At 43.9% G+C, this 72089-nt stretch overlaps 1 protein-coding gene across 1 annotated transcript; it reads right to left on the reverse strand.

The window, feature by feature from the left end:
- Positions 1–43563: 43563 nt before the first annotated feature.
- LOC147730529 (gamma-crystallin 2-like) lies at positions 43564–53247 on the reverse strand. The gene is made up of 3 exons (XM_086958571.1): positions 53222–53247; positions 51110–51352; positions 43564–43897 (listed from the first exon to the last, which is right to left on the reverse strand). Exons 1-3 carry the CDS (start codon positions 53228–53230, stop codon positions 43625–43627), a joined length of 525 nt encoding a protein of 174 aa, XP_086814697.1. The 5' UTR covers positions 53231–53247; the 3' UTR covers positions 43564–43624.
- Positions 53248–72089: the final 18842 nt, after the last annotated feature.

The raw sequence follows: 72089 nt of genomic DNA on the forward strand, positions 1-72089 counted from the left end.
ATTGGTGACAATCGGTCGCTAAAAGCGGGTCAAATGAGACAGGGGACGTCTTCACATAAACTGATGGGTTTAAAGAGAGTTAATTCTGTACCAGTTGTGGAGCTCTGGTAACTGATAATTACCTCATCATTAATGAACGCGTACAATAAGCGGGGCTTTACATTTGTGGTCTCCTAACCCAACATTTTTAACTCCTCCATATTCAACATTTAAAAGTTAGTCTAAACATATAAGTGATGCGTGGATTAGCAGAAGCCACATCAGGTGATACTTTCATAACTGGTTTGTTTTTCGTGAAAATGCACATTCAAATACTAGGCTTCTCTGCGCTAGTACCTCGGTTTCAGAATCTAATGTACTATTAGTAGCATGCTGAAAGTGCCGAAAACACCTGACATGTGGATGCTTTCACCCGCCCCGTTGACAACATTTACATTCATTCGCAGTGGAAATGTGGGGCTGGTTTTGTTGTCAAATATTGTTAATGAAAATGCGCTCTCACCTTTCCCAGGTTGATTGCTCCATAGAGACGGGTGCCTGTGTGATCTGGGCCTACAGTCCTTATATACAGCAGGCTGGTGCTGGAGCTAGTCTGTGACCTCAACAAAAGGAGCGCTTTCACTATTCTCAGATAAAACTGCATCACACTACTGATTCTTTATTGTTGAGGGGGAGGTCACCTTTTTGTCCAGCTAGTATTGCCTTTGTTTAGAGGTAAAGAAAGGTTAAAGTTCATTGCAGTGTATGAACATGAAGAAAGCCCGTGCAGCTAAGCACCACTGGGCGTTGACGTTTAGCAGATGAAATGTGTCACGTAATACATCTGCTGACTCGTGTAGGAAATCCAGGTGAAAGGCAGACAATTAGCAGTTGGGAAGTGACAAATATAAGTTGCAGAGTTGCAAAGGGTCATAATGATATTTTTTTGCCTGCTGTTCCTGGAATCTGCTGCCTAATTTGCCGTGATATGGGGTTTACGCATTAGCAATATACCTTCCTAAAAGCATTGGTAGTTGCAGACAGGGCCACGTTTCAGTCTTGCTATGTTTCCTGTACAATACATTTTAACTGCGTAGACATTACGTTTACCAAAATTTTATATTGACCTAAAATATAAAATAACACACTTTGTTGAAAAAAGTAATATATCAAGCAGCTCAGAAAGATAGTTAAGCGTTTAAATTAACCTGTATTAAAGAATATGCACCAATGCACTCCCTACTTTTCATATTTGGAAACCAGATTTTTCCTCGAATCATGGCGATGTTTTCCTTTCATTTGTAGTACACTGAGTGACAACGTTCCTAACCAAAGAGGAAACAAATATCATCCATGTATCAAGATGACGGACTGTACTCATTCTTTTAGGGTACCAGGGTCGGATTGGGATCACAATTTGGCCCGGGCACTAACGAAAAAAGTGGTCCACATTCACGGGGCGTGGCCCACAGTTGCGGGGCGTGGCCCACATTCACAGGGGCGTGGTCCACATTCGCGAGGTGTGGCTCACATTTGCGGGCGTGCGCTTTCATGAAATACACAAGGAATGTAAGTGGGAGGATATTGTTCTTGGGAAGGGCACAGGGCAAAGATGACAATGTCCCACAAGCTGAGCAACTGATAACCAGCGAGGCCCCTTTCTATTACAAAATTATTCCTCAACCCTCCAGCGCAGGAGCACCTGAAAAACAGCAAGGCCCCTTTCTATTACAAAATTATTCCTCAACCATCCAGCGCAGGAGCACCTGTAAAGCAGCGAGGCCCCGTTCTATTACAAAATTACTCCCCGGCCCTCCAGCTCAGGAGCAACTGAAAAAGAGCGAGACCCCTTTCTATTAAAAATGATTCCCCAGCCCTCCAAAGCAGGAGCACCAGAAAAACTATGTGGCCCCTTTCTATTACAAAATGACTCCCCAGCGCACCCGCGCAGGAGCACAGGAAAAACACAGAGGCCCTTTTCTATAACAGCCTCCAAAAGAGCTGACTTCCCCCAACTTCAAACATGACTACCTTGTGCTGTGGTCATCACGGGCAATATGAGGGAGGGCAGGAGGAAAGGGGCAGCATGAACAACAAGAGGGACGGTGGGAGGGCACCGGTAATGGAAGAGTTAAAAACAAGTGCTGTGACCTGACTAACGCTGTAGACGAGACCCAATCACTTTGCCAATGCGTGTTTTCTTTTCGTTTAGGCTTAAAATCAAATGAAATAACATGAAAACTATGATCATTAGGCAAGAAAACAATATTGGCTGCATTTACATAGTGAAGATACTTTACTTCACGTTTATACTCTAAAAGATGAAACAATGAATAAAATATACTCAGCATAAGAAACAGTCATTTCACGCTCAGTTTTGCGAAATATAAAATAATTTTTCACTTTTTCTGCATTCCTCGTTGCCAAATTGTGGATGATTTGATAATTTTTTTGTGCTGTTTCGTAGGGATTTGAAAACCAGGTTTTCTTTTTTTTTTCTTTTTTTTTCTTTTCTTTTTTAGTCCTCATGTCACCACTAGCAAATGCAAATTGACCCCTACAGCCCATTCCGACCTGGGCGCCCTGGGCCAGAGTTCCTGCTTTCGCCTGGGGTCAACCCAGCCTGCCCTTGTAATCATAGGACCTTGCCGGGCTTTAAACCAGCCTCATTGCTGTTCCCCATTCTATAAAAGGTTCCAAAACCGTGATATTTACATTATGTGCCATAGCAGATTCCAACCGTGCAATTCTCAGTGTTGCTCGAAGCCAGTTTGCATAGAGAGGAGGGCTAGCATCCTTCCAGAGCTTACAGATTTCTCTTCGAGCAATCAAGATGAAACAAAAAAATAAAGCAACTTGTGTCCCCATTAATCTACTAATAAGGTCCGCATCCAGACCAAACATAACTCTGACTATGCTCAGTCTTAGTTTAACTTTAAATATACTCTCCATAGCCTGCTCCACTCTAACCCAGAAAGGACCCACTACAGGACAGTCATAAAAAATATGGATATCATCTGACTCAGCAAGTCCACATCTAGGACAAAGAGGAGACAGGGTTACAAACTTCGCTATTTTTTTTGGAGTGTAATATAACCTGTTTATGGTATAGAAATGATTTTTTTCTTAAGAGAAGCAGACCTGACGTATTTATACAGAAATTGAAGAGATGTATCATATAAAGTAGCTGAAACTGCCTCGAGCCGAGAGGAGCTCCAGACATGATATAGTGGGGAAGACTGTAGTTCCTCTGCCTCCAGTATTTTTCTGTACCAGAGTCCAACTTCCCTCTTCCTAGGACCTGGGGATTGGAGAGCACACTCAATATTCCAGTTGCCACCGATGTTCTCCTTCTCGGCGGAGAACCAGGAACAGAGTTGGATGTATTTAAATCTGGAGAAGGAGTCCCCAATCTTAGATCTCAAAGCCTCCCAAGGGAGGACCCCTTCTGATGTTACTAGGTCCGACCAAATTATTATTCCTGCTCTCCTAATGGGAAGGGACAGAGTGTCCCTAAGGCATGGTGGCAGGCCCGGAGATTCCCAAATTGGGGCAAGGTCAGAATAGTATTTTATGCCCCACCTTCCTTTGACTCCATACAGAAAGAGCTAGTTTTAATACCTTGAGGCGTACCTTTTTGTAAAACTTTGCTGCTCCAAATTTATACAGAAACCCAGACCTGCCTCCTTCTTGATCCACCATTATATTCAAAATCTGCCCCCAGTTCGAATCATCGGGACTTGAAAGAAGGCTTCGGATGTTTTTCAGCTGAAAAGATAGAGCATACCAATGAACGTCCGGAAGAGCAAGTCCCCCTTTTAACAATCTTCTTTTCAACTTTTTCCATGATAACTTAGAATTTTTATTAGCCCAAATGAAACTACTGATTTTTCCCTGAATTCTCCCCAATATTTTATCAGGAAAAATCAGGGGCATTGAATTAAACAGGTAAGTTAATTTGGGCATAATTACCATCTTGACCAGGGTAATACGGCCATAGATTGTCAGGGGGAGATTCTGCCATCTCAAAAAGAGGTGATCAATGTCCTTGCCTACCTTCTTTATATTGGTTTGAACTATACTGTTAAGATCTGATGTTATAGTTATGCCCAGATATCTAAACTGGCTGCTTCGAGCTCCCTCCCAGTTGTCAACCCCCCAGCACATTATTTCAGTTTTCAGGTTATTAATTCTGTATCCCGAGTGGAGGCCGAAATCGGTCATTATCTCCTCGACTCTAGGGAGCACCTCAGCCGGATTGCTGGTATAAACCAGGAGATCATCAGCGTATAGAGCCAGCTTACAACTATATTCCTTGACTCTAAAAGGTGTAATTGAGTCATTGATCCGCAATGCCTGCGCCAAGGGCTCGATGTAAAGGTCAAACAGGAGGGGCGAGATGGGGCACCCATGCCTGGTACCCCTCTTAATGCTGAAACTTGAAGTCAGAAAAACATTCAATAATATTACAGCTGAGGCGCCCTCATAACACGCTCTCAATGTTTGAATTAATATTTTACCAAAGCCCTTAACATTCAGTACATTCCACAAGAATCCCCAGTTGACACGGTCGAAGGCCTTTGCCGCGTCATAGGCAGCAACAGCCAAGGGCTCCGACCGTGCCACCGCTAAATTTATACTGCCAATCAACTGCAGGGTCAGCTCATGAATGTACCTTCCAGGTACAAAGCCTTTCTGGTCGGGGCTAATGAGTTGTGGGGCAGTATAGCCAATCTCCCTGCCAAAACACTAGTGAAGATTTTATAGTCAGCGTTTAGCAGGGAGATGGGCCTATAAGAATCTGCCTTAAGGGGGTCTTTCCCTGGCTTTATTATAAGTAAAATAATGGACTCCCTCCACGATGCTGGTGCCCTACCCTCAGAGCTATAAACATAGTTGAACTGCTCGCATAGCCTTGGCACCAAAATATCTTGGAAGACTTATTTATACTTCGCCGGAAAGAGCATCCGGCCCGCCGCTTTGTTGTTTTCAGGCAATCTATGGCTTGCTTGCTTGTGGTAGTGGTATACTTCTGATTGGTATAAAGGAGAAATCCTAGAGTGAGGACAGTCCATTGGAGTAACCAGGTGCTTTACAAATTTCTAACATAACATATGTGCATGCGTGTTCCATTTATGTTAAAAACAAGGTGTTATTATGAGGCCAATGCAGGACAAGTCATAGCGCATTTTTCCTTGTGGTGGCCACACAAACAACGGGAGGGTGGGGGCGGAATTGAAGAAGAAACAGGGAAAGGGGAGGGTGGGGAGCAGGAAGTAAAGAAGCAACAGAGAAAAGGGGAGTTTGAAAGGACGAAGAAACACTAACAATGGGAGATGGGGTGGGTGAAGAAGTGGTCAAACGGACACTAGGGGCTGGGAGAAGAAGAAGCAACACAGACAAGAAGGGGTGGGGGAAAAAACAAGACAGACAACGAAGGCCAGGGTGAGCTCGGGAGGAGTAGAAGGAACATGGACAGTGGGGATGGGAGGGGGAAGAAGCAACATAGACAGCTGGAGGGTGGAATGGAAGAAGCAGCACGGGAAAAAGCATCTTTGTTAGACCAGTCAGCCTTAGGGTGGTCCCCCCTCAATATGTTTGCCTACTACTCTCCTATATTTACTGAATTTATTTTGTTGGCATTAGGACACGTAGTTGTGCCTTAAAAAATGGGAACATTTGGTATTTTTAATTTACTTATAAATACCCAGGGCTGACACAGCGGCTACTGAATGGGCCTGCAGCATGTACTGTGCAATCCGCTTAAACAGCACCTTAAAACTTTTTTCAGGTCTGCCATTTTAGTCTGTAAAGAGTTTTAAACTGCCAATTTGACTTGTCAACATAACTCCTTTGCCAAACCTAAAACTCCCTTTTTAATATTTTTTTTTAAATATTATTTTATCGGAAGTCACAAAACGTTAAGCAAACATTTACCCTTAACCCTCCCTCCCCAAAAGTCCAGTCCCCATCCCATCATATATCACTGCATTACCGCCATAGCCTCCACTCCCAGTTCCTTCATATCTTCAACTACGCATACTCTATTCCTGGCCAAGTTACTTATTTAGTTTTACACACTTTCTTCCTCCAATTCCTCCACCATATCAGGATCTTTTACACAATCTAATAAATGATACCATGCTCGTACCCTGTCAATTGATCCTCTCCCTTTTCTCACTTCTCCATTCAACACTGCGCTCTCGTAGCCCTCCCACTGAATCAGCTACTCCTTCCATTTCTCAAACCTGCGGGGCATAACCACCTTCTATTGCAAAGGTATCTCCAATCTGGCAAGTACCAAGGCCAAGTCTCTAAACCCTGTAGTGTTTTTCCACCTTCCAGGTGTAGGACCCCGCCCACCCCTAGAAGACAGACCAAAGGCACATATTTAATCATTCTCTGCATCACCTCATTAATACAAGACACTACCTTCCTCCAAATTCCCACCAATGATGGACATGACCACACCATGGGAAGCAGCTCCACTCCTTGTTCACTCTATCTAGGGCAACCCATGACAGTATCATGAAAAATCTGAGATATTTTCTCCGGAGCCAGATAAGCCCTATGCAGGTATAAGAAGTTTATCAACTTAAATCTAGCATTCCTACATACAGTATTCGAACACACAAGGATTTTAGCCCATTCCACCGCGGAAATAGGCTGCTCCAAATTCCACTTCTCTCTAAGACCTAGTAGGGGTGTTACTATATCATTCCGTAGTGCCTGGCCCGATGTAGTGCAAAGCACCTGACAAGCACTGTGCTATTGAGGTTCTTCTGCACCCATACCCTAGTGCAGACACACATTGGCTACTACCAGTGATGTAAAAGAAATTGCCCTCTCAGGATCTCAAAAGAGGCTGAAAAATTATTGAATGTTTTTAGTTCCCCATCTCTATAAATATCCCCTATTCTATGCACCCCATGGTTAGCCCATTCTGCTAGACTCCTCAGTCCTCCGTCCGGATGAATTTGCTCCAAACTTCTCAGAGTGATGTCTGGGGCATGGGGCACCTGAATATGGGTTTGCTGGAGCGCACAATGCTGGCAGTGTTTGCACAACCCTCAACCAAGTGGGTATATCTTGCACTGGGAGCTAAGAGGATTCTATACAGAACATCTAAATCTGTTAACAACTCCATATTTGCCTCCTCTGGAAATCTCAGTGAGTGGTCCACTGGACAGACCACTGCAACTGTGTCACTAAATAATAGGCCTCAAAATCTGGAGCTACTTATCCTCCCTTAGTAGTTGGGGATTTTTAATTTAGGGAAGGCCACTCTGCATTCACCCGTTCCCTTATATAAGACTAATCAATAACAATTCAAGTTCACAGAAGATCGTACAGGATATCACTATAAGTAGTGCTGTGAAAATGTAAAGCAATTCCACCATTTTTGCTACTGCTACTTGTCCTGCCACCGAAAGCGGCAGTGTGTTCTAGAACTCTACACAAGCACGCAGGCCCTTCATCTCTTTTTAATACATAAAAGTCACCCCCAGGGCAGGCCCTAATCTGCCCATAAGGCAGGGTGCATTGTATTTAAAAAGTTGGGCATGTATTTAAAAAGGTAGACATGTATTGTCCTCATAAATTTGTTTTTCACTACTATGAGGCCTACCTCTCCCTTGAGTCAACATTGGATTACCTCATTACATTTATTAAGGGATGCCTTTTTGTTTGTGAGCATGTAGAAATGTCATTTTGGTGTCTGAGGAATTATAATTTAAAATCCTCTTTAATGGTAAAATCTGATTTTAAGTCACAATTCAGAAAATCGCACATTTAGAAAGATGAAATGTTCTTATCCTAACCATTTGGCGCCTGTAGCATGTTTCTTGGGTGACATGGTTGTTGTTGTTGGCCTTTGCGTATTCATCCCAGATAGCCACACAATAGAAAGCCTTGATGTTGGCAGGATGGGGGGACAGACTAGTGCAGAGCCCCAATTGTCCTTCAAAGCCTCTACTTCAGCTCACAAACAAAGGACTTCACAGTAGCCTATTGTGCCTTCGACCAGGTCAGAGAGGCAGGAAATACAGACACTTCTGTAGGGGGAAATCTCCAGACGTTTTTTCCACTTCAAATGAGGAACCATGTATAAAAATAGGACACTCAGACCCACTCTTCAGTCTACTTCTGGACCTGCGTAAGACTCCTAGAGGACTGACCTGCGGACTGTGGCCTGCTGTGTACTTCAATCAATCAATCATGACATTTGTATAGGGCGCTACTCACCCGCGAGGGTCTCAAGGCGCTGGGGGAGAGGGGTCCATTACTGCTCGAAAAGCCAGGTCTTGAGTTGCTTCCTGAAGGAGAGATGGTCCTGGGTTCGCCGAAGGTGGGTGGGGAGGGAGTTCCATGTCTTGGCTGCCAGGTAGGAGAAGGATCTTCCTCCGGCAGTGGTTCTGCGGATGCGTGGAACGGCGGCGAGGGCGAGGCTGGTTGATCGTAGCTGGCGGGTGGGCGTGTAGAAGGTCAGTCGGGTTTTGAGGTACTTGGGGCCCAGGTCGTGGAGAGCCTTGTGTGGGTGAGGAGTCTGAACGTGATCCTTTTGTTGACCGGGAGCCAGTGCAGGTCTCTCAGGTGGCCGGAGATGTGGCTGTGTCGGGGGATGTCCAGGACGAGTCGTGTGGAGGCGTTATGGATGCGTTGGAGTCTTTTCTGAAGTTTGGCTGTGGATCCGGCGTAGAGGGTGTTTCCATAGTCCAGTCGGCTGGTGCCTGGGTGACCGTCTTCCTGGTGTCAGTGGGGATCCATCGGAAGATCTTACGGAGCATGCGCAGGGTGTTGAAGCATGATGATGAGACGGCATTGACTTGTCTGGTCATCGAGAGGGAGGAGTCAAGGATGAAGCCCAGGTTACGTGCGTGGTCTGTTGGCTTGGAAGTGGTGCCCAGGGCAGGGAGCCACCAGGAGTCGTCCCAGGCAGAGGGCGATGATCCCAGGATGAGGAGTTCCGTCTTGTCTGAGTTCAGTTTCAGGCAGCAGTTCTTCATCCATTCGGCGACTTCTTTCATCCCTTCGTGTAGGCTGGATCTGGCGGTGGCGGGGTCGTTGGTGAGGGAGAGGATCAGCTGGATGTCGTCGGCGTAGGAGAAGATGTTGAGGTTGTGTTGGAGTGCGATGGCTGCGAGGGGGCTCATGTAGATGTTGAAGAGGGTGGGGCTGAGTGATGATCCTTGTGGTACGCCGCAGATGACTTCGGTGGCCTCTGATCTGAATGGGGGGAGGCGGACTCTCTGGGTTCTTCCGGCGAGGAACGAGATGATCCATTCCAGTGCCTTCTCTTGGATTCCGATGTTGCTGAGGCGCTGCACTAGGGTGCGGTGGCAGACAGTGTTGAATGCTGTGGAGAGGTCCAGGAGGATGAGGGCTGCCGTTTCCCCGTTGTCGAGCAGGTATCTGATGTCGTCAGTGGCTGCGATGAAGGCGGTCTCGGTGCTGTGGTTGGCTCGGAAACCGGACTGCGAGTGGTTGAGGGATCCATTCGTCTTGAGGAAGGCAGCAAGCTGTCTTTTGATGGTCTTCTCGATGACCATGGCCGGGAAAGGGAGGAGCGAGATAGGGCGGAAGTTCTTGAGGTCGGTGGGGTCTGCTGTTGGTTTTTTCAGGAGGGCGGTGATCTCGGCGTGCTTCCAGCTCTCCGGGAAGGTGGCAGTGTTGAAGGAGGTGTTGATGTCCCAGAGATGGGGTGCGATGATGGCTTCGGCCTTGTAGAAGACGTGGTGGGGGCAGGGGTCGGTTGGGGATCCGGAGTGGATGGTGTTCATCGTGCGGGTGGTGTCTTCGGTGCTGACCGGGGTCCAGGCGCAGAGGGTGGTGGTAGGGGGCGTTGGTTCGTGGTGGGGTGCGTGGTTGGTGCGCCGAAGCTGCTGTGTATTTCGGCGATCTTGCGGTGGAAGAACGAGGCGAGTGAGTCGCAGAGGTCTTGTGAGAGAGTGATGTCGTTGTTTCCGGCGCTGGGGTTGGAGAGTTCTTTGACGATGCTGAAGAGTTCCTTGCTGTTGTGGGCGTTGTTGTTCAGTCGTTCTTTGAATGCTGTCTTCTTGGTGGTGCGGATCAGCTGGTGGTGTTTGCGGGTGGCGTGCTTGAGGGCAGTCATGTTGTCTGTGGTCTGGTCGATTCGCCAGGCTTTCTCGAGAGTGCAGCAGTTTTTCTTGGAGTTCTTAAGTTCGTCGGTGAACCAAGAAGCTTTCTTGCTGCCGGGTCTGCTGGGAGGGGTCTTCAGTGGTGCGAGGTCATCTGCGCAGTTGGTGATCCACTTTGTGAGGTTGCTGGCTGCTTCGTTGGGGTCTGTTGTGCTGACTGGAGGGTTCCAATTTCTTGAGTCTGAGATTAGCGAGGTTGTCCAGCAGGGTGGTGGTGTTGCTGTCCTTGTTGTTCTCCAGGTGGAAGTTGAGGTTCCCTAGGAGGATGTAGTCAGCGGAGGGGAGGGCTTGTTGGCTGATGAAGTCTGCAATGTCTTCACTGAATTGTGTGCGTGGTCCCGGGGGTCTGTAGATGAGGGTGCCTCTGAGTGTGGTCTTGGGGTCGGTGTTTATCTGGAAGTGGAGGTGTTCGGCGGCGGTGAGGGTGTCGTCGGAGTTGGTCGTGATGCGGATGGTGTTCTTGTGTACGATGGTGATGCCTCCTCCAGTCTGGTTTATGCGGTCTCTCCGGGTGATCTTGTATCCGTCCGGGATGGCGATGGCGATGTCGTGCGCTGAGGAGGCGTTCATCCAGGTTTCCGTGAGGAAGGCGACATCTGGTGATGTTGTGTCGAGCAGGCTCCAGAGTTCGGCGGTGTGTCTGTGGACGGCGCGGTTGTTGAGCAGGATGCACTTGAGGTGGTTGCTGCTGGTGCTCCACTTGGCGGATGCGGTGCAGGTCCGGAGGCAGGTGTATTTGCAGGCCTGGCAGGTGAAGGGTCCGTGGGTGTGTTTCGGGGTGGCTCGGTAGCAGGCGGGTGATCGGGCGGTGTTGAGTGCATTGAGGGTGGCGGCGTCGTTGGTCCTTCGTGAGGGCTGGTGGCGTCGGGGGCCATGGGTACTGGCGCTGGGCGCGGTCCAGGCGTGGACGGGCATAGACGGGCTTGCCTTTGGCGCGCCTTTGGCGCACAATCGGCGCCCCCACTGCACGCGTCCGCTGCGCGTTCGCCGGGCAGCCTCCATATGAGGGGCTGAGGGAGGGAGGAGCAGCTGGGGAGCGGGGTGGTGAATGGGAACGGCGGGGGTGGGGCCGCAGGGAGCAGCGGTGGGAAGCAGAGGGCGAGGGGGGGCACAGAAGGCAAAGGGGGGAGCGAGGGGGAGACAATCAAGGGTACAGAAGGCAAAACGGGGAAACAATCACAGGGAGAGCACAATTACAGTTTAAACAGAAGGCAAAAGGGGAAATGAAAAACGATAAAATACGGCAAAGGTTACCACGGAGAACTCAGGAGCAGCGGTCAGCGCATGGCACAGTGCACAGCATGGGGAGGACCACGCGGTGGCTAGGGGGGCAACCTACCTGGTGACAGGGTCAAGGGTCGCTCCCTTTACCACCGGGCAGCCTCCATAAGAGGGGCTGAGGGAGGGAGGAGCAGCTGGGAGGCGGGAGCGTTGTGGCAAATGGGAACGGCAAGGGGGCGGGGGGGCGGGGCCGCATGGAGCAGCGGCGGGAAGCAGAGGGCAAGGGGGGCACAGAAGGCAAAGGGGGAGCGAGGGGGACACAATGAAGGGTACAGAAGGCAAAACGGGGGAACAATCACAGGGAGAGCACAATTACAGTTTAAACAGAAGGCAAAAGGGGAAATGAAGAACGATAAAATACGGCAAAGGTTACCACGGAGAACTCAGGAGCAGCGGTCAGCGCGTGGCACAGTGCACAGCATGGGGAGGACCACGTGGTGGCTAGGGGGGCGCCCTACCTGGTGACAGGGTCAAGGGTTGCTCGCTTTACCACCGGGCAGCCTCCATATGAGGGGCTGAGGGAGGGAGGAGCAGCTGGGAGGCGGGAGCGTTGTGGCAAATGGGAACGGCGAGGGGGCGGGGGGGCAGGGCCGCATGGAGCAGCGGCGGGAAGCAGAGGGTGAGGGGGGGCACAGAAGGCAAAGGGGGGAGCGAGGGGGACACAATCAAGGGTACAGAAGGCAAAACGGGGGAACAACCACAGGGAGAGCACAGTTACAGTTTAAACAGAAGGCAAAAGGGGAAATGAAAAATGATAAAATACGGCAAAGGTTACCACAGAGAACTCAGGAGCAGCGGTCAGCGCGTGGCACAGCGCACAGCTCGGGGAGGACCACGCGGTGGCTAGGGGGGCGACCTACCTGGTGACAGGGTCAAGGGTCGCTCCCTTTACCACCGGGCGGCGTCCATACGAGGGGCTGAGGGCGGGAGGAGCAGCTGGGAGGCGGGAGCGGGGTGGCGAATTGAACGGTGTGGGGCGGGGCCACAGGGAGAAGTGGTGGGAGGCAGAGGGCGAGGGGGGGCACAGAAGACAAAGGGGGGAGCGAGGGGGACACAATCAAGGGTACAGAAGGCAAAACGGGGGAACAATCATAGGGAGAGCACAATTACAGTTTAAACAGAAGGCAAAAGGGAAATGAAAAACAATAAAATATGGCAAAGGTTACCACGGAGAACTCAGGAGCAGCGGTCAGAGCAATCACATGGAGAGCACAATTACAGTTTAAACAGAAGGCAAAAGGGGAAATGAAAAATGATAAAATACGGCAAAGGTTACCACGGAGAACTCAGGAGCAGCGGTCAGCGCGTGGCACAGCGCACAGCGCGGGGAGGACCATGCGGTGGCTAGGGGGGGCGACCTACCTGGTAACAGGGTCAAGGGTCGCTCCCTTTACCACCAGGCGGCCTCCATATGAGGGGCAGAGGGAGGGAGGAGCAGCTGGGAGGCGGGAGCGGGGTGGCGAATGGGAACGGCGAGGGGGGGGGCGGGGCCGCAGGGAGCAGCGGCGGGAAGCAGAGGGCGAGGGGGGCACAGAAGGCAAAGGGGGGAGCGAGGGGGACACAATCAAGGGTACAGAAGGCAAAACGGGGGAATAATCACAGGGAGAGCACAATTACAGTTTAAACAGAAGGCAAAAGGGGAAATGAAAAACGATAAAATACGGCAAAGGTTACCACGGAGAACACAGGAGCAGCGGTCAGAGCAATCACAGGGAGAGCACAATTACAGTTTAAACAGAAGGCAAAAGGGGAAATGAAAAACAGTAAAATACGGCAAAGGTTACCACGGAGAACTCAGGAGCAGCGGTCAGCGCGTGGCACAGCGCACAGCACGGGGAGGACCACGCGGTGGCTAGCGGGGGCGACCTACCTGGTGACAGGGTCAGTACTTCAGAGGAATGCCCTACTGTCTGATGTCTGCCCTGCTGCTGGACACCACCTTTTCTGTTAAACTCAAAACTTTCAGAGTGACTCCATAGTCTAGTTGTCTGGCCTCTTGATCAGAACCTCAGAGTCAGAAAAGGCTCCAACCATCTTGAACCCACAACTGGATCCAGTGCCTACATGAGTCCTGACCCTCCATGTTGTGTTCCTACAGTCCTTGATCTTTGAAAGTGGTGCTAAAGGTGCCTAGATAGCTCAAATCAAAACTTGGGACTTGATAAATTCTCTGCCAAAACGTACTCTGATAATCTAGGGGAGACTGGGACCTACCAGCTTTCTGATCTGCACAAAGATGCATCACCGGTTGTCTTGACTTTGGGGCAGCTTCCACTATGTTCTTCTCTGCAACAGCAAATCCTGTCCAGCAACTCTTCGCAGATGGGCTATCCGGTCTAATAGAGCCCTCGATCGCTACACCCTGCAGCTTCTTACCACAAGAAATTTTAATCTTGAAAATAGATACTAAATCCAAACATCGAAATCTTCACCACAACTTCATTCAGTGGGGATGCCTCCTCCTCAGACACTGCCAGCTGCCTTTCCCCACTGAAATTTACCTTTTCAGACAATTTCCTTTGGAATTTCGTCTAAGTCTGAAGGTGAGTGGAGATATGGCTAATACACTTTGCATATCTGAAATACGCACCATCGTGGTTGGCCATATTTGACTTTGCCTCAGTCTTGCGTGACTAGATGTCAACAGCTAGTGCTTTAATCTTTTAGGCATTATTTTTCTCTTCAAAACTTTACAAATTGGACTTTTGCTGTTTTGGTGTCAACTCATTTATTAAAATGTACTCTATTTTTATATTTTAGTTTGGGATTTTTCTTGTGTTATGATTTCTCATTATTTTTTATTTAATTGCTGCATAAATACTTTACACATTGCCTCTACATTAAGCCCGATTAATCCCTTGGGAGCAGCCGGAATTTTGCAGCGGTGTGGCGAAATTCCACGCGTACGCAGATCAGACAGCTCCTGGCTGTCCGATGCACATGCCCACCGCGGCGTCGGACGGCTGGGTGGCGTCCGACGCATACAAGGGGTTAAGACTGGATTTTGTGCCAAGCTACCAGAGGGCGATGCACAGATTGATTTAGTGACTTTTTGTGCTTCGTCCTGACAAAGAGTGTGGCTATTCCTTCAATATGGGTTGCAGCCCTTTCAAACAACAACTAAGTTTCTCACATTGGTCATCTGTGGTGGGATCCAGTACTTGTGCTTGTGCAGCACCAATAAATGATTAGTGTAAGATTAAACTTCCATATAAATAATTTGATACCAGATTCTCCCTCTTTTTAAATTCTCAATAATTGGCCACTTTGTTTTTTTCTAAATTCACTCCCATTCTTCCTATCTGTGCTTGTGACTGTACCTGTAAATATGGAGTTTGAGCTCAGCAATCTGGAAAGCTACATTGCAGCTGAGCTCAGTGGATGATGCAAAGAGAGGGAGCTTCTAACAAAAAAGAACCCCAAAAAGGAGGAGCTTCAGAAGGCATTCAGAACCAATGAAGAGGCCCACCATTTGCTGCATACAGCAGAGAAAGAGGAGGGTATGGAGCAGCTCCCAAGAGGGTGACAAGAGGAGACCACCTGGTCCCTTGAGGAAAATAAGTTGGCCTTGAAGGATAGGAGAATGGCCCATGAGCTAAGTGTCAAAGAGCTGGATCTAAGAGAGAAACAAAAAGATTCCAGCAAAAATGGTGGCCGCATAACCTCAATGTCCCCTGGAGAGGTGAGAGTTGGCATACCACAAGACCTGGTGCCAAGCTATGTGATGGGATAAATGTTTTTTAGGATATGAAGTAGTTGTTGGAAGCCCGCTCTTTATATGGTATACCAAAAAAGGCATACCATGCAAAAAGTCCAGATATTCCCTTACTAGAAGACAGGGGCTTGCTCTAAATCCCAAGGTGTTCTTCTAGGGGGGTAGTGTGGTTGAGCAGCCTCAGGCTTATCAGAGAGGAGTGTTATACATCTGCTTCACACCCACAGCCAATAATGATACACAGGACTCAATATGGTGATACACACCAATTTTTTAAAATAACAATTATATTTATATAACTTTAAGCACCAAAGTCAGCAAAATCAGGTAAGTACTTTTTAAAATAGCAGATTTAAAGAAAACATGTTTTTGATACTTTAAACCAAAATTGAAGCACATTGTGGCAATGTTAACTTAGGAAGAAAACATAGGCTGCATATGGTCACTAAACAATGACTTATGGGACCCTTCCTTGGGTCTTAAAGTGAGTATTGGGCAGTGTCGCAGGCAACATCGACAGGCCACCTCAGGAGACAGTGGGTCATCCAAGAGTACAGGTGTGTTTTTCAGTGTAAGGTCACTTTGATACTTTACACCGTAATTTAAGCACTTCGTGGTAAGGTTAACCTTTGGAGGAAAAACATGTATTGCATACGGACACTCAACAGTGACTTACGGGAGCAATATCCAATATCAAGGACCTAAATTGAGTATGGGGCAAGTACCCAAGCAGCACCGACAATTCACTTTGGGTAGCAATGTTGCAGCCGGTGCAGAGGTGCCTTACAGTGTCGGATGCCCCTTTAAAGTCTATGGAGATTGGTACATCAGAAAAGCAGCTGCAAGCTCGAACTGGGGGACCAGTCAGGCTGAATCAACAAGTGGGCTCCAGTTTCATAATACTTGGAGATACTTTCAGTCCTCTTCTCCCCGGGCCAGGAACGACAGGTGCAGAGGTGTCCTTAGGCATCAGATTGTTGTCACCGGAAGCAGTCAATGTATATGGGGACTGTGAACAGAAACTGCAGGAGGTGGTGAGAAGTCCACAGTGGGCAACCCCAAGGTAGGTTTTCTATCTGGTGGGCCGGGGACTATACTGGCATTATTGGCCCACATCAGCTTTGCGGCATTGAGTGTTTGGGGTCCTGGAGTCTCACAGCCTCCTTTAGGGTTCCTGCAGGATGAAGGGAAGCACACTCCTGTTCCACGGCAGTTCCTGAATATTTGGAGATGTACTGGCAGTCCTCCCTGGCTATAGAGGATCAGCAGCTTGTAGGGCGAAATTACTTTGGGCTAATTGTTGAGAATCGGTCAACTGGCTGGCAGGGCCGGTGCAAAGTCAGTTGCTTCTTCTGCAGTTCTTGCTCTTTTGCTGCTCTTCAGCCCGTATTCTTCTTTTTGTCAGCAGGATCTAAGTTAGTCATGCCAGGGCTCAGCAAAATTCTAGATTTAGGGGGTTAAGGGAGCATAGGCTAGAAGCCTATAGGCTACTTACACCTGGGGTAACTACATCCCCTATATGACCACTTCCCAGGGGAAGTGGCATAACCCTGTGCCGGAGATCCTAAAGATGCCATCACTAAGATGGTGACTTCTGTAAAGTTGCATCCACATCTGGTAGCCCAGTTCAGGGCTGGTGCTCACCTGAGGGTAAACATGCCTGTCTTGCCTAGCTAATGTTCCCACCTGTCCAGGTGCAAAAGGGCTCTGGGCAAAGGGGGTCATTTTCCTCTCCTGTAAGGGAAGCCAGATTTGCATACCAAATGAGGTGGATCTCTTTCAAGCTCACTGCCCTTGAAATGCTAATCTGTAGGTCATCCTGTGGATGAGGGTGCAAAACACCCTCTGCCCGAGCTGGCTTCTTTTATGGCCCCCGGAGAGCAAAGGTCCGCACCCTTAGGTGTCAGAAACCAATCCCTGGGGGCAAGCTGGGGAAAACCAGTCAGTCAGCACGCCTCTAACTGGCCTTTTTTCAGGGGGCTCCTCTAAGGTTCCCTCAGGGTGCATGTATTACTAAAGTCGATGCTGACATTAATGTGGGTTTATTGATACGAGATGTCTGATACCAAACATCCCAGTTTTCAGTGAAGCCAACATGTAGCTGGGGAACTCATTTTCAACTATGTCCACTATGTCCATCAGATGATTTTAAAATGGCTTCCCTGATCATTTGCACTGGCAGTAATGGTACTGACCAGTAAAGGGGCATATCTGCTCATGTAGTTATTCCCTCACATGTAGTATTGTGCAGCCTGCTTTAGGGCAGTAAGTTCTGCTGCAGGAGGGACTTATACTGCATGCAGTGTTGGCAGGCAGTACACATAGACTGTGTGCCATATCATGTTTTCACTTTTGTCTGTACCAAAACACACAGGATGCAGTGCCAGTTTGCATGACCTGGGTGAGAGGTCACTTAGGGTAGTATAATTCATGCTGCAACCCCATTAGGGACCCTATTTAGTACTTCAGGCCCTATGTACCAGGGGTACTATTTACTAGGAACTTACAGAGGACACTAAAGTTATCACCAATTGAGGGAAACAATTGTATGCTCTCATGAAGGTCATTTTACTTGCTAACATTGGGTTGACCCCTTGGGATTGTATTATGGAAGTGCCCCGGGGGTGCAACAGGCATTTGCTCCCACTTTGCGTGCCCCCGGGGCACTTCAGTATTACAGAAAGGTTGCAGATGCTTATGCATCTCCTTCTATAACACTGAAAGTGCTGGTGTACATTCATCACCAGCGCTTCCTAAAGAGGCGTTCCCTCATTTGCATGGGGCTACTGGCCCCTGGCAAATGAGGGAATCCCTGTGCCTCTGCAACCATACCTTATTACAGATGCAGGTTCAAAGGGAAAGAAGCTCTCAGGAGGCACCCCCTGATTGCAACCCTCTGGCGGGGTCCCCCAGACATCTCCTTGCAGGCAGGTGCAGCCACTGACTGCACCCGCCTGCAAGGGGATCTCTAATTCTCTTTAAAAGTGCAGGTAGTCTACTGCCTGCACCGTGAAAACATGGAACGACTTTAAAAAAGCAGCTCCATTTTTTAATGAATGCACTGCCGTCAGGGCAATGCGAACTTGCGGCTTCCCTGGGGCAGCGCATTCACCAAAATGTGGTGCAGTTTCCTGGATTGCGCAGGGCGCACATTTTCAAAGGTGTGCCCAGTGCAAACCAGGAAAATGGGCTGCATTCATAATAAGGCCACTGAAAGGTATCGCTTTAGGTTTAGGGACAACCACAAACCCCCAAACCAGTTTTGGGTTGATTTCTTAGAATATTCCAGCAAGGCCCTGAGTGGATGTGCTGGGGACCGAAAAATGAATGACCATATTGGGCTGTACAATCAGATACTAAGAACGCACATGCTCAATACCTTTTCACAGAGCTGCACCAGCACCTAGTTGATTGTACGCTCTCTGACCCCAGGGAGCTTGATAAGGAGGTGGACCTCTGGGTCCATGAAGGGGGGAGAGAAAAATGACAACAAGGCATTCTCTCAAGGGCCCCACATCAGTTCTCAGGGGAAGTGCACCAACCTACCAAAAGAGCAACAGCTTCTGGGATAAGCAGTCCGGCAAGTATGTCCCCTGTTGCCAGGAGTGTCTCAAGTTTGGGCTTGTGAAAGGGGATGTCAAGTGTCCCAAGAGGGCACAGCCCACCACCTGTGGGCAGATCCCCGAGTTTGCTAGTGTGGTGCTTCGGGAGGAGAGTGTCCCAGTTAGTGTGGGGAAAAGAGCTGAGGTTACCCTAGTGTCCCTGTGTGACAAAGAGATGGTCCCAAAAGCTCATATGCCTTCTAATACTTCTAAGTATAGGTACTGATTCACGATCAATGGGCACAGGGGGTACACTCGGAGGCACATATAGGCCAGCATGACCACTGCCAGGTTTCATTTGGTGTCCTCAGAGCAAAATATCCCCAATAAACTCCATCAGGTTCTGATAGCAGATAACCAGCATAGTCACTATTGAGTGGCTCTAGTTCCCTTTGACTCAGGTTCTTTTAAGTTAGCTGTGATCTCTGCCATGCCTATATATTGTCTGTTACATAATGATCTGGAGCACACTGGATGGAAGTGGAGCTCAGGTCACACCTGGAAAGGTTAGGCTTACCTGAGTGGGTCTGCATGATGATCAGGACCATGGCTCCCCAGGATGGGAGCCGAAGAAGCCTGGAGCCTGTAAAAATGGCCCAGGCAGCTACAAAGAAAGGGAAGGGCAGGGGGCATGGGAAGCCAGACCCGAAATTCTCATGCTCCAGGCTGATGGCGCACCTGAGCAGGACTCTCAGAGCCTACCAGGGAGAACATTGCTGTCCTGGTAGACCTGTCTAAGCTTGCTGGATGGCAAGTTGAAAGTGGGCCCACCAGGGAGGAATTCATTATGGCACAGAAACGGTGCCCAACCCTAAATGACTTGAGATACCAAGCTCAGGCCCCGGCCATTGGTGACACCACTGGAGATCATATAATGGGAGAATTACCTCCTGTACAGTGAGCCTAAGGTTCAGGAGCCTGGGGCAGGTATAGTGTTTGTGGTCCCCCAGTCCTACAGGGCTTATCGACTGGTGTTGGCTCATGGCACACCCCTGACAGGAATCTGGGTAGGACAAGACCTTTGTCAGGCTTGTCACTCACTTTCATTAGCCTGGAAAAAGTCAGCCTCAGATGCATTCTGTTGGTCATGTCCCATCTGCCAGGCTAGTGGGAAAACAGGCAACTACCTCAAGGCTCTCCTGGTTACCTTAACTATTGTTGGCACCTCCTTGTAAAGAGTGGATATCGATATTGTCGATCAAGATTTCTAAATCCTTCCCTCTTCCATCCCTCCACTATCCTTTTCAATGCAAATCACAGACTAACATGTCCACCACTCAAAATAATTTCCTATTTACTACACTAATTCACCACTAATACTTTATGGGCTCCGGAGTACCATGCTACGTGCCGAAAAAGCACTTCAACACCTCATCACTAGTAGCATACGGTGTTTGAATGCAAATGTTTTTCCCTCTTCTATCCCTCCCACTATCCTTCTAAATCCAGATAACTGACTAACATATCCACCACTCAAATTACTTTCGTATTTCACTATACTAATTCACCACTCAACCGTTATGGGTTTAGGAGAAGCGTGCTAATTGCCAAAAAAGCGCTACAACACCTCATCAGGGATAGCAAGCGCTATATAAATGCATTTACAATTACATGTGTTGAGCCCTTGCACCCCTAAACTGCTTTAGGCAACAGGTTTTTCCCCTTCTTGCTGGACCATGCCACCAGATACTCAGAGGCAGAAGCCATACCTTTGAGGACTCTGGCTACGCCTGCAGTAGCTGGGTCCCTCATGGGGATTTCCGCCTAAGTGGGGTCCCCCAAAGAAGTGATGTCAGACTATATAAAGTCCACGTGTGATGGGTGTGGATTAACCTACATCATATCACCCTCAAACCAATGGGCTCATAGAAAGGTTTAACAAGACCCTTAAGGAAATGATTATGGGCCTGCCTAACCCTATGATGCGGAACTGAGACATCGTCTTACCATACCTGCTTTTTGCCTACAGTCGGTAGCACAGATAGGAGTGTGGTTTAGCTCCTTTGAGCTCCACTGTGGTCAACCTGTTAGGGAACCTATCAGTCTGGCTAAGGAGGGCTGGGAGCGAGCTGCCAAGAACCCCAACCCCAACGCCAAGATATAGTCAGCTACATGCTGACCCCCATAAACCAGACCCAGAAACTCTCAAAAAAGGCTTTAGAGAATCAAAGACACGACTAGGAGGTCATGAAACTGGTACAACCAGAAGGCTACTCTGGTAGAGTTTCAACCTTTCCAGAAAGCAACAGTGATGGAGCCCATTGAGCCCAGGTCCATACAAGACTATTGGTCAGGGCTCTCTGAGGCGAAGGAGAGGAAGGGGGTCACATACTTGGTGGACCCCATTACCCCCAGAAACCCCTAAGGGTTCTCATGTCAATTACCTTAAGTACCACTAAGAGAGGTCTGAGGTGACCATGCTCCTTGTGACAGACGAGGGGGTGGATAGGGAGAGTGAACCACTTTCTGACCTCCAATTCTTTAAGGAGAATGAAGGGTCACTGGAGGGTGTCAACCTCTCTCCTTCCCTGACCCCAGAACAGCAGAGGGTAGTTGCCAGTTGTTGGGGCTGTTTGCCTCTCTGTTTCTCCTTACCCCTGAGGTCAACACTTGTGTACCCATGACATAGACACTGGAGACAGTATTCCTGTGAAGAATAAAATGTACAGGTTGTCCGATAAGATGAGGGCTAGCATTAAGGAGAAATGTTCAAAAATTCCAGCATTAGGGGTTATTGGGCCTGGTTCAGCCTAGTAGTTCTGGTACCCAAAATCGCCACAGCAGGTACTTCCCCAAAACATAGATTCTGTGTTGACTATAGGGTACTCAACTCAGTCACAAAAACTGGTGCTCATCTCATCCCCACAGCTGATGTGCTCATAGAAAGACTGGGCGCTGCCAAGTACCTCAGTACCGTTGATCTCCCATCAGGGTACTGGCAGTGTCTGAGGGAGCTAAAGAGAGGTCTGCATTCTCAACCCCAGAAGGCAACTATCTCTTTAGGGTGATTCCTTTTGGATTAAAGAATGCCCATGATACCTTCTAGAGGTTGGTGAAGAAGGTCCTGGCTGGGAAGGAGGCCTTCTGTGCTGCCTATCAGTATGACATAGTTGTCTACAGCTCCAGCTGTAAAGATCGACTGTACCACCTCTAGGAGGTACTTCAGGCACTTCAACAGGCACTATCATGGCTAATAAGTGCCAGATAGGGCAGGGAACTGTGATGTGTCTGGTACACCAGGTGGGTGGGAGCAAGATTCGGTACATCCTGGCCTGGGAACCCCCTAGAACACAGACAGAAGTGAGGGCGTTTCTGAGATTACCTGGATATTACAGAGGGTTTGTTAAGGGCTATGGCACCATTGCTGCAGCTTAACCGAACTACCTTCTAAGAAGCAGCCCAAGAGGATGATCTGGACAGATGCTTTGCCAGAATGCATTTGACAGCCAGACACAGGTAATGTGTACATTACATGTACTCAAGACCCTGAATTGACTCCAAAGAGTTCATTGCATAGAATGATGCTTCAGAGCATGGCATTGGGGTTATATTATCACAGTTGAATGAGCAGGGCCTATATCACCTGTACCTGTCATTAGTAGGAGGTTACTTACCAGGGAATAGAGGCAGAGTGCTATTTAGAGGGAAGCCTTTGCCATGGTTTGGGCACGCAGGAAGCTGGGGCCACACCTGTTTGGGGCGTACTTCCAAATTCAGACAAACCACAGACCCCTGAAATAGATCATGCAAATGAGGGACACGAATCAGAAACTGTTGAGGTGGTCCATCTGTACCATGGAGGAAAAAGAAAAAAAAGCAACAAGTGGGGAAGAACAAATAAAATAGTACCTCAATCGCAGTTTAAGCAGTGGAAGGACACTATTCAAGATGACGCAATCAGTACTTAGTCCACGCTCTACACGAAAGAAGAGAAGGTAAAGTCAGCACATGCAGGCCAATTAGGAGGCAGAAAGTAAGAGTGAAAATGAAGCCAACGAATGGAAAGCAATGGACAGGCTTCAAGCTTCTTGTTGTATACTTTATCTCCTGCAAGTGACAGCACATGCATACAGTCTTAGGCAAGACCTAAAAAAGCATTAAGGCACTTCATCTTGTGTTTTTTGGGGTTGAAGGTGAGCCTGAGATAAAGAGGTGTGAGGGGAGGGCATTCATGCAATTTCAGAACCTTTCTTAAGATAATTGTAGATTTCAAAATCTTCGCCACCCGACCATCGGAAACCCTATATGTAAAACAAAGGTGCTTATTTGTGTGATGGCATGGTGACAGACTTTCATGGACCCTCTAATGCACATGAAACAAGTAATTATTGTATCTTATCAGAAGCACAGGGTAGGACAGATTTACTATATTTTAAAGACTGGTCTGCTTGAGAAAAAACCGTCTGCCTTGCATGATGTACATACTCCCACCATGGTGCAAAGTTCAGTCTGAACTGTCTAGCAAAGGATTAGCACGGGAGTATACCCCTCTGCATTGCAGAATACGTTCAATGTGTCTTTTTTCTTTTGAGAAATACCCACTTTTCCTCTTGTTAATGACTGTTACAAGGATGTGTTTGTTTTTCGATTCAAAGGCGGTAGGTCGCTATTTTAGTAGATTAGGCATTGTGCTATGGATATTTACATTGCTTCAGCTTAGTAATGCACCCTTGACATAAAGCTGCACTAACATGTTGTGATGGATGGTAAACACCCCTCTGCCACATTGCGCTGGTTTGTGTTTGTGCAAAGCTTTAGCAAACCAGACCCACTGAATTTGTATGGTGCTGTTTCAGGAAAGTGAAGCAGCAGCAGTGAAGCCCTTTGAGAGAGACAGCCCCTTGTGCAGACTCCTGTAATGTCTTCTGCAAAAACTATTCAAACTCACTTGTAATGAATAGTAGCAGAAGACACTAAAATATTTTTTTTAAATTGATAGCCAGAAGACCTCTACATTTCAAAATGGGATGATTATCTTTGCGCCATAAATAAGTAGATGATGAGTAACAATCTAATTCTCAAAACCACAGAGATAGAGAATATGCCAGGAACTTGAAGCCACCTCTCACAACACAAAGAGAAGTTACTATAGTAACCCAACCTATGAAATCTAACCTAACCTACCTACCATGTCTAACTGACCATACGTAATCTACCATAGCTACCTACTATGGTATACTCCTGTTACCGTTGAATCGCAAAAATGTGATACCTTCGCAGTAGTTATTATATTGTGTTGCTTTGCACCACTGGTGGTTACATTGTGATGGTGTAAGTAAGTATAATCTAATTGAGGGTGTGTTTGGTGCAAGGGGTTTTTAGGGTTCAGGGATAGTACGACCCACTGCAAGACCCATCTATTCCTTTTTTTGACTGGGTGTGAGTCCAGGGAAGACATGGCTTGGCAGTTCGGGATGGACTGTTCCCATGAGGCACAGGGTCAGACTGATTTGCATATAGCCATGTCTGAACTGGGGTGGCAGAGTGGGCTAAAGAACGGTGATGGATTAAATCTTGATCTTTTGACTGGGTGTGAGTGTTTGATTGATTCAGATGCTCCGTCCATCACCTCCCCCTTTTGTACCGCCTTTGACCGCCATAAGTGTGGCAGGGTATGCTCAGACGTGAGTCCCTTGCTCACTTTGCCACTGGATTCAAGCAAGCCGGGCTGAAGACGGCTGGAATGCCAATAACCGGTCCTCGGAAGCTTGTTTCTGGTCCAGGGAAGACATGGCTTGGCAGTTCAGGATGGACTGTTCCAATGAGGCACAGGGTGAGACTGATTTGCATATAGCCATGGCTGAACTGGAGTGGCAGAGTGGGCTAAAGAACGGTGATGGATTAAACCTTGATCTTTTGACTGGGTTTGAGTGTTTGATTGATTCAGATGCTCGGTCCATCACCACCCCCTTTTGTACCGCTTTTGGCCGCCATAAGTGTGGCAGGTTATGCTCAGACGTGAGTCCCTTGCTCTCTTTGCCACTGGATTCAAGCAAGGCGGGCTGAAGACGGCTGGAATGCCAGAAACCGGTCCTTGGAAGCTTGTTTCCAGTACAGGGAAGACATGGCTTGGCAGTTCGGGATGGACTGTTCCCATGAGGCACAGGGTCAGACTGATTTGCATATAGCCATGTCTGAACTGGGGTGACAGAGTGGGCTATAGAACGGTGATGGATTAAACCTTGATCTTATGACTGGGTGTGAGTGTTTGATTGATTCAGATGCTCTGTCCATCACCACCCCCTTTTGTACCTCTTTTGGCCGCCATAAGTGTGGCAGGGTATGCTCAGACGAAAGTCCCTTGCTCACTTTGCCACTGGATTCAAGCAAGCCGGGCTGAAGACGGCTGGAATGCCAGAAACCGGTCCTCGGAAGCTTGTTTCCGGTCCAGGGAAGACATGGCTTGGCAGTTCGGGATGGACTGTTCCCATGAGGCACAGGGTCAGACTGATTTGCATATAGCCATGTCTGAACTGGGGTGGCAGAGTGGGCTAAAGAACGACGATGGATTAAACCTTTGACTGGGTGTGTGTGTTTGATTGATTCAGATGCTCCGTCCATCACCACCCCCTTTTGTACTGCCTTTGACCGCCATAAGTGTGGCAGGGTATGCTCAGACGTGAGTCCCTTGCTCACTTTGCCACTGGATTCAAGCAAGCCGGGCTGAAGACAGCTGGAATGCCAGAAACCGGTCTTCGGAAGCTTGTTTCCAGTCCAGGAAAGACATGGCTTGGCAGTTCGGGATGGACTGTTCCCATGAGGCACAGGGTCAGACTGATTTGCATATAGCCATGTCTGAACTGGAGTGGCAGAGTGGGCTAAAGAACAGTGATGTATTAAACCTTGATCTTTTAACTGGGTTTGAGTGTTTGATTGATTCAGATGCTCCGTCCATCACCACCCCCTTTTGTACCGCTTTTGGTCGCCATAAGTGTGGCAGGTTATGCTCAGACGTGAATCCCTTGCTCTCTTTGCCACTGGATTCAAGCAAGCCGGGCTGAAGACGGCTGGAATGCCAGAAACCGGTCCTCGGAAGCTTGTTTCTGGTCCAGGAAAGACATGGATTGGCAGTTCGGGATGGACTGTTCCCATGAGGCACAGGGTCAGACTCATTTGCATATAGCCATGTCTGAACTGGGGTGGCAGAGTGGGCTAAAGAACGGTGATGGATTAAACCTTGATCTTTTGACTGGGTGTGAGTGTTTGATTGATTCAGATGCTCCGTCCATCACCACCCCTTTTATACCGCCATCTATTCCTTACTTCATTGAAAAATACAATGAAATCAACTTCTTCTTCGGTGAAAAGATCTCACAGCACATAAATGACATCAGAAGTTCTGACAGTACATCAAGCACATCAAGCCTGTTTCAATTCTTACAACTACATTTCCCCATAGAATCAAGCAATGGTTAGCCTTCAGCAATATATTTTGCAGATCTCATTGACATACTCAATTCCTACAAATCCTGGTCCTTAATCCTCTCTTAAGAAACTGTCTCACCCCAACTTACCTCCCTCATTTGAGGCGTCTACGCAGAATCTCTCAAGACAGGCCTGATCCTCCCACTCCTAAGGTAGCCTACATTAGACATTGCTGACCTTGCCAGCTACTGGCCAATCAGTCACCTACCTTATCAGGAAAATCATTTAAAAAGCAGTTTACGATCAATGCCAAGATCCCATTGATGCTAAGCATCGCCTTACACATTGTTGATGATGTCCTCCTGACCACAGATAAAGATGACTCCTGCCTACTCATACTGCTGGAGCTCTCAGATGCCTTCAACACAGTCAACCATCCCACTTTCAAACACACCCTGGAGTCTCAAATTGGATTTACTGGCAATTCTCTTCAAAGACTCTACTTCTACATTTTCAATCATCATCAGTTTGTTCACTTTCACCTTCAGGTCCCAAAAGATCTACATCACCTCCTTTGGAGACACCCATGGTTCCATTCTGTCCCCTATCATCTTCAGACTCTACATGGAGCAGCTTGATGCTCTACTCACAGATACCCTCAAGATTCACCAGTATGTGGATTATACACAAATCTACTTGAAAGTCACCACGGCATTAGACACTCAACACCTCAACCCCTGCCTGCACATCATTCAGACCTAGATGTCCAGTGCATACCTGAAGCCCAACTCAACCAAGACATGATCACTGTCATTTGCCAGAAAACAATGGACAATGCTTGGCTTAGTGACATAAACTTTGATGGCTTTGAACAGAACCAATGTCAAGTCACTTGGATTCACCCTGGACACTCAACCTCATTCTTGAGGGACATATTGCCAAAAATCAAATATGGCCTGGTACCAGCTCTTTCTAAAGAAAGTTAAACTTTTGCTTTCTGAAAGAAAGTTCAGAACTGCTGTTTAAGTGCTTATACTCTCACATATGGGTGGTGGTTACATCCTGCTCCTTGTCCTTCCAGACTTCAAACTGAGACCTCGCAAGGGCTTTCTACCTGCCACAGCCAATCTCATTCAGGTCCTGAGGAAATAAGATCACATAACCCTCCTCCTGATGGAACTTCATTGGTTCCCCTTGTCATGAGCACCATCTGCAAAACCAGCTGAAACATTTACAAAACCCTCACGACCAGTACACCCACTTATTTAGAAGACAAACTCACAATCTCTGATTGTTTTCCCACACTCCCAGCCATCACACCATCAGACTGCAGTCTAAGAAGTGTAAAAAAGAAAATACAAGGCAGCAGGCTTTTCCATCGTTGCACTCAGGATATTGAGCAACATATTGGTATCTTTCAAGACTGCCCCAACACTGCTCTAATCTTGCAAAGAGTTGTAGAGACGCTACTTTAAAGAACACTTAATCACAATGTATTAGCGGTCTAAAAAGCAGCTAGCTCTCCTGTCAGGCATTGACTTTATGCTTGTCTTTGACTCTGTACTGCACTTGACTGCATTTTGCCTAACTTTGCACTAAAGAAATACTGCATTCATACATACATTCAGTTATCGGTTGGGTTTAGGGGTATGAGGTTGTTAGACCTGTTACCATTGGCGTGAGTCTCCCTTCCATTTTTCACTGATTCCCTCCTCTGTTTTTAGTATGTTTTGCTGGCTTAGATGCTTTGGGCACTGTGCCACTGCTATTCAGTGCCGCAGTGCAAGTGCTCCCTATTGAAAATCCATGTATTGATTAGTGACTCCATGATTGGCTTATTTGGTTTACTTGTCAGACCCTAGTACAGTGCACCATGTGTGCCCTGGGCCTGTAAATCAAAGGCTGCTGGTGGGCTTGCAGCACTGGTTGTGCCACCCACAGAAGCAGCTTGTACATTGGGTCTCAGGCCTGCCATTGCAGAACCTGTGACTGCCATGTCGACTTGGCAAGTGCACCCACTTTCCAGTCCCTAAACCTTCCCTTTTCTACATATCAGACACCCCTAAGGTAGGCCCTATGGCAGGGTGCATTGTATGTAAAAGTTAGGGCATGCCTTGATGTGTGTGGCATGACCTGACAGTGAATTACAACCTATTTTGTTTTTCACTGTTGCAAGGCTACCTGTCCCCATACGCCAGAATGGGCAGTTTGATTATAACATCTTATAATCCTAACTGACCCAGGGAACATGGAAGAAATTCGAGTTTAGTATGCCTGAACTCAGAATGATAACATACATATTTTAGTGAAGTTGGTTTTAACATTCTGTGTTTGAAAATACCACTTTTAGAAAGTAGGTATTTTCTTGCCTAACCATCCAGCCTGCCTCTGCTAGCTTGTGTATTGCATGTCTGGTTTTGTGAGTGACAGGGGCTGGGGGCTCCATGAGACAGGGTAAGTCAGTACAGGGCTGAATAGACCTATCTGCATGTAGAGTGGTGGGAGGAGTAGCACCGGGGCCTGAATAGAACTGTGCCTGCCTTCCACAATGCTGGCTCCACCTCCTGTGGTGTGTCTGAGGAGCCTACTGATAAAGGAAGCAGGTGTGCACTGACAGAATGCACCCAGAACTGGTTTGGACTAGGTACAGGACCCTCTGCCCTCAGAGGACAAAGGAATTTGCAGTATAAATATTGGGTCCCAGACCCCAGGACTTTAGGTAACTTCTGTAACAACAAGACAAACCTTTGCCAAGGAGAAAAACTAAGGAAGCTGCAGGAGTTTGGACTGCCCATCTGCCAGTGTGCTGTTTGCTGGGTTGGCCTGAAGTGGTGTCATCATTGCCAACGAAAGGAGAAGGAACTTTAAGCAACTTTCATAATCTTGCAGAGTATTTCTCCAAGGGCTTGAATTTGTGCTTTGATGCTCAACTTCCCGTGATCCCATCGCTAAGCAGTCACAAATATAAGAGTAAAGACTTTCTCTGAAAGTAATTAGGTTCTGAAAACACGCATACAATTGAATGTTACACCTTCATTAATTATGCACAAACATGTAATTAAACATCTTTTTCCCCAAAATATACAAAATGTTATGGGAGTGTATATGCTTTCTGGAGACATTGTGGCTACAGATTGTTTGCATACTGCTGACTATATTCATTGCTGGTGTGATTGCAGGTTTCATACTGCATGTTTGCGTATGGCTGAATATGTTCAGTGATGATGATGTTTACGCCTACTGCCTGATGTGATATTGTGTCATACTGTGCAATTTATGCCGAGGCGTACATGTATGTGGTGTCCTATAGTGCACAGCTAATGTTGCTGGTTATTTCTAATATGTGCCCAATAGAGGTTGTTACGATCTTGCACTGTGAATAATATGTTATGCGAAGTACTGTTCCAACCAGTAGTTACTGGTCAGCTTTTATTGTGAGTTATATAATGTTAATGACAGTGGCCCTATTGGCAAGCGATTTACGTAATCTCTGTGACGTCATGATAAGTGCCTAGAGGCACAATGCTATATGTGATTGTGATCGAATGTGTTTTATGGATAATACAAACGATATTTTTATATAACCTTGTGTGGAGTCTCCTTTGTTGTGTGCCAAGTGTGTCACTGCTGTGAGAGTGTGTTGGGATTCTGAAATTCAGGATAACAGCAGTTGCCTAAGGATTGCGAATCTGTCAGACAGGTAATAAACTTCAGCCTCACCTCAATATTGGACTCCTCATGTTTGATCTGGAACATTGAGATACCTCATACTACATTTAAGAACAACGTCTCTAAAAGGCATACAATAATAAGTATTTTATTATGTTTGAGAATCATCATAGATACCACCCAGGGTTGACAGGATTAGCTGCAGATAGCTCTGAAATGTGTCTAATTGTTAAGCTCTTCAAGTGAAGTCTCTATTCAGACGTAAAAATATGAATACTTTAGTGGTAGTGACTTTGAGTTTAATATCTCTGGCAATGATTTATATTAATAGTTAAAAGCACTTGGTCAATTGCTGTTGGAACTTCTGCATACATTTGCTTGATCACTTATCAGATGATGCTGACATTCAGAGAGCACATTTTGTATAAATCATGTATCAAACCTCTCCTTCACATTTAAATATAAACATATTTCACCACTGATCTCCCCATGAAAGGGCTGTGGCAGGCATTACTATTCTTCATACAAAATCTTCCTATTAACAACTCTTATTCTTTTTCCCCCACGGCACTCATTGCTTTCTTTCGTCTTGATTTGTTTTGTTTACAACTCCACCAGTACCAACTCTCAGATTTATAAATTAGCATTTTAAAAATTTACCATTGTCCAAGGTGTGCATATTTACAAAGATTTGGACAGTTAGAACTTTGTGAACTTATATTTGAAACTTCACAATCTTTTTGAGTGTGTCATGGATGTCCAGCTTTGAGGAAATGGCTAATTAAATGGGAGATATCTTACACACAAACTATGGGGCAGATTTTCGAAAAATACATGCAATGCAGCGCAGCACCAAAAGAAGCTTTGCTGCGGTGTGTGACAAGGAGCAGGCGAGCTTCATATCTTCAGAGATATGGTTCTCACCTCCCCTCTCCCTAGCACAGACGTTCATTTCAGCTGCCGAGCGCCACGCACACACCTTAGCGTAAAGCGTTAGGTTGTGTGTGTGAGTCTAGCATAAGTTTTGTACAGGAAGGATACTGTTCCTGTACAAAATACCATGCCTAGACAAGTTTAAAAGCTTTTCTCACTTTGTAGTTGTGCTGCATAGTGCAGTACGCTTGAAAAGTCGTAAAACAAAGGAGAAATAAAAACATTTCTCCTGTTAGCGCCTCCCTTGAAGTGGCATTAACTTTTGATGCTAAACCCTGTTCTTCTATGAAGTGCTAAATCCCTCACACTAAAACCAGCCCAATTAAAAAAAAAACAAAGCAAATCACACGTTCACCGTATCTGCTCCAAAAATGTGGAACTCCCTACCCCCCTCTACGAGAGCAATTACCTCACTTGAGGTTACGTGGTTTTTGACTCCATTTTACTTTCAACTCCATTTTGTGTTGCCTTTACACAGGCTGCATGATTAACGAAGTGTCTCTGCCCTTTTGGACTGCAATGTGTTGAAAACCCCCTCCATCCTTGTCTTGAAACCCATCTCAGACACCAGCCGGCCTAAACTAATTCTTGTCTGGACCACCTAATCCCTGTATCAACTATCTGTTAGCCTTTAGCATTCTTCTCGTGCTGTATCTTATCTTTTGGCCTTCGCTATTCTCTCCCTGTGTTTTCCTATTTCACAAACCTTTCCTTTGAAGCACGCAAACATGTTCTTCTGTTACAGATTGACCTATAGGTGTTGTCATTGATTGACTTGTGGGATCGTGCAAAGACACGACTCAAGGGGGATGTTCTGGTTACATGATGCCTTGTTTTGAATGTTTTCCTATTGGCCAATATTTGGCAGATCTTGCATGTCCATGTTAGGCAGTTTGCATGTTTGCAAAAGCTAGGACTGCCCCTTACTTTTATGTTGAGTTTTGTAACCCTAAGCATATATAATATAAGGCCTCTGTTTTCTGTACTCCTCAGACTGCCTCATTCAGTTGCTACGGCTTCTGTGTGATGTAGCCTCACTAATTAAAGTTTAATAAAAATGTTCTCTTTATATTCCGGCTTCTGTGTCAAGTTCTTCTTTCTATTAGTGAGACCCCTGAGAATGAAGATTTTAAGTTTCTTCAAATGGCGCGGCCAACGTGTGCTTCATCATAGAAGTGACTATCTGTTGGAGTGATCTTGTCAGAAGACTGAAATATACTGAGGAGGACAGAACAGGATTCTACTAAGAAGGTACTCTGTGCACAGGGATTCTGGAGATTATATGTCTCTGCAGCCCAGTATATTTCTGATCTTCCTGATTTTGATCCTCCACATGATGTCACTCCTGACTGAGAACCTTTGGTGTGAGTATTCTAAAAAAGACCGTTAGGTCATGTAGAACTTGACAGTTAGAATTTGGATAACCTTTTGATTAGTAAGAGTAAGGTAGTTTAGTAACGCTTACTGTAGCTTTGGGAATTTTGGAATTTGTGTTGGCCAACTTTAGATATGTTTTGGATTTTGGATATGCAAATTGCATTTTGTGTAGGCAGGCAATGAGGAGATTTTCCTCTATTTTGGTTTTGTTGAACAGTGCACGTACGAAAAGTACTTAAGCACTTCTTTGATTATAATATTTGCATATTCTGCAGTATTTTTGGCATGCCTGTTTTCAAGCTCATATTAAAGAATGTGTTGCTTTTTTGAAAGGTACCATAGTGTGATGTGAAGTAAATTAGCCTCCCCCCTAGAGGGAATATCTAAATAGGTTTAGATTTAAAAACATAATTCTTCCTTGGTGATTTTGTATCCCCAGGGAATTGAAATATGACATAATACAAAACTAGGATCCTTTGTTCTGCGTAATTTTATGAATGAAGATATTCAGAACTATTTTTTTTTTGGTGTTCTGCTAGCCAAAGCTAGTGCATTGAGTGTATTTTCGCTTCGTGGACATACATTAGTCTGTTGGGCTGTTTTTGCAGTCTTTTGGAACACTATTGTGAAGCATTTCTTGTAAATATGACTTACAACTAGCATTTGCAAATGGTTTGGTTCAAGTACAGTCTGTGGACTGTCCTTTGTTTCTGTCCTGAGTATTGATTTGTGGGTTAAATGTGTGTTTAAATGTCTATGTGGTTTTCTCATTAGTGCAACTTCTGTAAGTGAATAGCGATGGCGCTATTCACGAAATGCATGGCGCGCCGTATTGTGTGTCCTGAGTGTTTGGCCCTTTTCTGTTTATGTCTGAAATGAGCTAAAATGTGTGTTTGTGTTTTTTTTATATTTTCTGTCTATTAAGCGAAATGTCTAAACGCTTACAAACAATAAAATTAAACATTCACATTCACTAGGAATAAGAAGGCCCCCCAAAAACGAATGGTGTGTTTGTAGAAAAACTAACTTATAGCATTTTTTACTTACATACATTGCATTAGAAATTTCCAGGCAAACACTTCAGCTGAAGTAAATTTTTGCTGAACTCAGATGCATATTATAGAACATGCATTGATGTGTCTTCGTTTGAAAAAGACCGCCTCTGTGCTCATGTTACAATGCTGAGAGACAAACTAAATAAACAGGAGTATTTACTCAGCCAGGACTTTGCCCTCAGTTAAACACGAGTGAATCTTTGCATTTCAGAATGTTGTTTTTAAAAGGTTTCAAAACTAAGGTTCATTATTTTGTATTACAGTAAAACATTTCAATTAAGGGTTTCCTCTCTTTAAGCATTTTTGTAAGCATATTCTTGGGTCTGTTGCTAAATAAAAATTGTCCTTTTTAGAAAGAAAAAATGTGGCGCCAAATTTTGGCATGTTTCAAGTTAGGCATCTGTGCTTAGGCTTATAAATGAATGCGTCTAAAATGATAGGCAAGGGATGCAGCTTGCTTTTATATGTGGAAATCATTGGGTTTCTTAAAAAATAATTATTAATTATGAAAAATAATTATTAAAAATAAGTGCTACAAAATTCGTTTTTTACTATTCATGAAGCTTAATGCTCATACCGTGACCTCCTAGCATTATAATTTAATTTAATTTGTACTGTCCTGCATAATGAGGACATTACCATATGGAATTTTTACTTAGCACAGCCGTAAAAAACTCATTTTTCTAAAGATTTACATGGGGTATGTCTAATGTCCAATCTCTGCAATTTGTAAAGAACATTCTGAGGATGATTACTATGTAACACAATTATAGGATATTTATTTTTAAGTGCCCCTAATATCAAAGTCGAATTTGGGTAAAATAGACCATTTAAAACAGCATTCTTGCCATTAATAATAGCTTTAAAGTGCTTTAGGCTTCAGTAAATGCATACATTTAGGTATAATACAAATTTGCAGGTTGTCCCCATTTGGATTTTACTTTTAAATGGCCCAGTGAGATCCATTTAAGGTTGATGAAATGAGTACCATTGCAACAAGCATTTGTTCTAAAAACTGGTATGTGTGTTATTAGGTTCTGTGAATTATTCACAGTAAATGTTGTTTAATAATCTGGGAATAGAGATAATTTTTAGCGCCTAAAAAGGAGAAGTTATTTTTTAAAATACAGTGAATTATTGCATGTTAGGAGGAATTAGAAAGGCCTTTTGTCTTTGACAGCCTCAGTGTGAGTAGAAGCTGGGGCTGGGAGAGCTGCAGAGGCTAGCTCAAGTCACGCTGAGGTGCTATCTTTAGTTTCCCTGTAAACAATGGAAGGAGGCTGTCATGTTGACATTTGTGACCTTTTAAATTAGAGCCTTGTCTCTGTGAAGTGCAGAATGACCTTGCTAAAGGGCCTCTAAAAGGGGGGGGGTTCTAGTTTCTCCATAAGAACATCAATAACATTAAAGAACTTAATTCCAAAGGGAAAATATAAAAAAGGGTTTCTTTGAAAGTCCCAACATCATGCTAAATGCTCTGCAGAACTGATACATTTGTATCTCTGCTCTGAAAAAATAATGTCTGCTAGTTGCTTTTATTTGACAGAAAACGAAGAATTGCATTAATTCTTAGACAGAAAATAAGACGAAGCCCTTTATTAAAATTTTGAAGGCTACATGCCTTATTGAGAACGATTTGCCAATTAAGAATGATTTTTCACAGTGGAAATTGTAGGTAGCAAATTAACATGGAGTGTCAGTGAAACAATTCTACTTTTAGAAAGTTAAAATTAAGGTGGCTTAATGTTGCAAGCTGACTGACAAGATGGTAACAGTTAAGTAATGGAAATTTATTTTTGTGTTTGTTAATGTGTATCATGTTTTGTCTTCTGATTAAAAGTTATAATTGATATTTGTTTGTTATGAGAAATGTTTCTCTTTAGTGTGCTGTGTATTTTTTTTTTTTTTGCTTCTGCCCATAGATCATTCATGGATTTTTCTAGATTATTTTAAGGCTGACAAGACACGTGAGTTTGGTTAGTTGAAACAAGATGTGTTTTTGCGTGACTCCTTTGGAAAGAAATGTTCATGTGTTTTATATGCTTGTGTATTTGGGCCTAACATGAATTGTTCTTGCTGGTCCTGTATGTCAGAAGAGACAAAGTAAGTTTTATTTGACAGCAGATTTCCACTGCCTGGTGATCTGCTGTCAAAAGGAGGGTAAGGATTTTAAACCTGAAATGAAATGAAATGAAAATGGGATTTGTAGAGTGCTACAGTTGCCCTGAGGCATCCAGGCGCTGAAACTAAAACAGAAGATGCCCTCAGAAGGTTACTACTTACTGCACAAGAAGGTTTTGAGCTGTTTCCGGAAACTAGTTAGGTTGGAATTATCTCGCATCTGCAGAGGGAGGGTGTTCCACAGTTTAGACACATTGTACGAGAACGAACGTCCTCCTGCTCTGGCTCTAAAGATTCTGGGGATTTTGGCTAGTGATGCGGTTGAGGAACGAAGTGCCTTGTTGGGCAGATATGGAGAGATCAGGGAGCAGTTGATTTCTGGGCCCATTTTCCAGAAGGTCTGGTGGGCAATGCATAGAGCTTTAAACTTCACTCTGTCCCTAACAGGTAACCAGTGTAAAGTTCTTTGGCCAGTTTTTATTGAGGTCCTCCGTGGGACTCCCAATAGCGCACGGGCAGCACAATTTTGAGTGCACTGAAGTTTTTGTAGGGTGTAGTCTGGTGCTCCAAGATAGAGGGCATTATTAAAATCCAGACGGGATTGGACAAGGCCCTGTATGATTATTTGTCTGGCCTCAAATGGAAGAAGGGGAAGAATTTTTTTGATCACCCTGAGGAGGCCGAAACAAGTGGCGACACCTTGGTGGCCTGTGCATTAAGGCTCAGCGATTTATCGAGCCATACTCCCAGACTTTTGATATTATCTCTCGGGGGTGGGGCCGCACCCATGCTTATGGGCCATATCAGCTCCAAAGTAGAGGGGGCCGCCGGGCCCAGGAGCATGAGCTCGGTTTTGTCGTCGTTGAGCTTCAGACATGAGCTCCTCATCCAGCTCTTTACATCCTCCAGACGTGCCGCTCGATTGGGCGGTGATTGGAGGCCGCTCTTCTGTGCAAGGGAGACCACCAGCTGGGTGTCGTCCGCATAGGAGATGATATTGACACCATGCGGATGAACAATCCCAGCCAGCGGCCTCATGTATGCGTTGATGAGCGTAGGGCTCAAGGATGAACCCTGCAGGATTCTGCACCCCAAAGGCCTACTTGATGATACGGATGTGCCATCAAAGTCCTGGAAGGTTCTGTCCGATAGGAGAGACTCGAACCAGACCAGGGCTTCTCCGGACACTCCTAGGTCGGCGAGACGGTTCAACAGAATTTTATGATGTACCATGTCAAACGCGGCACTCAGATCGAGGAGGATCACTGCCACTGACCCCCCCCATCCAAGATCCGTCTCGCCTCCTCAGTTACGGCCAGTAGAGCGGTCTCTGCCCCATGTTTTGGGCAAAAGCCCGTCTGGGTGGCATCGAGGAGATGGTTTTCCTCGAAGAATTTCGTCAGAGTGGTATTGACGTGCTTCTCCAGGATCTTAGATGCCCATGGGAGCAGAGAAATCGGGCGGTAGTTGCCTGGGTTAGCTGGGTCGAGGGAAGGTTTTTTTAGTAGGGCCCGCACCATTGCGTGTTTCCAGGTTGCTGGTATCGTCCCACTCAATTTGGAAGAGTTCAACAATTCCAGAAGGGTAGGGAGGATGGTTTTGCTGGCCAGCCCCAGTGAGCCCGGTGGAGCAGGGTCACACGGAGAGCCGGTTTTTATTTGTTGAGCTAGACTCTCCAATGTTTCCAGTTTCAACAGAGGAAAAGACTCCAGCCTATTGTCCCTGTCCAGAACTGAGTCCAGTCATTGAGAGGGCGAGTCAGTGGGTGAGTTTGGAAAGGAGAGGTAGATTTTGTTCACTTTTTGAAAGAAGAAGTCCACCAACTCGTTACATTTGGACGGTGAACTACTATTATCTGTGGCAGGCAGGGAGGGTTTTATCAGGGAGTTTACTATGCGATATATTTCTTTCGGCTTAGATTTAGCCGTTGTTATTTTGTTGTTATAGTAGGCTGCTTGCGAAGTTTTTATGGCCAGTTTATAGTTCCTAATAATTTCCCTGTAGGTGGTTTTTTCAGCAGGGTTATAGGTCATGCGCCATTTCCTCTCTTGTCTCTTACAGAGACGCTTTTGATTTCTGAGGTCTTCTGTATACCACGGGCTGATTTGCTTTGCCTCTTCGACCTAGATGGGTATGAAGGGAGAACCGAGTCAAGAGAGGTGGTTATCCACTCGTCATATTTAATGTTATTTGCCATCGGGTCATGGGAAAGTGTGGGTCTAGTAGTGCTGAGAGCCTTCATCCAGTTGTCGATAGGAAGTTTGGACCAGTTTAGAGTTTTCCGAGATGTAAAAGAGGATGGGGGGGTTTACTCGTGGTCCAGGTGAAGGCTATCAGGAAATGGTCCGACCATGGAAGGCTACTAATGGTGCCCACTTTAAGCTGGTCACTGTTACTAAAGATCGGGTCTAAAAGATTACCCTTTTCATGTGTGGCAGAGGGGACTAATTGCTCCAGTTGAATGGCAGCCAGGCTTGACATCATCTCTAGTGCCGTGGAGTCCAACAGGTTGTCAAAATGGATGTTAAAATCTCCCAGTAAGGTAAAGTTGGAGGGAGAGACGACCAGTTGGGAAGCCACCGATAGAAGAGAGGTGTTAAATTGCCCAATAGAACCTCGGGGGCGGTAGATGAGAATACCAGTGAAGCTGGTATTAAGGGAAAACTCGATTGCAAAAGAGAGATTTTCGCAGCCCTCAATCTCCTCTGCTAAACAGCGGCAGACATAGCTCTCCTTGTAAATAATCGCAAGGCCGCCGCCTCTGCCCAGCGGTCGATCAGCCCGCGCTATCTGATATCCCGGAATAATGGCCTGTGCCAGATTCGGCTGAGAATCTTGATTTAACCATGTCTCGGTCAAAAAGATTACGTCCGGTGAGTGTTCATCTAGTAGCAGGGAGATTTCTAAGCAATGTTTCACTAGAGACCTACAGTTAAGCAGAAACATAGAATAATCCTTTACCTCAGATCTGGCAGTGGTGGTTTTAATAATTAGCTCAGATTTACAATACGTGCAGCAGCGGGGGATCTCCAGGGGATGTCTAGGAAGGCCACAACTGGGTGTAGGCGGTGGACGCAGCTGATGTAAGAGGCTTGAGCTGTATACATATCTGTCACCCCCAGAAGAGCCAGGGGACATGGCCCCTGGACCCGGCCGGGCGCAGACGAACGCAGACGAGCTTGCCTTGAGCGCCTTCGGCGTGCAATCGTCGCGCCCGCTGCGCTCGTCCGCTGCGCGTCCGGTGAATGAGCATAATTTATGGAGTGGATTTGGATGAGAAAAGGGGGCGTGGCCGGCACGAGTGGGCGTGTCCGCTGGGCCAGGGATGGCGTCAGGAATGAAAGCAACACTCGTCCGCGGCAGCTTTCAATCAGCTGTGCTGTGCTGACAAATTAAGCAGGCCCGAATATTGTGTTTTGGGCTGCAGGTTCACAGTGCATAAAGTACATGACATGGTGTTGTGCGTCACCGCTCATTCACATATGCTATTGTTTGTCTATGCTTTTTGTGCTTGATATACAGCAAGTATATCTGATGGCTTGACATGTGCGTTTTGTGCGTGTTTTTTATTTTATGAATGTTTTTGTTTTATGTTGCTGCTTTTGATACTATTACAAGTGTACCTGTGTTGTGAAGGATATACATGACGATGCGTATTGCTGCACAACATTTGGGTTGATTTGCTAAATTTCACAGATATGATATTTTCATACTGTGCACGACACAGACAACACTTCACCAGTGCATGTCAATTTGGCTATAAATAGTATTCAAGAAAAATAAAAGAGATATACAGGATCAAAGTGTGTCACCTGCTGTTAGTCACGTTACTGCCCACTTCCCTTAAGGAAAAGGCAGCCCTAGATTTATGTATCCTGATTGGACGTAAGGATAACATTATAGATCTGTGACTCTTGTACATGGTGACCTAATTTCTATATTACATTAGTCAGTTTTGTTCTGCTTTCTAAGTAGTGTATGGCTTTGTACCATAAAGGAAACCAGGTTTAATTTTTCCCTGAAGAAAGAACTGGAACATTAGCACACTTCCAGATTGCAGTAATGTACCAGGAACCCCTATATTATGTATAATTCCCTTTTGTATGACCACATTGGTTTTTAAGAATTTTCTTTAGACCTACTTTGAGGTTTTCCAGTCTGACTGTCAGGGTAGTGATGGACTGGTTAACTGTCTGAGTACTATAGTAAGACAAGTTTTCCACCTCAATAGGAGATACCTTACATTTATTTTTTTGAACATGACACATTTTCAATTACTATTTTAATTTGGTTTTTTACCCTTTTGTTCCTGCTTCTTTAATTTTTGGTGAGATCAGATGTGTTCTATGTCCCTGATAATCTGTATTATGCGATCTTTTCTTTTGAGAAATTTCTAGATTAGGAATTTAGGAATACCTAGACTTAATCATGTCGCTGTCTACCCTTAGATGGTGGAGGATATGCTCTCACACGGAAACCCAATTGAAGAGCCTAGAGGCACTGTTTTGCCTACTGCCTTTTTCTTTGTATTGCCTTTGAAAATGACAGTGAATTCTAGACCAGAATTGTCCCATGGCGTTTGGCCACTCCTTTGAAGATTGCAGGCCACCTGCTGGCAGTCCCCTTGTTATACAATGAACTGTTTAAAGCATCGCACTTGCTCCATCAGATGGCATTGGACATCACAGAACCAGAATTTCAGTGCAAAAGAGCGAAAGAGAAGTATTCCTGTTGTTTTGAGGCTTCAGTTTTCTACCTGTCATGTGCTGGTAACCTCTGAGAGTGTGCAGTCCCTTGAGCCCCTTGGCCTTAGTTTTGGCCACGCACACACCCCTTTTCCTTTGCTCCAACGGAAGTGCAGTGCACCGGAGGATTCAAGATTGGCAAAAGGCTCTACATTCTGGGGCCCATGAAAGAGCAGCCTGAGCGTCCTCTGACACTGAATGATGAGTGTTGGAGCCTGAGAATGGTCCCGGGTCTGCACGAGATGATCTGTGCCCATGATCGGTGAAGAGCACAATATCTGTAGTGTCTGCCGCAGAGGAGAGACACTGGTGCACTGCATTGAGACATTGAGACTTTTAAGTGAGCTGTGAGTGTTTGCCAGGAGGGCACTCCAACGGATACTGAGAAGCATTATTCTCATGGAATGCCTGAATTGAGAGGCCCAATGTGAAAACAATGGGAGCAGATTTGATGGACAATAGAAGCCTGCCAGAGAGGCTTGGAACGGACTCTGGGCATGATTGTGGTTTCACAAGTGGTGTCTGTGCGATTGCATAAAATGGGTGTTAGGAGACTGATTCCTATTGTTTTGCTAGCATTGTTTTAAAGTAGTATTCTGTTTAGTAAAAGCAGAATAAAGTCCATTCTCTGTGGAAGAGTATTCCCTTTTCACCTGAGAGCATTGATAAGGATCGCCACTGTTTCACCTAAATATATAATAAGTTACTGAAATGCATAGGAGCCCTAAAAATGTTACTAGATAATTTTAGGATTTGCTTTTTGCTTAGGGTTGTGAAAAATGATAATTTTGTTTGTAATAGCGGTCATTACTTTATGTTAATTATGACCCAATGCCCTGTCCTCTTTGTATTCCTGCTCATACCTTTAATGAAATGTTTAGAATGGAAAATGCTAGCCTAGCAATTAATTAGGATTTGCCTGTGAAATGGCAAAAGGAGGGTCTGAGGTTACGTGGTTTTTGACTCCATTTTACATTCAACTTCATTTTGTGTTGCCTTTACACAGGCTGCATGATTCACGAAGTGTCTCTGCCCATTTGGACTGCAATGTGTTGAAAACCCCCTCCGTCCTTGTCTTGAAACCCATCTCAGACACCAGCCGGCCTAAACTAATTCTTATCTGGACCACCTAATCCCTGTATCAACTATCTGTTTGCCTTTAGCATTCTTCTTGATGCCTTGTTTTGAATGTTTTCCTATTGGCTAATATTTGGCAGATCTTGCATGTCCATGTTAGGCATTTTGCATGCTTCCAAAAGCTAGGACTGCCCCTTACTTTTATGCTGAGTTTTATAACCCTAAGCATATATAGGGCCTCTGTTTTCTGTACTCCTCAGACTGCTTCATTCAGTTGCTAAGGCTTCTGTGTGACGTAGCCTCACTAATTAAAGTTTAATAAAAATGTTCTCTTTATATTCCAGCTTCTGTGTCAAGTTCTTCTTTCTATTAGTGAGACCCCTGAGAATGAAGATTTTAAGTTTCTTCAAACTCAGGCTCTTCAAGAAAGAAGTTAAAGCCCTAGTGCTACAAAAACATGTGCCATAAAGGAACTCTTTTGAAACTGTCTTCCACCCTGTTTAATATTGTATATTATTGACTTAATTATTTCTAATTGGATCCCATGGTGTTGTACCTTGCTCTTCAACTGCCAAGTACACGCTATCATCAGAAATGGGTGAATGACTGTACTGCAAATCTCAACCGTTCTCTATGTACAGTGCTCTGATAACTTGGTGGTCAAGTTTGCGCTTCATAAAAGACAATAAATAAATAAAGTGGGCCAGGAATACAAGCCCATTTTATTGTAATCAATCACTAGTGCAGATTCCTCTGCCACAATTACAGAGAAATATCAGGGTTTGGAGTGGCTGGATCATGGCAGGCCCTGACTTGAATGTTTGTGAAAGCCAGCAAACTTATGACTTTTTGGCATTCAAAAACTCTAATCCAACCCTTTTCAACCTGGAAAATAACTTGCTGTTTACTCCATTAAAGGTAGCATAAACTCCCCTTCAGGATGGGAATGAGGAATAGATCACGTTCAACTTTTCAAGGGGCATAGCGAGAGAGGGCTTGCTGTAGGAGGAAATTGTTCTTCTTGTGGAGAAAAAAAAGAAAAGAAACAAACATCTATTGCTTATCTGGTTGCAGTTCCACAGTGCATAGCTGTACACTTCTGTTTATGATCAATTGCACGTAGAGAAAAAGGGACCCCAGGGTAGATTTTACATGGTATTTCCAGGATTGTGCTTGGAAACTTGGATCTGGAAGCACCAGTTGGCAACTGCGTTGTATTACTTTTTTCATTTATGAATCCGGCTCATGGTTTCATATAAAAAGAAATTCACTAAGTGATGAATCAATATGGTCCAATTCTTCAGAGGGGCAAAAAGTAACTGTAATTAATAATCAAACAGGCAGGATAAGATTTTGAAAGCAAAAAGAAACTAAGGGCCAGATGTACGACCATAGCATTTTGTGACTCGCAAATTGCAACAAGTTGCAAGTCGCAAATTGCGAGTCAGAAAATGCTATGTGTAACAGTGTTTGAGACACTGTTAGCGATTCCCAATGAGGCCGCAAATTGCATGCCTCAAGAATATTAATGAGGCTGTCGCAATTTGCGACCCTATTGGGAATGGCTAGCACTCCCAGGGATAGTGGCCTGCTGGGGTCAGCTGACCTCCATGGCTGGGACTGCTTTTAAATAAAGACGTTTTTTTTTTTAAAAGCAGCTCGTTTTCCTTAAAGGATGTATTTAAAAATTAAAACTGTCACTTTTCATTTTTTAAGGGCAGTCAGTGGTCCAAGGGACCACTGCCTGCCCTTAAAGAATGTTTGTGCATGCATTTCCAAAGGGGAAGGGTGGTAAACTGCGGATGTTTTGCGACCACAATTGCAGTTGCAAAACATTTTACATGGCTTTTGGAGTCACTATTAGGAAGGGATCACCCCTTCCTAATAGCGAGTCGCTAAACCCTATTTTGCGAGTCGAACGTTGTTTGTGACTCGCAAAATAGGGTTAGTCATGGCTCACTGTTTTTTTGCATGAGCAAACGGCTCTAAACCTCATTTGCACATGCAAAGATTTCTTGTACATCTGGCCCTATATTGCAGTGAAAAATGTCACAAATATCTATATTTCTAACTACTACATTGTGTTTTTTTAAAATTTGATTTGTAGCATATAGGGCGCTTCTACGCAGCCTGTAGCTAATTCCCATCTGAATGAGAGATCTATAAGGTCCTACAGAAGCAGATGAGTGCTGGGAGGAATCGAAAAGGTATGGTGGAAAACAGTACTGAGAGGCGAGATGGCCAGATAAACCATACTTCCATATCTGCTATACTCCATGTGAAGATATAATACTGCCTATTTCTGCCTACAAACCATTCACTTTAGCTTTGACTTTCATTGTGCAGATGCCAGAGCTATGTTAATTCATATTGATGGGCAATACAAGAATGGCCTAGCCAGCATTTTGTGAAATATTTCAGCCTGATAAATGTATAGAGTGGGGAAATGATGATCAAAACATTGAAAAAAACAAACTAATGCATGTGCAGCTTTCAAGACTTTATTAAAACTTTTGTAAGGAATTAAAGCACAATCATAACTTTTATTTTAGACAATGTTAACCCGTTTGAAAGATCCAACGGTGGGGTTTCTTGCGCCCCAGTCAGTGTATCGCCTGTATTCCCCAGGCCTTAGGTAGTATTGACGACCTCTGTAGTGTGGTTCTTCATAGAAGATCCAATGGCCGTCAAGCACGTTGCAGGACTGGATATTGTGGAAGCGGAAATTATCTCTGAGTTGAGGGCAGTCCTCTGTGAAATCCTTCATATGCCCACCAAGGTCTCCACTTTCATAAATCTTTAGCTTGAAGGAGCCATTGTGCTGTAAAAGCAAAAGGAAAAGGATAAGGGAAAAAAGCATGAATCCATTGCCTGTTTTTTTCATTGAGAAATAAAATTTACTTCAGCAAATTTTATCTTCAAATAAATAGATATTGTCAATCAAGTATAATCAACGTTAAATCGAGTTTAAAGTGTATTAAATAACCATCCATCAAACTGTCAAATGCAGAATCTGCTGATACAAAAGTGAAAGGTAGTGTTGACACTGAATATAAGCTTGTCTTTGCTCAGTCACCACTCAGGATGCTCTGGAGTCAATGTAGTGAATGCTTCTATTATTTGGGACAGGCCAGGAAGACAAGGTAACAAAAAGTAGCCACAGATTGGAGAGATAGCCTTGGGTTCTACAAGCCAAAATTGAAGTTAATTGTGGAAGAAGACAAATTGTTGATGTGTCTAGATCGCACTTCTCTTCAAAGCGGTCAAGTATAATTTCCAGGAAATATATAAAAGAATATAAGACATTGTGACCACGACTTCTCTAAATGTGTAAATGAGAATGATAATAGTAAGGGTAAGCAGGGTTAGGGTACTGATGGTGAACATGCTAAAAGGAAGGAGCAGGTTAGTTACATTAGTTTAGCTCATAATGAAAACGGCCTTAACACAAAATTTGTTAAGCCATTAACATATATAGTAGGCCTTTCACCAAAGGGCTCTACACTCTCATACTATAAGGAGTACAGAGGCACCAATCACAAATCTATGAAAATGAAGCCTCATATCAGAGGGAGCTTTGTAATTGGTACATTTTATGTTTCTTTTGATCACTGTATCCAAACTGTGTATGCAACTGGTTTATCAGTAGGTCTCATTTAGACAAAGTGGAAAGTGGTTTTAAATGTGCTTAGGGGGTTTGTTACGCATGTTGCCATTTGACTATCAAATGTATCAATCTCACAGAATTGTCTCCTTTGTGGCAGAAGATATTCATCGGTACAGATACATATTCTGAAGCTACTCTGGGCTGGGCGCAGGGACTCTAGAGTATAGTGTTTTGATCTTCACATGGCTGGTATACACTTTAGTAACTTTCTCACAAATAATAAGCAAACATACAACCTAGTTTCACATCAAGTCCGAAAGGATAGGAATAATGAGAATTTAAATTAAAGATATGTCTTGACTCCCTGGTCATTTGTACATGCCTACATGAATAATATCAGAGTGTTGAAAACATATGTCTGTAGAATTAATGTCTGTAGAATAAATATATGATGTGTATTGGACTTGGCCCTTTTTCCCTAAAATGTTTCCCTCTCCCCCTAGCCTTTTACCATGTGTGAGACAATGCCTGGTGCGCATGGCGTGCGCAGATTTATTTTTGCTGTTGTGGAGAAATGCTACTTTTAAAATGGATGCGCTGACTGTGTGTTGTGGCGCCTGACTGAGGTGGGTAACCAGTCTAGTTGTTTGTTTCCCAGCAACTCCAGCTTTTGGAGGGAAGCCTGGCACCCAGGGTGCTTTACACCTTCCCTTAATCCAGTTGGGGCCGGTTCCCTAGGGAACCTTCCCGAGGCTTCTGGCACTGTCTGGTAGGTGGGGTGATGGGCGTATAAATAGCGGAGCTGGGATGTCATGTGCTCAGACTGAGCGTGGACTTGAATGTGAGGGGACGTACTGCCAGGAGGTACTGCCACCAGGGCCTGTGTGCTGGCCCCTGTGCCCATCTGTTCCCCCTCTGCTGTCCACAGGGTTAGTGGAAGCCCCCTTATTGTAGTGAAGACTGCTGACCCAGGAGGAGTGCCCCTTTATGGGGGATGACTGTTCCTAAGAACTGAGGCCCTGTACTGATGAGTGCCTACTGATCGCTGATCTTTCCCAGTAGGGCCTGATGCTCTTCTACCTAGTGCCTCACTGGCGCTGCAACCGTGCCCTGCCTGCTGGCTAGTGCCTGGAGAAGAAAGGTGCATTAAACTGGAGCTGCCCGTCCTTCCCTGCCTGCACCCTAGTGCCTTGAGAGTGTTACACGCCTATGCTCCCTGCTACCTAGCACTTGGTGAGGGCGGCGCTATAGGTCGATTGCCCAGGAGAAGAGGAGCTGACTGCCCATGAGGTGAGGAGCGTGTGCATCCCTGCAGCGATGTGCTGCCGAAGTACCACGAGGAAATCCCAGCGTGTGGAATCCCCCCTTGCTTAGGGAAGAGCGGGTGCCTACCCCGCGTTTGGGCCGCATTATAAGTGCTGCCTGGGGGAGCTAAGTGTCTAAAGGCACAGCCGGAGCCTACCCCACGTGATTGAGCACTCGTGCTGGTTTAGATGAAAGCGGGCGCCCACCCCGCAATGTGGTGCTTATTGGAATTAGCAGGAGCCCACCCCGCGTGTGTGCCACTTCGGGACGCTTAGCACTCGAGTGGGAGCCTACCCCACACAATGGTGCTGTGGGCACTGTGACGTGTTAATCTACATCATTTGTACATATTAGACCCCCTCAGGTCTCCCCTAGGTGTCCCAGGGGTAGTGTGCCCTGTAATTATGAGCAGGGTCTATGTAACAGAGGTTTTATAAACCCTGGTGAGGAAGAAATTGAACATTTTATTTTCCCCATTGTAGATAGTGGGCCTCATAAGCTGCCATGACAATATGTTATGGGGCATAACTATTGCTAGGAAAGTATAGGAAATAAAATCCAAGGACTGAATAGAATGGTATTGATAAATCCAATCATTTGCCATTGGTGAATTTATGTTAACGTGTACAGTAAGGAAGTTTTAAAACTTCTTTTCTATAAGCCAAAATCTAGCCTCTAGCACTCCTACCTGCTTGATGAGCCCTGAGGGAATTACACACGCTGCCTTGATTAGGTGATAAGGGTCTGGCCAGGAAGTGGCTATCTGATTAAGAGAGCTCTTTGGGGCACAGGAATGCCAGAGCAGGGGATGGGCCATTACGCATGAGCTTCAAAGGAGAGCAGAACAGGCCAGCCTGTCAGCCAAGTCCACCCTTGGTGCCAGTTGTGGAGGCTTAAGGCAGGAATTTGCAGGTGTCAGGGGAGGAGAGCTGTGCAAATGAGCAACACTGGGAGTTGGTTTAGGTAGCTCCTGCTGCTCTGCTGAGGTGACAGCCACCATGGATTTTGGAGGAATAATGCTTTCTGGGACAATTCTATGCCACACTTTGGAGGAAGGTGTTATGCTTTGGGTGTTCTCCTGCACACTGCTAGTTGCCAGAGACCACTGAATAAATATGTGACAGCTGCATAGCCTCTCACTACTGCTGTCTGAATCCACATGATGAAGGGGGCTAGTCCTGCTGGAATCCGGATCTGCACTCAGAGTCATGCCTGGTGAAGACTGCACCTGCTGCACTATCTGGGACTACATCTCTGAGGACTTTGCCTTGCTTCAAGAAGGAATAAGGAGTGACCTCCCTCAAGCTACAGGTTAACAGAGCTTATCCAACTTTTCTTCAGCCCGGGTCCCCCTCCAGACCCTCTACGAGATTCCAGACCACTGGATTTGTATTTTGAACACTTTGAACCCCCAGGAGACCTTCTGGAAGGATTTACAGACGTTTGGGAAAGTTTGAGAAACTTTTTGGAAAATGCTCCTCAAGATGACCGACTTGACTGCAAGAGCCAAGCCGGCCACCTTCAACTGCGACCATGCCCAGATTCCAGGTTCGTCCCACTAAAGAGCCCCGGAGATCTGACTTCCAGAGTTTGACTGGAAGCTCCCTGAAAGTCAAGGGGGTGAATCCTCACCAAATCTGGACTGGTGGAGAGTAGCGAGGGCCCTTGGCGGAAGAAACTCCAAAAAAGTTTCTAAATGCAAAGGTAAAATTTTAACCGAGGCCTACTGCTTGGGGTATCTGAGCAGGCCTCTATTGCAGTTGGCCTCATACTTTGACATTTTCCCAGTCACGCAAGACTAGATGTCCAGATTTTATTCTGCACTAGAAAGTGTTCCCTACATTGAATTTTGGTCATTTTGGTGTCATTTTAAACATACAAATATTTCCTAATGTTATAAAATGGTGTGGGATGTTTATTACGTGTTATGTCCCACTTATTTACTGTATTGGTGTTTTTAAATGCTTTACATGCCTGTCTCTATATTTAAAGCCTTATTGCTCGGTGTCATTTACCAAGGTTTGAGCAATGGACTAATTTAAAGAGACCCTTTTTAGGACGCAGTAATGTGCTAGTGGACTTAATGCCAGTGGTAGGTGTACACTTACAACTACTAATAACCCACTTTTCAACACACGTCAAACCTTTCTCTGTGAATCATTGATGCAACTCAGAGTTACAGAGATATTTGCCTCTGGATAGCTTCTAGTTAACAGTCATCACTCAAAGGATATGAAAGTGTTATTCCAAGGGGGCATATTCAAAATTCACTAAACATCCCTAATTTTCCTTTGAGGGAGAAAGCGGTGTGAAACCCATGTGTGAAACTGGAGGGTTATACAATTCTGAAAAGTAGTAAACCAATCCAAATTCTGGTGGGCGTCATTTGTGAGGATCACTCCTGTTTTCCTGAAAAAACTAATCTTTAAAAAAAAAGAATTGTGACAGTAAATAGAAAAACAGAAATAAGTGCATATATTTTCATCTTCAATTTTTTGCAAGAAGGCTGATCTACAAAAGTAATATACTGTTATATCTATCAGACTCTTCCAGTTGCAGAGATATAAAGTGCTTTTTGGTTGTCCATAAACTCAAATCCCCAGAGCCATCTAACGAGTTGTGACATATGATTTTTTTTCATTGTGTTTTTTACTATTACTCAATTAAAAACGTGAAACCTAACACATTTTCTACTGTAAATTTTTTAAGGGCAGTGGTCAGACTTAGAGCAACAAGGGGTATTGGGAGAACATTGGTTGGCTGTGATGTTATTCTTTTTATGGTTTTATGAATAAATTGGCTGCGGGGAGGGGTACCGGACTATTGATGTATCGAATATGTGTTATGTAGAATTTTAGATTGTTGATCTGGTTTTGTTTTTTAACTTTGATGTATTTTACTTGTGCTTTTATGGTATTCTTTTATATCGAATAAAGTAATGTGACTGATTGAATGACTCAATTCAAAAGGTAAAACCTAACAAATAAAACATGGGTATGAAGAAAAGCTATGCATCACAGAAATGTGAATACAAATTTTAGATCTCATTTTAGATATCACATCACTCTTACTTTTAGGTTAATCTTTCTATCAGGTGCTTCAAGTGAGATTTACAAATGGTGTTCTTTTGTGCACACTAACACATTTAAAAGCAAACAATCTACAGAAATCAATAGAAAATAACAAATGCACTTCTATTTAACTTTACAAACTTCTCACAATAAAAATAGTAAACCACTTGTGTAGGTGAGCCTAGCCCCTTCAACAGGAAAGGCCCCAAAATACAAAATGGAAACATCTAAGATTTTTTCATTGAAATTCAGTAATTCTCTGGATCTGGGATGCTGTGGGTACATCTCCAATATGCACATATAGACAAAGATTATTGGGGACCTTGCCGAGTTGGGTGTAGCAATGGTCTACACCCCAGGTGCTGCTCCCCCCTTTCAATGTATTGAAGTTGTGTGAACAGATCTGTACTCGGGGACCACCTGCCTGTGATTATCCTCAAGCACAGATCCACTATGGAGGGATAGCATCTAAAAGGGGTTATTCTCTCTTCTCCAATGTTACTGCTACCTTTGCTATCCATGCTAAGGGGGTTGAGCTGGGCCTGGAAAACTGAACCCATTGGAGGGAGAAGAAGCCAAAGGGCTCCTTCTACTTTTACTTTCAAGAGTGATAAATTCACAAAGAACAGTCTCAGGATGCTGGGGAAGTTTTTCCCCAGCAGCCCAAGGTGGTGGTGGTGGTGGAGGGGGGCGGGCTGTAATGTGAAACCCTCCTGTGTATACAACAGAAGGTTTGCCATCCCTTAGTGTGTGGTGGACTGTCATGTAATTTCATGAACAGTGCGATGATCATGAATGGTGATCTTTTTCCTTGTGGTTCTGATCTGAATTGCCTGCTATTATTTATGGAACCATATCTGTGGTTGCCCTCAGCAATTGTGGTGGTTAAGGATTGTTGTTGCAAGAAATAGAATCTCCTACTTTAGCTGAATGGACAGTTTGCTCTTTTTTCAGGCTAGATTGAGCAGTCAGTTACTTGTGAAATAAGCATGACAAAAGTGGTCTTACAACTCATGATCCTTTGAAGAACTGTGTAACCTTCAAACAGGTTACTGTTTCAGACAGAACGCGTTAGCGCTGGGTCAGAGCAAATCACAGGCCAGATAGAGACACCAACTTGAAAAGGTTTCCCTATTCTCTTATGGACCAATGACTCAAAAAGGTTGAAAAATACACAATGCTGTGGAAAACCCACTCGCGGTTTATGCTTATCTGATAGATGACTCACATTGACCTAGCTCTGCCAGGCATTTCAAAAGCATCATCCTGCCAGATATATCAACACTGACTGAATGACTAATACCTCGTAGAGGCTGGTAAGTAACCCCCTTTCACCTTTCTCTTGCCTGACCTCTCTTTCGTGTCACATTTGGAAGCCATTAGTATTCTCTTCCTCTATCAGAGATCCAGGGACTTAGAGTGAGTTATTCACCAGTTTTAGTTGCAGCCAGGAACATTTAAGGAGTTTTTGAACACTTTAGTATGTAAACACCTCCGAATCACACCGAACTCCAGGTAGCCACTTCCAAACTCCAGAAACTGCTAAAAAGTGAATTCATGCAGGACTAGCAATAGCACATTGATACAAACAGCACACTTATTACTATAAATTAGGCCCAAACTTTCTTACTATTGTCAAGGAAAATGCACACAATACAGTGATAGTTCTCACATTGTACCCCCAGTACCAAGGCAATTTCTCCTAGTTTGTTATGGCGTTCCAAAGTAGCAGCTAGTACACATTTAAAAGATGCAAAAATGTAGAGGACTGTTTTCGAAAGGGTGTCCTTTCCCCTGTATTGAAAGAACAGTAAAGAATATAAAAACATTTAAAATACGCTGATGCCATGGGTTGGGTGGGGCCATAGCTGTTCCCCTTTCGTGTAGGAAAACGGACATTTGCACAGGGCTAGTGGATCATGACGACTGCTTTTGCACACCCAGCCTCTTAGGTAGAGTTGGCTAACTAATGACATGAATGTGTGTGGGGAGTGGGGGCGTTGCTAGAATCAGAAGATCTCTTGAGCAAAATCAATAAAGCAAGCCCTACCTCTGGGATCTTGCGGCAGGATCGGATGGCGTCGCTGTAGCCCATCCAGTTATGGTAGTCCGGATATTCTCCCTTCTTTAGAAAGTACTGGTTCCCCATGTAGTTGGGCCGCTCGTACAGCATCCAGGGCCCGTTGTGCACCCGGATGGAGTTGCAGCGGTTGAAGTGAGAGTAGAGGTCGGGACAGTCGGCGCTGCACTCATGGGAGCGGCCCTGGAAGTTCCTGTCCTCGTAGAAGGTGATCTAGTGAGTAAAATTAGAAACAAATTGAAATACTAGACGCATAAAACACACAAATACACATTCACCAGAACACTCAGTGCATATTTTGAGTCTAAGTTCACTCTTTTTAATTGTAGCCATTTCACTTAGGGACGGTCAAGGTTACTAGCTTGGTACGGTCGTCATTCCCTATTGTGGCCTTCCAAAAAAGCAGAGTCTTGCTGCCTTTTTGATGGGCTGACTCTCTCAATAGAGACACAACGTAAAATATAGAAATCACAATCTCCATTATAAAGCACGTTTTTAAGTTCAGGAATTATTGTGAAGACTCAACAATGACCCTGAGTTGATGCATCGTACATCGGGCTCAAACGCAAGGTCCCTGCTTTCATTTTCTTCCTGTTTTGTTGATTAGATTCTGACCTTCCATGAAGCTACCAGGTCCCTGGGGCCTTATTTATGAAGGCCTTGCGCCACCAGTGCGTCACTTTTTCCCATGTTAAAAGTGACGCACCGGCGGCGCAAGTCCTTCATAAATAAGGCCCCTGGCGTGACACAGTGATGTATCAAAACATTCCCTTATGGCGGGGCGGCCTGGGACACAGTGAAGACTGGAGCTCAGACCCTGTCTGATGGCTGGAGACCTGGGGCCTCATTTATGAAAGCCTTGCGCCACCGGTGCGTCACTTTTTCCCATGTTAAAAGTGACGCACCGGCGGCGCAAGGCCTTCATAAATAAGGCCCCTAGAGCGCTAGAATGATTGGCTTCAGCCATCACAGCTATTCACAAACGTAGTGATCTCAGCAGCTGCGGCCAAGTACCTGTGTTAACCATTATTGTTATAATTTTTATTTTCTGTTATTATGATTATTATTATTATTAGTAGTAGTAGTTGCAGTAGTGGTCGGAGTAATATATGTGACAGCAACTATAAAGTCAGAATAGCCCGAAGGAAATACTCGCCAGTTCTTGATTTAGTTCATCTTGTAGCTGCGCAATGGATGCATTTCTCACTATCGGGAATGCTGAAGCTTTTTATTTCGTTCATTTGCTGGGACACAATAACGGAACTTGCGCCCAGATGTACGAAGCCATTTAATGGCTGCACACTCTGTGCTCAGAGGGGTTTCCATAGTAAAATAGATTTGCATTTTGTCCTAAACCCATATAGAAGTTCAGTAAGGGCCTACAAAATTGCAAAATGGACTTAGGAATACATATCGAACTCCAATTGGAAGTTGTGTGTCTGAGGACCTTCTTTCTAATTGTAATCTAGAAAGCAATGTATCAATGGTATGCGACTGCAAGGTCTGTTACGATCTATTGATAGGTTATTGACTCCTCAAAGGAGGTGATCACCCAATCGCATAGGGCAAAGGATCCCATTGGGACCCCGTCACCCTTTTCAACATTAAAACAAATATTTGGGCGTGGTCATTTCAAGGAGACCACTACCAACTCTTAAATCAACTTTTTAAAAAGAGTAATGTTTTTGAAAAATTCAGCCTGTTCCTATAAAGAATCCCAATAAAGAGCCCAATCGCTTTGCAGTTAAATACTTATCATCAGCATCACGTGCATCGTTCAGCGTACGGCGTACGAGCGACCAATAACATGATTGCAGAATATGTGGCGTATCTGACACGATGACAGAATATGTGGTATATCTCTCACGATGACACAACGACGTGCAAAAACGTCTGTTTTGCATACTCTATACATTTCCTGTGTCGTCGATGCAGCAGAGGCAGTGAAGACCTCAATAAATCTGAGCTTAATTTCTCAGTTTTGATTTTGTATTTCAAGTTCTGCTAAATCCGAATTTGTGTAAAATGCCGTTTTCTGCATTTGTAGACGGAGCTAGGGTTGTAAAAGTGCGCAAACCTTACCTTTCCCATGTTGGCTGAGCTCAGAGTGGTCGTGTTGCCTGGATGCTCTCCACACAGCCCTTATATACATTGTCTGCTGCTAGAAGTGCAAGCTCAACAGAGGGCTTTCGCTGCCCAGGAAAATGAATGCACAGCTCTCGTCACCCGCTATTGTGGCAGGGTATATCCACTCTTTTGCAAGGCTCTCCTTTCTGTGGGTCAAAGGTCACTGCAGTGTCAGGACTTAGCAAAGCACGCTGCACAGGATGTGAGCACATAATGCTTTTTTTGTGACAAAGAATGGGCTCTTTGCCAACACATGACGAGGGCCAGGCCTTTACATGACACCGGACCAGAAATCCCGAATCAAACACGAGAGCTTAGTGAGCGATCCAGAGAAAATGGGGCTGGTCACTGATCTGGCGTTTCTGTCTGTCCCTGAATTTGAGGTCCTGCGATTTCTGGCCCTTCTCACATCCCTGTGTTTGTGATTTTTGGAAGATGCTCATACTATGCACGTGATTGAGAGGAAAGCGATGTATGGGAAACTTTTATAAACTTTAAACAACAATATGTTTATAGCTGTGCAGTGTTTTTATATCAGAATTTGTAAAATTATTTTACATTTGCAATTTATGTAAATGTACTGTTTTTATCGTCATCAGCACATCTTTATTTATTATTAATATCATTATTATTGCATTCCTGGTACAATGTCATCTGGATCCTGCTTCAGATCAATAGCGCCAGCTGTCTTTAGCCGCTTCTTCCATTTTCGAGTACTGAAGATGGAAAGACACTGAATGGCTGTCTTTCTTAGCTCATACTACATTATCAAGGAGTACTGATTCAACCTGTATAGAACGCTTGTATTATCAAGAGTTACCCTACGTCTGGCATTTCTATTTCTTAGTTCTGTGGGTATACCCTAAGGGAAGATGAGACTGACCGTGACAGTCTTTGTATATATGGAATGTGTCTTATTTTTAATACTTAAGCTACATACTTGATTACTGTCAAATTCCATACTTTTAAAAAAGGAAGACCAGAAAGGAAAAATAGGAGAAAACTACACTTAATGAAATTCATAACAGATAAAAAAATTGTATGGTTAAAAAAAATTTGCAAACAGCACCCCAAACTGGTCAAACAAAAAGGAAAAGAACATTGCGGCCCTCATGCAAGTACTGAAGGAACTATGGGGGTCATTACGATGTCGGGCGGATTGCCTCCGCCAGGCTGGCGGTAGCCACCGCCGGCCTGGCGGAGGCAATCCGCCCGACATCCACACTAGTTTTCCCCCCGCCATTTTAGTATGACGGGGGGGACCTCGGCGGACGGAGAGACCGTCCGCCGCTTTTCTGCCCGGGTCGCCTTGCGGCCGGGGCGGAAAAGGAATAATATGGTTTCTTGTCTATCAGACACCCCCAGCCATATTATGATGTATGTATTTAGGTGTCTTTCCATGGCGGCGATGCCGCCATGGAAAGGCATGCGGTCTTCACTCTGGGGCCCCCACCCGCCATACTATTGACCCCCAATGTAACGTGAAATGTTTCTTCACGAACAGGGAAACACCAGCAAGTCTTTTTTTATTTATTTTTTTATTTTATTGAGCAGAGCTACCAAGAAACATATGGCATTTGCACATTACAAATAATAAGAAACAGGTAAAAAATACAAAATAATGTTCATCAATTGACAGGACTTATAAAGCAAAATCGATCATCAAATTACCAATCTACAAAATGTTCATACATCCGCAAAAACTTTTCCATTGCCCCCACCCCTATTGCCCCTCAGTTTTCGAAAGTGTAATCTCCCTATTAGTTAGCCCAAACAAAATAGCTTCTTCTGTAGGTTTATACATTTTTTTAATCGCCCTACTAAAATATTCAAATATTTCTCCCAAAATACTAACAACTTAGGGCAGTGGTTCCCAAACTTTTTTGACCTGTGGCTCCCCATGACCTAATTGGCAGTTGGCAGGTGGCATTTTTAACTCCCCCGTGTATTGCTCTGCGGCTGGAATAAACTTCATGCAGCATTCAGGCCTGGCCGGCCGCTATCTTTCCCAATTCGTGCGCAGCGCCCCTTGCTACTCATAACAGCGCAACAGGGAGCCACGGCGCACAGTTTGGGAACCACTGACTTAGGGCAAGAAAAAATGCTGCCATCCCCCTTCCACAACGAAAGTAGCTATTTTCCACCTCTGGATAGATTTTATTTAGTGCCTTAGGGAATATAATATGCAACCATCCAGTTGGCAAGAAACGCCATTCTTTTATAGTTTGCAGCTCTCAATGTTTTATTTCCTGTAGTTTATATTTTTTGCCATGCATGAAAAGAAAAAACACATTGAGTTTGAACTGAAACTTTTTCCAAAAATGTTGAAACCAGAGGGGATTTGTCTTGAGTGCTCATTAAGCGATAGCAATTACCCACCCCTGTCAACTTAGAAATATACAGGGCAGTGGCTATTCTTACAGGAGACCTATTGAATATGAGATTATATATATTTCTTGAATGAATAATTTGAATACATTTAAAAAAAGAAGGTTTGTTGCGACCATGACATCTGGCCTGCACTTCTTCCCAAGTAATCATCCTCCCCTGTATAACAAACTGCTTGACTGCCCCCAAACCAGAATCGTTCGACATTTTCAGCTGAGTAGAATAAATATGTAAACCCAAATCACTACACTTGATTAATTTTAAGGAAAAAACCCAGAAAAAACATTTTGTTAAAAGCAGTATGAAGTTTATTTGAAAAATCCAATAACGTTTTATATCTTGTTTTCTTTGGGAGTTTTGATGTTTTTAAGAATGTGGGAACTTGAGTTCCGGCTTCTTGAAGCATTTTATTAATAAAAAAATTATCGACCTTTTTCGGTTTAGATAATAAACACGCTATAGAGTCCAGAAATGATGATTCATAATATATTTGTATATTGGAAGTGTTGGGGAACATCCTTTACAACGCAACTATTACCACGCAGTACCTTTACAACACATCCTTTACCACGCAGGTGCCTTTACAACACATGCCATTACAACGCATGCTATTACAACGCAGAGGCTATTACAACGCATGTTATTACAACGCAGTATATTTTTTTTATTTATTATGATATTAATATTTATATTATAATAATTTTTAAATAATGTATGTGTTTGCGTTTATTAATAATTACATTTTAAATAAAATTAAAATTGAAGTACAATATAAATATTATTTTTTATTTATATTGTAATGAAAAAATACTCAAGTATTAATAATTTTGTATCATTTAAGTAAAAATCCATAACTAAAATATAAATAAGAATATAAAGTAATATTTAAGAAACATAATATAGTATGAATAATTTATTATTACATGTAATTTATATTGGTTAGTTATATTATATTAAGTATTAAATTACAATATTTATATAATATTCATTAAAACCGAAAAAAATCAAGTAATAGATATTTTGTATCATTTAAGTAATAATAAAGAAGTTAAATGTAAATAATTATGTAAAGTAATATTTAAAGAAAAAAAAACTACAGTATGAATAAAAATTTAAATAAAAAAATACATTTAAAAATGAACATTTTTTATTAAAATAATGTAAAATTTTAATTAAGAAATTTAAAAATGTAAAAGAAGCCAAAAGAATAATAATACTAAAGTATTAATACTCTAGTATTAAAAAATGACATCTGAAAAGTAAATTATAGAAATATTTAAATAAAAAAAATATTATGGAATAAATGTAAACATTATTAAAAAAAATATTATACATGTTTAAAACAAATTGAATGTATAATAATACATAATAATATTAAATTATCCTTTTTTTCTGTTTGTTGCAAAAGATGACGTAGACGCATAAACGAGCATGGTCGCGGCCATTTTGAAGAGCGTCGTTAGACAATGCAGCAGCAAGCAGATCTGAGCTCAGGTAGGAAACATTTCAAACTTTATTTATAAAGTTTATTGATTATAGGTATATATATTGTAAGGAGAGAATAAGGGGAGGTTGCAAATGTTAGGTTTGATGTTATGCTTACTATTTTAGCATGTTGCCAATCATTTAGCTAGAGTATGCCTTTGTCGGGTCACCTGTTTAGAGTATGAAATGGCTAGTAATGTGAAATATTGTAGAAAAATAATGTTCATTGTATAGCTTATTTAATGAAATACAATGTTTAAGGAGAAATTAAGATGTATTAAAAAAAAGTCAAGAAGACGATCGAATACCTGGATTTTGGATGTTTTGGAGTTATTTTGAATGGACAATGATTAAGGAATATGGTTTTTGGATAACAGAAATTTTACGAAGATTGTCTGCAAAGATTTTTTGGTCTGAATCGCGATCTGATTTTTTGAAAAAGAAAATGGATTTTGGATTTGTTTTTCAAAGGATTGGAGATGGTTTATTTTCTGGATTGGGAGATAGTTTTGGAACAAAGAAGATTTCAAAAAGAATATGGATTTTCGTTTTTAACCTGAAAAAATGGAATTCGATCTTGGAATGACTTCTTTTTACACATATGGAATGCAGTTATCAACTATGGAGAATGGAATGAAAAATACAAAAAAAAGGGCATTTTTATGGAAATCGACTTTTTGAAAATTTGGAGAGGTTTTCTGGTTGGATTATACTTTTCTATGGATATATTTTGGGAAAAAAGAAGAAAAAAAAGAAGATAGAAGACATCTTCAGGTAAGGTGACCCAATATTAATATTTTGGATTTTTTTTTATAAGAAAAATGGCAATTACATTGAAATGTTTTAGAAATTTAGGGCAAAGCAGGAAAGTAACGTTTTAAGTTTTGTTAAAAATGTAGTATGTTAGCAACATTATCAAGGTAGTCTAAAGCCACACACAACAAAATTTTTTGTAAAATAGCCAATAGTCTCTCAGACATTTATTTTGATTTTTTGGGGATTCGTGGATTTAGCCTGCCTGTTAATGTTTGGGAGATTCTCATTTGTTGGAAACTTTGCTCCTTCTTCAAAGTTTCCAAAAAGTGATACAAGTTTGGGTGAGGTTTTCCAATTGTATGGTTGAAGGAGTTATGCCATCCCTCTATGGCATTATTTGTGTTTGGTTTTCCTTCTAAACAGCTTGTGTAGCAGTTCCATTACTCCACATGGAAACGTGGCTTCCTCCTGCAACCCAACCTGCTCAGCTGCCCAATCCATGTGTCCTCAAAATAATTTAGTAAGGGTGCCAATTTTTCTTCATTTTCAGTAAAAAATTCAGAGTCTGTAATTGCAGTGTAGTACTCGTCTACACTTTCAGGAGGAACAAAGCAAAGAGCAGTTAGTTTTTTTAGTTCGTATTGTAGTTTGCTATCCTTAGAATATTCTACAACCAGGGATGTTTTTTGTAATTTATGCCAAAATACATGGGAAAAATTGAAAAAATATCCCTGAATTTGGGTATCCATGCACGTTTTGGTTAACACATTGATCATTGCAAATTCAAAATCAATAATGATTTTCCTAGGACTTTTGCTGGAGGTTTTGCTTTTATTCACTGATAAAAGCTCTGTGTAGGTTGTAGATTGTTTGTCAGGTAGCAAACTGTACACTAAGGGGATTACATTGTTGTTAATTTTAGCATGAATAGTATAAATTTGAGTGAATGGATGGGGGCGTGCTTTTAAATGTCCCATCCATCATCCAAATTTCACTATTCTCTAATTTGACAAGGTTGCAGGGTGTACTAAAGATAAGTATACGCTTTTGAGGGTTTTGTTTGTCGTGCAGGAGGAAAGGTTCATTAGAAAAAGAAATAGGGAGTTCTTGTGGAATGTTAATATCAGAACAGGCATGTGGAGTGGTTGTATTTGTGTTACTTGCCTGCTTTTGTCTTTGAATTATTCTTCTCAGATTTGGAATTATAGGCATACTACTAGCTATATGACTGCGGACATGCTGAGCAACCTCCCTTAAAATAGAACCCGAAGTGTCATTGGAGGTGCTTGCAATATCTTTCATCTCATTTATAGTTTCTCGAATTTCAATGTCTATTGCAGAGGCAGAGTGGTTGTGCTGAGTTGTATTTATGACTGTTTCATCAAGAGTAACCGCTCTGCCTTTGCAATGGCTCGAGTAATATTGCACGCACCTCCAATGCCTTCGTGGTTCACTTATTCTCTCCTTACAATATATATATCCTGCATGTTTCAGTAGTCTGTTTCCTTTATTGGATTTGATGTATCTTGCAGTTTTGTCAGATGACATTATCTGTAATGAAAAAGAAAAAGATTTTGTGAATAAAATGTTTATGCAACTTGGAAATTCTTTAACATTTTCAAGTTTTCACCCCTACACTATTCATCACTTTCCCTACTGCTGCACCTTCCAGGAGTTAGAATAGTAAATTACAACCCTACACTATCCATCACTTTCCCTACTACTCCCCCATCCTGGAGTTAGAATAGTATATTACACCCTTACACTATCCATTACTTTCCCTACTGATGCACCTTCCTGGAGTTAGAATAGTAAATTACACCCCTACACTATCCATCCCTTTCCCTACTGATGCACCTTCCTGGAGTTAGAATAGTAAATCATACCCATACACTATCCATCACTTTCCCCCACTGCTGCACCTTCCTGGAGTTAGAATAGTAAATTACACCCCTACACTATCCATCACTTTCCCTACTGCTGTACCTTCCTGGAGTTCGAATAGTAAATCATACCCCTACACTATCCATCACTTTCCCTACTGCTGCACCTTCCTGGAGTTCGAATAGTAAATTACACCCCTACACTATCCATCACTTTCCCTACTGCTTCACCTTCCTGGAGTTAGAATAGTAAATCATACTCCTACACTATCCATCACTTTCCCTACTGCTGCACCTTCCTGGAGTTAGAATAGTAAATCATACCCCTACACTATCCATCACTTTCACTACTGCTGCACCTTCCTTGTGTTACAATAGTAAATGACACTCCTGCAAGGCGCCATCCCCCTTCGGGGAATGGCGTCGTTAGTGGCAGCCAAAGGGCCGACCCAGAGTAGGTTCACTTCTGAGTCGGCCGACCCGGAAGTGGTTATGGTGCAAGGACCAATAGGAATGGGGGACGGCGGAGCGCCCCGGAAGTAGTCGTATGGCGCGAGGTATAAATGCCCGCGACCATCTTAGAGGCCCCCTCTTTGTCCGCTGACCGCCCAGGAGTCGGACGTCGCCTAGAGAAGACATCGCGGGACCTTCGTGCGAGAGTGAACAGAGAAGGTCAATCCGACTCGTGATCTAGGTTAGCGGGCCGTGCAGTGTGTTGTATGATTGAATCTTTAAATTGAGGGAGTCGCGATGCAAACATAGCTCTTTGTTCATACTTTTTGTGGGGGGAGGATCGGGTGCCAGCGGTAACTTTAAATGTTTTGAGGTCGCCCTTTGTTGTCTTCACATCCAGGGTGGTGAGCGCTGGCGCATTTAGCACAACCTGATTCCCCGGGAACAAGACCAAGCCGCGCACGGCTTGCCTTAATGCATGTACTATCAGTTAAGGGGTTTTTAACGTTTGTTCTCTTTAAGTGCAGGATGCCGCCGAAGAGGGCACCGAAAGGCAAAGAACCCACAGCCAAAAATTATGAATACCTCGCTTTTACGGAGCTGCTGGAGTTCACAAGAGAAAAAGGCGTGGATTGGGTACTAAAGAACATGAGAGATGGAGCTAGAGCAGATGCGAATTCTCAGGAAGAAAGGGGGAGAGGCAGGAGAGTGAAACGTACCCCAGAAAAGCTTAAAGGTGCTACAAAAGGCAAACGGTCTAGGCCGGCAGACCCACAACCAGCATCACCAGGTGAGGAGGAGGTGCTAGAGACATTTGACTCGAATTCAGGCGCAGATAAAGACAATGAGGATACCGAAGGGTAGCACGTGGTGACTAGGCCCATACGAATAGGGGGGCTCCCCGTCACTCCTGTGGGGGGGTCCGGTCGCAGGGTATGTTACCGCCGGTTGTGGCGCAACCGGGTAGCGGAGTATCTCAAGTGTGGGTGCAACCCGGGGGGGTCGCGCAGTTACCAGGAATGCAATTGTATGGATCACATGGGCAAGCGATAGGTAACGGCCTCATGAGCTCGATTCTTCCTACCATGTCCTACCCGACAAATGGGGCCCCCATAATGATGAATGCTTACTCTAATTTAGGGTGTCCAACACAGGGCCTGATGGCTAGCAGCGTGGTTGATGGGGCCGGGTCTCCTAATAGCCAGATACAAGGGGTGGCGGGGGGACAACCAACAGGTCACCCGCTGTTAGCATTCAGCCCTTTAATGTTTGGATCATCCTCAATGACCCTATCGCCATCCACAGGGATCACCTGGCATGTGCCCGCAGACATGAAGGAAAAGATACTCAGGGGTGAATATGTGGAGGTGTTCGACCTCCTTAATGCAGGCGTGGCGGCGGGAAAACCCAAAGGCGGGAAGGAGGGTGACTATAATCAAAAGAAGTCGTGGGTGGAGTGGTCCATGAAAAATTGGATCACGGGATTTGCTATTTATGCCGCAGTTATATTGGAAAAATATCCCATGCTGGGCCCTCAAATGATGAGCTATATATCCTTGATCCATGGTGCGGCAGCCGAGTTTCCAGGCCAGGGGTGGTTAAAGTATGATAAAATGTTTAGACAGATGAAAGCTGTCCACCCAGGTATATCATGGGACCAGCGGGAGATCAATCTATGGCACACAGTGTTCTATTCCTCCCCCTCAGCGTCTAACACTGCTCCTCCTGCTCAGAATCAGTCCTTTCGGAGCGACAAAGGCGCCGGGGAGAAAAAACATGCCTGCTGGCAGTTTAACAGAAACGAGTGTACCAGGGGGGTCTTGTGCAGGTTCAAACACTGCTGTTCCTATTGCGGTGGGACCTCCCATCCCGAAATCAGATGCTTTAAGAAATCGGGAAATCCCAAGGAACAGTCCGGCCATGTCACCCCAAAGGGAAAGCCACCTAAAACTTCCGACAAAGCTACCAACTCCCATTAAACGGCATGTCCTGACACACCTCCTCAGTAAGTACGACAACCTCGAGGAGGCTCAATTCCTGCTTCATGGTTTTACGTTTGGCTTCCGTATCCCATATTCAGCCCCTCCTTCTAATGTCCCTCCCCGTAATCAAAGCTCGGTGTTGCGAAACATGGAAGCAGCACGAGACAAAATCATGAAGGAAGTATCCTTAGGTCGGGTTGGGGGCCCTTTCAAAGATCCACCTACCCATAATCTGATCTGCTCGCCTTTAGGATTAGTTCAGAAAAAAGAGGAAGGTAAATTCCGTCTTATTCATAATCTATCAAGCCCCCCGGGGTTATCTGTCAATGATAAGCTAGACCCAGACCTGTGCACGGTACGGTATACCACGTTTGACACGGCCATTGAAAAATTGCAAGCACTGGGGGAAGGAGCATTAATGGCTAAAACTGATATTGAGTCAGCCTTTAGGTTACTGCCTGTTCACCCAGAAGATACCAGGTTCTTGGGTTTCACTTTTGATGGGGACTACTTTGTAGACTTATGCATGCCTATGGGGTGTTCTATTGCCTGTGCAGTCTTCGAAACGTTTGCGAGGTTCTTGGAATGGGCAGTGGAGCAGTTCCTGGCCTCAGACAAATCGCATGCAGTAGTCCATTACTTGGATGATTTTTTATTCATGGGTCCCGAGGGTTCCCAGTCTTACAGGAAGGCCCTTCTGGGCTTCCAGCATTTGGCTGGTGCGCTGGGGGAGGAAAAAACCGAAGGCCCGACCACATGTTTGACCTTTTTGGGCATTGAAATAGATATATCAGCAGGTGTGTGCAGGTTGCCAAAGACTAAGGTAGATGCTTACTACACTACAGAGGAATTTCAAGCACATTTACATTTTATTAATATATTTACCTTTTTGATATGGATTTTTAGACGCTTTGCAGGAAAAAAAATGTTCTGTTGTTCTTATTGGCTACACTTTTTTTTCAAATGATGGAGTGTCTAGAATGTAAATATAACATTTTTATTAATGTACTGCTTTTTCAAAAATATTCCTTTGATGATGTCGAGAAAATTATTGGTCATTTTAACTTTACTGTTCTATTTATATTTATTTATGTTCACATAATATGCAGTTGTTTTCAAAAGATTTTCAAAACATTTATTATTGTAAAAACATATTTGCATTGCTTTTTTGGTAGATCAGTATTTTATAAGAAGTCTAATTATTGCATTGCTTTTATATGGTATTTCACGTTTCTTACCTTTGGTAGTTAAGTTTTGGCAGCTTGATAACTTTTCTGGATTTTTTTACTGGATTCCAAATGGTGTGTTTTCACAATCTGAAAAAAAATATAGTTTCGGCATTTTTTAGTTTACTGTGGTGTAATAAGGTTTGCAAGCTGTTTGTGGTTTAAAAAGCGGTTAATAAAAAACAGGTTACTGGTGCTTTTTGAAAATAATTTACCTTATTAAAAGTAGTCCTTTTGTTTTTGGTGAGTTGACTCTTTGTAGGGTTGGTAAATGATGGTCTTTTTTTCTTCTTCAAAACTTCATAAAACACTTGTTTTATCTGTGTAGGGTAAGAAAGAGATTATATAGGTTATTTCTGATTTTAAAAACCCTAGTATTTTAAGGGAAAAATGTCTTCGTTATTGTAAATGTTTATTAATTTGTAAAAATTGTGTGAGAAATTATGAAAATTATTTCAACATATTTATTTCATTTACAACATTGGTTTATAGTTTTTGAAGATAAGCATAAGCATTCTTCAAAATAACCATATAATTAAGAATACTTTCAATTGGTTACCTTAGTTTATGAAGATATATTCACATCTGTTCATTTTTCTTTTAATCTTTTATGGATGGCGATGTTTTGTCCTTATAAACGTATTCAGTAAATTGAAAAAATTTAAATTAAATAACGTAAAGCTTACTATATATTTTTTCATTTTTTTTAGTTGTTACACGTTGATTTATTTTTAGATACATAATAATCACATTTTAAATTAAGACATGAATAACTTGAAAAATTCATTATAATAATCTTTTCCAAAAATATATACGTACTTACATCTCTTCTCACTTTCTAAAAATGACGACAATATTTTTTATAGTGGTGGCAAATTTTTCACTAAACTGTTTTAATAATACATTATTAATTTATTTTTAAATAACCTATCTTTACTTGTGTTTTTATTTAAACTTACCTGTTTGTACGATAGGACTTGTTTCTTTTTCCTTTGATTTCTTCACTGTGGCAAGAAGTCAGAGTCGCGACTGCTCTCTCTGGTAGTAGAATTACTACTGAATTCAAAATGGAGTATTACTCGTATTTAAAGGTTTTTATGAGTGTCATCATTATTTTCGAAAAAAGTATTGTTAAGATGTTTTTTTTAAAGTATTTATTTGCTGTGAAAACGTCTCATTTAAATTATCATTTAAAAAGTGTGTCTTTTGTGCTTTGAATATCGTTTTGACCTCCATTTTGTTTTCAGTGCTTTGGTGTTTCTTTCTTGAAAAGATTTGTAGGACTCATCTTTTGGCATTAACTCTAAAATGGCGGCTATGTGTTTGTTTTGCTGTTTTTTTTAAATAATTAGAATGTTTTTGTGATTAATATTTATCGATTTTAAATTAATATGTTTACAAAATAATTTTATTTGTATTTAGTGAAAATGATTTACATTTTTTCATAATATTAAAATAAGTGTGACACTCAAGTACTTATTTTATTACACGAGTTCTTTTTTTTGATACTCGAGTATTAATTATTAATAATAACATGCTTTTTTTCTTAATATATGTTCAGTTCTCTACTATTTTTTAATACACTAGCCCACCCAAAACCTCTATTTTCCCTGCATCCCATCCCAGTAGTTATTTTACAAAAAAAAAAATATATATTTCATTAAAATATGCATTGTAATGGTATGCGTTGTATTTGTTTTCGTTGTAATGGTACTTTTCAATTACTATTACTATTTCACGTTGTAATGGTATGCGTTGTAAAAACATTTGTTGTAATGGTACTTGCGTTGTAAACAATGCGTTGTAATAGCATGCTTTGTAGTGACATACATCTGAAGTGTTAAGCCACCTAACTGAGTTTCTAATTGCAAAATCGAAAACTTAACTCTAGCTTCCTTTTTATTCCAAATGAATGATCTAATCATTGAGTCGATCCCTTTAAAAAAGCTGACATTCACCTTAATCGTAATATTAGTAACAATAAATATCAACAGAGGTAGAATAGACATCTTAATAAGTGCCACACGATCTATTAAAGTTAAAGGAAGATTGGTCAATTTTCCAAGTAATTTCTGGATCTTCATACTAGTGGCTTTGTAGTTCAACTTAACTAGCTGCCTGTATTGTTCTGTAACAAAATTCCCTAAATACCGTATGGGATTGATATTTAAAGCCTGTTTCAAATTTTCTGGCAGAAAATCAGACCCGGTATTTAAAATTATAACTACGGTTTTACTTGGATTCATTTTATATCCCCCTATTTGTTCGAATTTCCTGAATTCTGCCATAGTTTGCTGCAGATTAAATTTTTCAGGGGACAAATACAGAATGGCGTCATCCGCCTACATTAATAGAAGAAACACCTAAATCAAATCATAATTAATTTGTAACTTCTATTTCCCCCACCTAAAAAGACCAAACATTAGCAGACTGTTACAACTTGTTCCCTAATTTCTAAAATAAGGAGTCAGTACATTAGGCAAATTAGCATTAGTCAGATTTTTAAAACAAATCTATGTTCAAAAAGAATAGAATTACATGTTATTTGACACATTTCATCGACTTAGTTAACCATAATGGGGAGGAATTGCGAATATGTGGCTTTCAAATACTTCTATCCAAATGGGTGTCCTGAAAATTGCTGCCAAAGAGCACCAGAGCCTGCTAACTCATTTTTAATGCAGGGCTTTCCAGCTAGCCTAAGGACATTTCTGCTCAAATTTTCCCCATGCCAAGGAGTATTAAGCTTGACATTGATTAATATGGACACAATACTGATGGCCTTAGTTCAGACTTTTGGAGAACATGATAAGCACTTGCCTAATTTGTGAGGTCAAGCTATGAGTGGCATTCCAAACAAATCACAATTGTTCCAAGTCGAGAGCTTGAGCAAGCCCAAATAATATCTTCAAATGTTTATGATCTGAAACAACTTCTGCAAGAAATAACAAATAAATTGAATGAATACTTACATTAATCACACCCTCTGACATTCATGGAGCTGGGTTGTAGCCCATTGCATATATTTTGGGCCTCTGTGTCACTCTAAGCAGACACAGGAATCATGAACATCAGTCTTGATTCTGCTTCCAAAATAACCTGCTTATTGTGAACTGGTAGACCAAGTTCCCTCTAGACAGGAAAGCAAGCAACCACAGAAAGTTTTGTAGTGCAGATGGCCCATCAATGAGGTACAACTTAAGTCTTATGGCACAGGGAGAACAGGAGCCACATCTGGGAAGATGCATTGTAGTTCAGGCATCTACTGCAATAATCAAGAAAGTGAAAGAACACATTCCTTGGCTACTGACTGTATTCCACTTCGTAATGTTTCCCTATAATTTCCACACTAGACTGTGAAAGGCCACATGTAAAGCAGTCTTAGTCCTGATGCCATAAGAACAGGTTGACCCAACCTGCCATGCTGTTAGACCTGGCAACCTTGGAGTGGTCTTAACCCCAATTTCTTTGCCTTACTCCTCTAATTCTAATTTAATTTGTATTGCCTTAGGACTTGTGCCAGCAAGATCTAAAGTGCATGTGCTCACTCCTTAATGTATGGTAACATTGGCTTATAGCAAATTGGCCTATTTATTTACATATAAGTCCCTAGTGAACTAGTACTATCTGTGCCCAGGGACTGTAAATTATATGCTACTAGTGGGACCAGCAGCACTGATTGTGTACCCACCAAAATAGCTCTTTAGACACATCTCCGCTCTGCCATTGCAGCCTGTGTGTGCAGATTTAAACTGCCATTTAGACGTGGCTAAATAAACCTTTTGCCAGGCCTAATACATATAAGTCACCCCTAGGGTAGGCCCTGAATGGCCCAGAGGGCAGGGAGCAGTGTATTTTGAAATGTGGCCATGAATTTTAAAGCTTTACATGTCCTGATAGTGAAAAGATCTTACTTTCTTTTTCACTATTTCAGGCTCTACCTCTCCCATAGGATAGCATTGGGGTTACCTTATTATATTTAATATGAATAAACTCCAAATGGGGAACAGGTAAACAGTTCACGTTTGATGTCTTTGGGATTACATTGAAAAGTTCTCTTTTATGGAAAAGTCAGATTTCAAATTTTGGAAAGTGGCCATTTTCCTGCCTAAGCCACTATTGATTCAGAAAAGGGGGTGGTGATTAACAGAGTGTCTGAATTAAGCAGACCACTCTTACCCAGTCCAAAGATCAGGGCTTGATCCATCACCGTTATTTATCTCACTGCACCATCCCAGCTCAGAACTGGGTCTGAGCTGCCCTGTTCCCATGATGCACTGGGCCAGGGTCAGACTAATTTGCATATAGCCAGGTTCTGAGCTGGGATGGTGCAGTGAGCTAAAAAACGGTGATGGATCAAGCCCTGAAGAGTGAATATCGCATGCCTTTCCGTGGCGGCATTGCCGCCACGGAAAGGCATTGAGAAATGCCTATTTTAATATGGCTGGCGGTGTCTGATAGACACCGCCACCATGTTATCCCATTTCCGCCCCGGCCGCTATGCGACCAGGGCGGAAAACAGGCGGGCGGTCTTTCCGACCACTGCGGTCCCCTCCGCCATCGTAATATGGCGGGGGGAATGCAGGGAAGGATGGCAGGCGGATTGCCTCCGCCATGGTGGCGGTGGCCACCGCTACCCTGGCGGAGGCAATCCGCCCGCCATCCTAATGGGCCCCCAAGTCTTCTGCCAGGCTGATGAAGAATTCACTGTCCGCCGAACCGTAAATTTGTCTCTCGATAAGAACTCATCTTTTCTTTGCAAACTAAACACCCAGATGTGAACAGAGTGGGTAACATGCATTGGTTCAGCTCACTTATCCATAAAGTCATGCAAACCTAGAAAGTGCACAAATGTCTTGATCACTCATTTATTACATTTTTTGTGGGTGTCCCTGGAGCCCATGATTGAAAGGACAAAAAACAGAACATTGATACCGCAAATGTTTCCACACAAAATTGACACTTTTTTGTGAGGTGGCTAGCTAGGGAGTTCAGGGGTGTGTGACCTACCATAGACACCCCTAGTTGTCTGGTTTTCAGAAATGTACAGGTTTGCCTATTTATCCACTCGTCTAGGGCCCAAAGTGCACAGCTCCCCACATTGCAAAACAGGGTAGATTTTCAGAGCAACATTTGTCATGTCTCTGTGTCGAGTTTGGGGCCCTTTCCTGTATGAGACACAGGGCCTACCCACACAAGTGAGGTGCTGTTTTTATGGAGAGACTTGGCGGAATGCTGGGTGGTAGGAAATTTGTAACTTACTGCATATTCCAGAAGCTTGTGTCACAGAAATTTGAGGAAAATGTGTGTTTTTAGCCACCGTTTAAGGTTTGCAAAGGTTTATGGATAAATGAACCTGGTGAGAGCAATGCAAGTCAAGTCACTCTAGATTCTCCTTGGTGTCTAGTTTTAGGAATGTAAAGGATTACTAGGTTAAACTAGATGCCAGCAGGACTAGTGCACAAAATCCACAGCTACCAACATGACAAAAACGTTTTCAGTGGAAAATGTGATGTGTCCATGTTGCATTTTGGGCTACTTTCTGTCACGAGCACTAGGACTACCAACACAAGTGTGGTACAATTTTTATGAGAAGACATGGGGAAATATAGAATAGTAGAACATTTGTTACCACCAATTTAATTTTACTGCATTTGTGCCTTCCAAATTTAAGCCAGTGTGTAAGAAAGACAACAATTTGAAAAATGGCCTCTAAATCACATGCAAGTATGGGTGCCTACAAATTCAGAGATAAGCAAATAACCACTGCTCCTAGACTCCGTATCTGGTACCCATTTCAGAAATACATCGGTTTCCTTGATATTCATTTTTCACTCTACATATTTCACCATATGAATTAGTCTGCACTCAGTACACAATGAAATACTATTGTAAGCTGCAGTTTAGTTGTTGGCTCTTGTTACCACGAGTTCTGGAACACACTACAAATCCTATATAGTCCCACAAACAGAAGAGTCTAGATGGTATATTGATTTTGTGTATTGGCCATTGTGACAAAAAGTTACAAATGAAAAATTGTCATAAATGTTCCCACTCATTTTCAATATTTCTTTAAATCAACTGTTAGCTTCTTTTTGAAAACCTCGAGGGATCCACACATGTGACCTCTTGCTGAGCTTAGAATTTTACCTACATTTCAGAAATCTATAGATTTCCTAGATTACCAATGAGTTTCACACTGGTTTTTACCACAAACTGGAGGTAGGTAGGAAAATGGTCTACCTCTTTGAAATGCAGCTCTGCATGTTTTTGAGATTTTGGAAGAAGGTGACTTTAGCTCAGCAACCCTGGTGCAATTTGTAGGGTAAAAAAAACTGGCACTTTTCTGTGTATCACTTTTTTCCTGTTTTTCTCAAAATACTTAAAATACAGATATAGGTTGCCTCTATTCTCGGTCACCTCCAGATTCATATATAAACCCTGGGTATTTTTAGAATACTAAGGGCCTCATTAGGATAGCCGGCAGAAAATCCCCCGACCTCCATGGAGGCGGAAAACAACCACCCCCAGGACCGCGAATAAACTGGCGGCCAAATTAGGATGAACCCCCACAAAAGACCGTCCGCAGGCGGTGAGGTCTAAAATACCAACTGCGGCGGTCGGAAAAGCAGCGGAAAAGCAAGAACCCGCTGCAAGGAAAGCGGAGACACCGCACGGGAAATTAGGATATCCCGAGGGTCCCGCGATCGGAACCGTTGTTCCCGACCGCAGCAGTCGCACACAGGAGTGAATGGGAGAGATAGCGAAAGAGCAGCAGCATAGCCACCGCAGCGGACTGAACATGAAAAAAATGGCGGACTATTCCAAAAAGCATAAGAGCACTGTTTGGGGGTGGGCGGCCTGTATCACTACTCCCAGCATGCCCCCTGTCCCACACTCCAACAGCATGGAGGCCTCCCCCACCCAGGAGCATGTGTCAGCCATTGCACTGTTTAACAAACAGACTTACAGGTAGGTAGCCATCTTGTATTGGAGCACTGTATGGGAGTGGGAGGCCTGTATCACTACTCCCAGCATGCCCCCTGTCCCACACTCCAGCAGCATGGAGGCCTCCCCCGCCCAGGAGCATGTGTCAGCCATTGCACTGTTCAACAAACAGACTTACAGGTAGGTAACCTTCTTGCATGAGAGCACTGTATGGGGGTGGAAGGCCTGTATCACTACTCCCAGCATGCCCCCTGTCCCACACTCCAGCAGCATGGAGGCCTCCCCCACCCAGGAGCATGTGTCAGCCATTGCAATGTTTAACAAACAGACTTACAGGTAGGTAGCTATCTTGTATTGGAGCACTGTATGGGGGTGGGAGGCCTGTATCACTACTCCCAGCATGCCCCCTGTCCCACACTCCAGCAGCATTGAGGCCTCCCCCACCCAGGAGCATGTGTCAGCCATTGCACTGTTTAACAAACAGACTTACAGGTAGGTAGCCATCTTGTATTGGAGCACTGTATGGGGGTGGGAGGCCTGTATCACTACTCCCAGCATGCCCCCTGTCCCAAACTCCAGCAGAATGGAGGCCTCCCCCACCCAGGAGTATGTGTCAGCCATTGCACTGTTTAAGAAACAGACTTACAGGTAGGTAGCCATCTTGTATTGGAGCACTGTATGGCGGTGGGTGGCCTGTATCACTACTCCCAGCATGCCCCCTGTCCCACACTCCAGCAGCATGGAGGCCTCGCCCACCCAGGAGCATGTGTCAGCAATTGCACTGTTTAACAAACAGACTTACAGGTAGGTAGCCATCTTGTATTGGAGCACTGTATGGGGGTGGGAGGCCTGTATCACTACTCCCAGCATGCCCCCTGTCCCACACTCCAGCAGCATGGAGGCCTCCCCCGCCCAGGAGCATGTGTCAGCCATTGCACTGTTCAACAAACAGACTTACAGGTAGGTAACCTTCTTGCAAGATAGCACTGTATGGGGGTGGAAGGCCTGTATCACTACTCCCAGCATGCCCCCTGTCCCACACTCCGGCAGCATGAAGGCCTCCCCCACCCAGGAGCATGTGTCAGCCATTGCACTGTTCAACAAACAGACTTACAGGTAGGTAGCCTTCTTGCATGAGAACACTGTATGGGGGTGGGAGGCCTGTATCACTACTCCCAGCATGCCGCATGTATCGCACTCGAGCAGCATGGAGGCCTCCCCACCCAGGAGCATGTTTCAGCCATTGCACTGTTAAACAAACAGACTTACAGGTAGGTAGCCATCTTGAATTGGAGCACTGTTTGGAGGTGGGAACCCTGTATCACTACTCCCAGCATCCCACACTCCAGCAGCATGTAGGCCTTCCCCACCCAGGAGCATGTGTCAGCCATCGCACTTTTCTCCCTCAGCTAACAGGTAGGTATCCATCTTAACTTGTCCTAATGTGTGTGTGTGAGACCTGCATCTCTACACAAAGCATCAATTTCATGCAATGCATCGACACCTGACATGTATGAGTAAATGATGATACTCTGAACTATGATATTACACACAGTGTTGCCATCAATAATATTAGTGGACACTTCATAATTGTGTAGTGTACAGACAGTCAATGAAACAAAGATGATACAATACTTGCACAGTGCACAAAACTGACCATTTACCATCTAATCCACAGGTGATGAAGAACTCACTGCTGAGG

The sequence above is a fragment of the Lissotriton vulgaris genome, chromosome 2_1 (assembly GCF_964263255.1).
Source record: "Lissotriton vulgaris chromosome 2_1, aLisVul1.2, whole genome shotgun sequence".
NCBI lineage: Eukaryota > Metazoa > Chordata > Amphibia > Caudata > Salamandridae > Lissotriton > Lissotriton vulgaris.

What these genes read in the sequence shown, in the direction of transcription:
- LOC147730529 (XM_086958571.1), bottom strand. An exon ending in CCTGCCGCAAGATCCCAGAG is followed by an intron (nt 43,898 to 51,109) that starts GTAGGGCTTGCT and finishes TTGCTTTTACAG; the next exon opens with CACAATGGCTCCTTCAAGCT.